This window comes from Lolium rigidum, chromosome 7 (assembly GCF_022539505.1).
Source record: "Lolium rigidum isolate FL_2022 chromosome 7, APGP_CSIRO_Lrig_0.1, whole genome shotgun sequence".
In the NCBI taxonomy this organism is placed as follows: Eukaryota; Viridiplantae; Streptophyta; class Magnoliopsida; order Poales; family Poaceae; genus Lolium; species Lolium rigidum.
The window spans coordinates 325,821,760-325,893,848 of NC_061514.1; the positions used below are offsets into that span (position 1 = coordinate 325,821,760).

Consider the following 72,089-nt stretch of genomic DNA (forward strand, 5'->3'; position numbering starts at 1 on the left):
TTTCTGGGATTCTCACCCTCTCCGATCTTTCTCAACGTCTCTATAATGTTAAGATATTTTACATCTTGGACCCTGCAGTGTTACCTATTTACAACACACTCCACCAGAAGAGTATATGACCGAACGCCCAGTGACAAGGTGTAGGAAACTAGGAATGCGATACTGCCCCACCCGCTTCGAGAATGCTTTCTCAACAAGCAATTTAAATGTCACAATGAGAATGAGTAATTCCATTCCATGGCGTAATTGTGAATATCAAACTTCTCCAGAGAGAGACCGAAGAGCATTGTACCCTAATTCGACCCACCCTTCTCGAGTTCATGCTACCACTAAATAAGAATAACAAATTACTACTGAACAGCAGTAGCTAATCAAGGGGCAGTAAGCTAAGGATTGTTGAGTTCATGCTACCACTAAGTAAGAATAACAAATTACTAATCAACAGCAGCAGCAGCTAATCAAGAGTCCGTAAGCTAAGGATTGTTGAGTTCATGCTAGCACTAAATAAGAATAACAAATTACTAATCAACAGCTAAGCAAGAAAGGAACGTACTCTTCCTTAGCTGCTGCTGTTGATCAGGTACTACTTTAATTTATTTCTTCCCTCGCCACTTGAGTACCTGTATTTTTCAGATTAGTCGCATGGCTATAGCAGAAAAGAAAATTGCATAGCTAAAGATGACTAGGTTCTCGTCCTAAGAGGAAGAAGAAAGAACCTACACACTACTCGATTTCTGCAAGATTCTACACAGCTACTGAACTCTAAATCTACAAGAAAAAGAACATTAACACCAGTAAAATTACTTGATGATTTGTAAGCTTTAGTTAGTACATAGAGGACTAAAAGTAGTCATCACGGTGATGATTTTGCAGCAGCAGTGACTGTGCCTTTTCGTTTTCTAAGTGGAAATGGAAATGGGCGGAGGCCTGTTGATCTAAAAAAAAAATTGCAGCAGCAATTCTACCTCAAAATATATAAAAATGAAGTATCTCCACCTGGGACCTAATCTACACCGTTTATTACACTCCTAAGTCCGAACTAACCAAGAAAGATGCAGCGTATATCACTCCGCGGTGACCTACCAGGCTACCACTCGCAGGAGTCCAGAGAGAGAGAGCAGCATGTGTGGAAGCTCACCGCGGGCGCGGAGCGCGGAGGACGAGGAGGCAGAGAGGGGGGGGGGGGGGGGAGCCGTGAGTGCACTGATCTTACTTTAGCTAATGTCATCATAGATATAGATAATTAATACCATTGTGATTTTTTCTGTGTGGATGGAACATTTGTTTACGGCCAGACAAGAAAAGAAAGTAAATGTATTATACCATATATTAAAGCTGAACCCTTTTGCTTGAAGGACAACGTTTTAGCTAATATTGATGGAGATTTTCCTCCAATCGAAGGCTGAGACGTCCCATTTTTACACTGTATATGGGCGAAAGACCGCACGTCTTTGATCACCTCTCAGCTGTTTTCGTTGTCGTTATTGTTTTTTGGCACAGATAAACAGTGTCTGCTACAGTAAGAATGAACAGTGTTTCCTAAATATCTACTAGCTGTTTTTTGCCCATTGTTCCGATGAACCGTGTGTGCTAAAGTATTTTGGTGGTAACTGTCCTATAAGTATATTTTTACTACGGTGTTTTGGTTGTATTTCGGTAAAAAATGTTGTACCATTGGTCAACCTCGTCTTTTGCAGTACTGTAGAAAAAAATGCTAAATCTTACACTGCCTCTTTTATCCGGCATTAACCTTATCTTTTGAAGTATTTTGAAAAAAAGCTAGATCGTATGTCCCTCTTTTATTCAGCAAAAAAAATTCTGGCTACTCCGGCAAAAATACTACTGCCTACTCGAGTAAAAAAGTTGCTAGATTTGTCAACCCTTTTATTCAGAAAATATACTACCGCCTTCTTCTGGACCGATCGACTCTTACTTTAAAAAACTTTCTTAAGGTTCATCATCTCTTTTATCTTGCAAAATTATTAATTTCTACTTAAAATCCTCTTTTACCGGGTAAAATATTACAATTGACACAAAAAGATACTACATTACCCGTCGTCTCTTTTATTTAGGAAACTTCTTTTGAAAACAAATTGCTAAATTATTCATTGTCTCTTTTAACCAGCAAAAATACTGCTGCCTATAAATTAATATCCATCATTTGTCACCTCTTTTATTTGGGTCAGAGACTATGCCTTCTTCTACAATGGCTAAAACACACTCTATGTTTCTTCGCATCTTTTATTCGGGGAAATTTTTACTAGCTTCTTTTATTAATTGACTCATGATCACCTTACAGGGCTAAAAAGCCTAACATATCACGGGTCAACAACATAAAATAAATTACTTACTAAGAATCATTATTATCAGCGATGTCATCTTCCCATTGAGAAGTGGAAACAATAGACATCATCAGCTCATCACCACGATAAACAGAGAGCAACTTCCTTTTCTAAGAAAGGAAACTTGGCTCTTGGGCTAATAGGCAAAAAAAAAGGCTAACTCTATGATGTTTTAGTGTGATATAGCATGCTATTTACCATCATAACAAGCAAAATAGCTAAAATTTAGCGTGGCAATGGTTTCAGTGCTGCACATTCAGGTTGTGTTAAAAAAATAGGACGTACATGCTTCCAGAAGTTGTTCCAACTCCTTGGAATGTAAAATTCCCAAATCATGTAATTGCAGATCCATCACTAAAATACATGACAAGTGTAGAAGCGTATTGAAAGATCAATGCATGCATGTACTGAATATACAAGACAGGTTCTCTGACCAAAGTATCACTGCATACATGCATGAGAGCAAGTTTAATAGTATAGTCAGTTGCTGGCTATAAGCCATATGCCATGTCATTTGTAGCTAATATAGAGCCAACATGTATAATAGTGAGCTATAATCATGTACTACTTTATCAATGGATGGCCCATATTTCACTCTCACAAAGTGCTCTAGGAGACGCGTCTTAGAAGCTGGCTCTTGCATGAGAGCCCACTCCTCTTCTCTCTCCTCATCTCTCTCCTCCAACTAAGCATGAATATATTATTTTAACCCTTATAACCAGCTGACTAGGACTTATTATACTTGCTCTGATACATTCTCCAGAGACATGCATGATACAAGACAGGTTCTCTGACCAAAGTATCACTAATAATCAGCATCCGAGCAGGCATCCCTTAAATCCCGAACACTCCTCCGCACCACAGCAGGCCTGACGGTGGAGGCGCTCTTGTCTGAACTGCCGGCGCCTAAGCCCTGTGTGCCGGAGCTGCGGCCGCGCTGCACAATCTTGGGATCACCCTTGCTCTTGTCCCTCCCTATAGAACTCCCCTCCTTCCAGCCGTACCCAGCGAGGAGCGCGGCCCCGAAGCCCTCCACGGGCACCTCGTCGTACTCGTCGGTACCTTGGGTGTCGGGGAGACCGGCCATGTCCTGCTTGAACCGCCGCGTTGCAGCAGCGAGCTTCCTCGTCTTGGACTCCTCCGTGTCCCGGACGGTGAGGCCGTATCCCGGGCTGGAGGATGAGCGGCTGTTCTCGGAGGCGTCAGGAACGAAGGCAGGGACACCGCCGGTGGGGACGGTAGAGGGCCTGCGTGAGTTGGGAAGGGGCGCGATGACGGCGGTGGGTGGGGTGAGGGGTTGGGAAGGGTCGAACGTGGTGATGAATTGCGGGGCGGGGCTGGGTTGAGGGGAGGCGGCGGAGAAGGCGGAGGGGCCAGCGGTGTGGCTGGGTGGCGTGAGTTTGGATGGGATGGAGAAGCAGAGCTTCGTCCTCTTCTCTTCCATGGCGGGCAGGCAGCGGCGACGGCGATCCGTGGGGCGCGATCGATCGGGGTTCAGGTATAGGAACTTGGGTTGGGCTGGGGTGGCCTGTTGTCAATTAAGTAGGAGTGATCGAGGACCGGACCGTGAGCCATGTCGGTCCATCTCCAAATCTCGTTCTATGCGAAATTGATCCGTCTTCTAATCGGACTCGATTGATCGTCGACGCCAAACCAAACATGTCGCCGCCGACGCCGTATGTTGCCCAGCACGTCCCTCCTCTCGATCGCTTTTGTTTCTAGATGATGGTATTCCATCCTAGCTAGTTGGATTGGACTGCGGGCCGAGGGATTGATTTGATCCTTCTTTTTCTTTGTTGTGGATTGGATCCTTCTTGGGAACGGAGGGTTTCTACTGAAACAAGAATTAGAAATTCTTCAGCTATATATCAACATATACCTATAAAATTTGGTTTTGCTAATTCTCGATCGAATGAGAATTAAGTTAGAGCTCATTCGATTCGAGGACTGTTAGACTCGTGCTGTGATTTGTGTACGTGTGGCCTCTGAATACATTTAAGTTACACTATGGATGCAATTGAGTTTATTCTCGTTGCTCGCAAGTTGCAACTGAGCTTTTCTCTTTAAATTCGACTGATGTCATTAATTCTTATTTAAATTAGAGTTAGGGGGACCCTCATAAAATTAGCCTATCTTGAATTAGGGCAGCCTAAAAAGTTAGAGCAAGCCGATTCCGAGAACCAAGGAAAATCATATATAACACTCTATTTCTAAATGCCATGAAATTGGGCTGTACGCATTTCAGTCACGTCGCAAGTTGGCATTGAATGATTTATGATCTTCAAAAGTATTTGTAAAAAGAAGAAAATTATTTTTTAGTTGTGTTTATCCCACCAGTCTTGGTAATATTAATTGATTATTCCTATATATCCTAAGGTAAATTGTTATTATGCTCATCAAGCTGTGTGCTCCATTTCAGTTGTGGGAACGAGTCTATCTCATCATCGGCCAACCCTGGCCATCTTGACATCGCGACCGATTGCCTCGCCTCGCCAGCCATTCTAATGTTTGACCGATGGGATTGGGGAATAATGTTTTACATCAGACTTGATCTTGATGGATATTACCATGTTGATGGGGTTCGTAGCATAGAAAACAAAAAATTTCCTACCGCAAGACGAATAAATCCAAGATCTAATCTATGGAACACCCAAGATCTATTCTACAAGATCGAAGCAACGAGATTGATATGAGACTAACCCTCGAAGATTTCCAAAGCCTACGAGATTAGATCTCGTTGTTGGTGTAGACGATCGTCCCCGGTGCGGCAATCCGGCAGCACTTCCGTACTCGGTCGCGCGTACGGTGTCGATGAAGCCCATCCTCTCCCCGTTCCAGCGGGCAGCGGAGGTGTGGTAGATCCCCTCGGAATCCTAGCAGCACGACGGCGTGGTGGTGGAGGTGGAGGAGAAATTCCTGCGGGGCTTCGCCAAGCCTCGCGAGAAGAAGGAGGAGGGAGAGAGGGGCGGCTAGGGCTTGGGGAAATGATGTGCTGCGCCCCAGCCCTCGCCTCCCTCTTATATAGGTGTGGGGGGGCTTCCTTGGCCCCTCCTCCAAGCCTTTGGGTCGGCCAAAACAAGGGGGGAACTTCCCTCCCAAGTTAAGTCCCTATTTTCATGGGATTTGATCTTATCCACTTGGTACAGCCACATGGGCCTTGGGGGGCTGGTGTGCATGGCCCATGTGGGCCTATGCGACCCCTACGGTCCATGTTGGTCGTCCGGGATAGGTGGGCCCCACTATGGTACCCTCCGGAACCTTCTAGAACCTCCGGTACAATACCGAAAAATCCCGAACTTTTCCGGTAACCCTGAAAATGACTTCCCATATATGAATCTTATTCTCCGGACCATTCCGGACCTCCTCGTGATGCCCCGGATCCCATCCGAGACTCCGAACAAACTTCGGTCTCCATCTCACATTCCGAATCTACTTATGCGACATCAAACCTTAAGCGCGTCACCCTACGGTTCGCGAACTATGCAGACATGGTCGAGACTCCTCTCCGAGCCAATAACCAATAGCGGGATCTGGAGATCCATAATGGCTCCCACATATTCAACGATGACTTAGTGATCGATTGAACCATTTACATACGATGCCGATTCCCTTTGTCACGCGATATTTTACTTGTCCGAGGTTCGATCATCGGTATCTCCATACCTTGTTCAACCTCGTTACCGACAAGTACTCTTTACTCGTACCGTGGTATGTCATCTCTTATGATCCAATCATATGCTTGCAAGCTAATCGAGACGACATTCCACCGAGAGGACCCGGAGTATATCTATCCGTCATCAGGATGGACAAATCCCACTATTGATCCATATGCCTCAACTCATACTTTCCGAATACTTAATCCCATCTTTATAACCACCCATTTACGCAATGGCGTTTGATGTAATCAAAGTACCCTTCCGGTGTAAGTGATTTACATGATCTCATGGTCGAAGGACTAGGTAACTATGTATCGAAAGCTTATAGCAAGTTGAACTTAATGACTTGATCACATGCTACGCTTATTTGGGTGTATGTCCATTATATCATTCACCCAATGACATAACCTTGTTATTAACAACATCCAATGTTCATGATCACGAAACCATGATCATCTGTTAATCAACAAGCTAGTTATACAAGAGGCTTACTAGGGACTCCTTGTTTTTTACATAACACACATGTATCAATGTTTCGGTTAATACAATTATAGCATGGGATGTAAACATTTATCATAAACACCAAGATATAACAATAACTAATTTATTATTGCCTCTTGGGCGTATCTCCAACAGTCTCCCACTTGCACTAGAGTCAATAATCTAGTTTACATTTATAAAGATATAACACCTTGGCCTTCTGGTGCTTATCATGTTTTGCTCACGGGAGAGGTTTTAGTCAACAGATCTGACATGCTCGTAAACATATGTATTTTGCAATTCATTTGCGTCTCAACGCATCACTCATTTTCCAAATGAGTCGGCATCTATGCTTAGTCCTGCGGTGGAACCTTAATTCCGTGGTCTGAAATATGTCACTAATATTGCCACACACAATATAGCTTCAAAGTTCGACATTATCGGAACTACACCAAGTTCTCAAAGAACTCCTCGACTTAAACATCCTCAGTCATTGTCAAAACAATGTCATACTCTTCCTTTGTTTGTAGAATCCATCACAACATTTAGAACTCATCTAAATCTAGCATAGACATATTCTAGCTCATTGTGCTACCCTTTTAAATAACACTTAGCCTAATTGAGATTGAAATTTTACTTTTATATGTGACCAAACTAATATCGGTGCAACACTTTACAACGATTTGTTTGTCATTACCCATATAAAATATATATATATCCTTGGTTCTTCTAAAGCACTCAGGGATATTCTTACTGTTGTCCAATGATCAAATCATTCTGGTATATGCTCGTAACACTTTAGAGCACAGGACATCTGAGTTTGTACATATTATTCGTGATCTAAAATCACTCATGTGTTTTTACTCATCGAGTGTCAAATACACTCAAGTCTTGTTAAACCTTCACATGGAAAAGAACACCTTCTTAATATTTTTATATTGAACTACTTCAATATTCATTCTATGTACTTCGACTTAAACTTATTATGTGTTTCAATCTATCTTCATAGATCTTGACACTAAATATGTTTCAGTCCATATCCTTTCATTGAAATTAATTCTCAATGAAACCTTTTAATCAAGTATATAATTACATCATTTATAACCAACTATATGTCATCTACATAAAGTATTATAAATATGTCTCAGCGCTCCCACTTAATTTCTTGCAAATGCAAGCATCTTCATCGTTTCTGATGAAATCAAAAACTCTTTGACTATTTCATCCGGTGAAGATTCCAACTTCGTGATACTCACTTCATCCAATTGAAGTTTGTATACCTATCTAGTATTCCACGGACCAACAAAACTCTTGGTTGTATCTAGTATACATCCTTCATACACACTTCTGGTAAGGAATGTATTTCTGCCATCCTACTATCATATATCATAAAAGAAATATGTAGCGATTACTAGAATAATCCACATAGACTATAAGCATTGCCACAGAAGATCTAATCTTATCGTAGTCAACTCTTTGAACTTTGTCGTAAACAACTTTTCGATAAGTCAAGTTTCTTTAAGGATATTCCATCCAAGTCCATCTATTTAATAGATCCATTTACTTTCAAAAAGTATTCATCTATCTTGGATTTCATGGCGCATAGCCATTTTAACGGAGTCAGGGCCCATCATAACTTCTTTGTTTGCGAGTTGGTTTATCATTGTTCAAAATCAATCCTTTGTCCACAAATCATTTATTTGATCACAAAGTAAACCATACCTACAAGGTTCAATAAGTACTTCGATCTCCATGACTATAACTCTTTGTAGACATGGGAGCTATGATCTTCGTGGCCGCTTCCGGAACCATTTCCGATGCTGCGCTACTCTGATCATCATGCTCAGGTTCATAAACCTTATCAAGTTCCATTGTCCTCCCACTCAAATACTTCGCTAGAAAACAATTTCTTGGAAATAAGCAAGTAACATTACGAACACTTTTGTCTTTTACTTCATAGTGGGAAGAATTCCCAATCCATTCTCTTGGGATAACCAACAAAGACATCCATCCGGTTTTGGTTGTAAACTTATTTACTTATACCAAAATTTTAAGAAAGGACTATTAGGGTTTATACCCTTGCCATAACTTGTATGGTGTCATTTCAACGGATCATGATGATGCTCTATTCGATGTAAAAGCGGAAGTCTCTAAAGCATAATCCACAAAAATATAATGGCATCAATATTTTATCTCATCTTTGATCCAACAAGGTTTGGATACGTATCTCGGATACTTCATCATCACTATGATGCTCCAAGAAACGTGATTTGTAGAACAACTTCATAACTCTTTTAGATGTTTGCTAAAACTCGTAATACAAATATTTTCACTATGATCCAATCATAGATATTTGACTTTTCTATTACGATGATTTCCACTTCATGCTGAAATTTATTTGAATCCATTCAAATGTTTCAAACTTCTTCCTTATCGAATATATCCACATATATATACTCAAGTCATTGTTGGAAGTTTTCATGAAGTAGAAGAATCTCCCGCACACAACTATTCCCAGTGAACCACATATATCATCATGTATGTTTCCACTAAGTTAGTTGCCCGTTCAACTCTTGGCCTATGAACGGTATTTAGTCATTCTCTTTAGAAAAGATTTGCAAGCGCCAACCGATTCAAAAATCAAATGACTCCAAAAATCCATTTGCATGGAGTTCCTTCATGCGTTCCTTTCTAACATGACCTAAATGGCGGTTCCACTAATAAGTGGAATTCAAATCATTTGCCTTATGGCATTTTAGCGTCAGTGTTATGTATGTGTGTTTCACCATTAAGATTTATAATAACTTATCCATCGTACATGGAGCAATGTCATAATTTGAACAACTCATTGTTTTCATTTGACCAGAGCAAAATAACAATTTATTAAGTTCTTTATTATAAATTCTAAGGGCTAGGTAGAATGCCAACGACAAACATAATAACACTTTATTATGTTCCAGACGTGCATTATTACCATATTCCTTATCAGTCACTTAGGCCATCGTATTCTTGTATTGCGTTGTATTGTATGACATTTCATACCAACCAATCTGGTACAAATACCCAAGAATTTTATTATGTGACCAAACAAGGAATACATCCATAACATGTATATCATCTATATACACCTAAGCTAGACTTTCTAGTCTTTTTTCTTTCTTTCTGCCAAAATATCTTTTGTGGTTTCTCTTTTAGCTTTCCCCATTCTCAGGAAAACACTTCACCTTCAATAACTTCTAGGTCCATTGGTCAAATACCAATAACCTTGAGGTTCTTACCTTGAAGTTGATCATCATATGACAAGTGTTCCAGACTTCACTATTAGCAACTTTGTAATATGATGAACAATTTCACTCATCATTTTATCCATCATATCATGACGACTTTCCGAGACCATGTCTGTACATGCTAGGCTCGTAAAGTTTAACCTCAGTATTCGCATGTGCAAATCTGGCTTGCACCCGTTGTATGCACACGTAGAATCTATAACACCCGATCATCACGTGATGCTTCGAAACGACGAGTCTTAGCAACGGTGCATACTAAGGACGATCACTTCATGGATATGCGAATATCGTTAGTGCCCAACTAGTTAGAGGATCGGGACGCCTAGCGTCTTCAACCTTCGTACATTCCCATAAAACTTATGAGTTTATGTAGTCTCACTAGATTATATTCTATCATCTTGCAATAGGGTCTTAGATATCACACATATCTCATACCTTGCTTGTTTCTGAAAACAAAATTTCCAGCTCCTTACTTTTCAAACGGATTTGAACTTCAAGTTTCACGGAGACAAGATGATTTGGTACTAATTGAAACCATTGCTCTTTGAATCACTTAACATTATTTCTATCTCAATTACAAGACTAGCGCATGGTAGAAAACGGATGCCAATTCTACAAACTTTTAATTTAAAATACTATTCGGACTATGTTCATGATAATTAGTTCATGTTTTAATCTAATTACTAATGAACTCCCACTTAATACAACATCCCTCATGGTTGTTAAGTGGTACACGATCCAAATCCACTACACCAAAACCGATCATCACGTGAGATGATGTAGCTTCAATGGTGAACATCAACATGTTGATCATATCATCCATATGACTCATGTTCAACCTTTCGGTTTCCGTGTCCCAAGGCCATATCTCGTACATGCTAGGCTCGCCAAGCAAACCCAAGTATTCCGCGTGTGCAAACATGGCTTACACCCGTTGTATGTGAACGTAGAATCTATCACATCCGATCATCACGAGATGCTTCAAAACGACGAACTGTAGCAACGGTGCATACGAGGGTAGAACACTTGATTATCTTGATATTAATGTGAGGGATCATCTTATAATGCTACCGTCGCGATCTAAGCAAGATAAGATGCATAAAGGATTAACATCACATGCAATTCTCAATATGTGATATGATATGGCCTTTCTTCTTGTGCTTTTGATCTCCATCTCCAAAGCACACGAACATGATCTCCATCATCACCAGCATTGCACCAAGGTCCATGGCGCCGCTTCATGGTTGTCCATCACTTATAGCTACTATAACAACTACTTGAAAATAGCTATTACATGATGAATAGACACGCATGTCTTAACAAATTTAAAGACAACCATTAGGCTCCTGCCGGTTGCCATAATACAATAATGAACATCTCATACATCAAATATAATCATCATCACATCATGGCCATATCACATCACCAAACCCTGCAAAAACAAGTTAGACGCCTCTAATTGGTTTGCATATTTTACGTGGTTTAGGGTTTTCGAGTAAGATCCAATCTACCTACGAACATGAACCACAACGGTGATACTAGTGTTGTCAATAGAAAGAGTAAATTGGATCTTCACTATGGTGGGAGAGACGGACACCCGCAAAGCCACTTATGCAATACAAGTTGCATGTCAAGCGTGGAGCAAGTCTCATGAGACGCGGTCATGTAAAGTTAGCCCGGGCCGCTTCATCCCACCATCCCGCAAGATGCAAAATACACAAACTAAAGCAACAAAAGCATCAACGCCCACAAAACCATTGTGTTCTACTCGTGCAACAGATCTATGCATAGACACGGCTCTGATACCACTGATGGGGTTCGTAGCATAGAAAACAAAAAATTTCCTACCGCAAGACGAATAAATCCAAGATCTAATCTATGGAACACCCAAGATCTATTCTACAAGATCGAAGCAACGAGATTGATATGAGACTAACCCTCGAAGATTTCCAAAGCCTACGAGATTAGATCTCGTTGTTGGTGTAGACGATCGTCCCCGGTGCTGCAATCCGGCAGCACTTCCGTACTCGGTCGCGCGTACGGTGTCGATGAAGCCCATCCTCTCCCCGTTCCAGCGGGCAGCGGAGGTGTGGTAGATCCCCTCGGAATCCTAGCAGCACGACGGCGTGGTGGTGGAGGTGGAGGAGAAATTCCTGCAGGGCTTCGCCAAGCCTGCGCAGGAAGAAGGAGGAGGGAGAGAGGGGCGGCTAGGGCTTGGGGAAATGATGTGCTGCGCCCCAGCCCTCGCCTCCCTCTTATATAGGTGTGGGGGGGCTTCCTTGGCCCCTCCTCCAAGCCTTTGGGTCGGCCAAAACAAGGGGGGAACTTCCCTCCCAAGTTAAGTCCCTATTTTCATGGGATTTGATCTTATCCACTTGGTACAGCCACATGGGCCTTGGGGGGCTGGTGTGCATGGCCCATGTGGGCCTATGCGACCCCTACGGTCCATGTTGGTCGTCCGGGATAGGTGGGCCCCACTATGGTACCCTCCGGAACCTTCTAGAACCTCCGGTACAATACCGAAAAATCCCGAACTTTTCCGGTAACCCTGAAAATGACTTCCCATATATGAATCTTATTCTCCGGACCATTCCGGACCTCCTCGTGATGCCCCGGATCCCATCCGAGACTCCGAACAAACTTCGGTCTCCATCTCACATTCCGAATCTACTTATGCGACATCAAACCTTAAGCGCGTCACCCTACGGTTCGCGAACTATGCAGACATGGTCGAGACTCCTCTCCGAGCCAATAACCAATAGCGGGATCTGGAGATCCATAATGGCTCCCACATATTCAACGATGACTTAGTGATCGATTGAACCATTTACATACGATGCCGATTCCCTTTGTCACGCGATATTTTACTTGTCCGAGGTTCGATCATCGGTATCTCCATACCTTGTTCAACCTCGTTACCGACAAGTACTCTTTACTCGTACCGTGGTATGTCATCTCTTATGATCCAATCATATGCTTGCAAGCTAATCGGACGACATTCCACCGAGAGGGCCCGGAGTATATCTATCCGTCATCAGGATGGACAAATCCCACTATTGATCCATATGCCTCAACTCATACTTTCCGAATACTTAATCCCATCTTTATAACCACCCATTTACGCAATGGCGTTTGATGTAATCAAAGTACCCTTCCGGTGTAAGTGATTTACATGATCTCATGGTCGAAGGACTAGGTAACTATGTATCGAAAGCTTATAGCAAGTTGAACTTAATGACTTGATCACATGCTACGCTTATTTGGGTGTATGTCCATTATATCATTCACCCAATGACATAACCTTGTTATTAACAACATCCAATGTTCATGATCACGAAACCATGATCATCCGTTAATCAACAAGCTAGTTATACAAGAGGCTTACTAGGGACTCCTTGTTGTTTACATAACACACATGTATCAATGTTTCGGTTAATACAATTATAGCATGGGATGTAAACATTTATCATAAACACCAAGATATAACAATAACTAATTTATTATTGCCTCTTGGGCGTATCTCCAACACATGTGTATCCTCATGTGGGCGGGCCTTTTCAAACCTTAGACGAGGTTCACTCTGCTATCAATTGCGACCTTCAACACAGCCAAGATCCAAAATTGTACACATTCTTTTGACTCTTTTCTATATTTTTTTGCATTCTATTTTTGTGCACACTTGCAATATGTTATGTTTAAACAGTAATCGCATTCTTCTATGATGTAGGGCACTTAAGATAATTAATACAATTCTTTGAAACATGAACCAATGAAATGAGCCTAAAAAAAATCCAAACTATAGAACTAAGACCAATCCTGCATTGATATATTTGGATTCATGTTCTATTACCACTTTAGAGTTTAAGAAGCATTGATAAATTAGCTTTTATCCTATCATAGCCACATAACTCTATTTCTTCATATTCTAAATGATGGTGGAAGTGTTTAACCATGTATTGAGAAGTCATAGGCTTATAAACCATATGTTTACCATGAGCTCTGTTAGGGATAACTTGATAGCCTTTTGATGTATTTAACAACCTTCGAAACACAATAGCTCATTCACCCTATGTTGGACTAATAACAGTAATTAAAATAATAACGTACTTAGTATCACTTTGTTTTCCCAGAAATTCAATTCGGCTACCGGATGTGTATGATCCCTCTACCAAAAAATCATGTTTCGAAGTGTCGAATCTTTTTTGACAAAAATGACAAAGTAAGATCTACTAACCATGTCAAATGCTCGAATTGGAACTAGCTATACGCGTCAGCCTGATGATTCTCAAGTGGATTATGTTGTACGACAATGTCTTTACTGGCCTGATGGCACAAGGAAGAAGCGTTTTAACGTTGATGGAAGACGTGACCGGAGGCGCTTGTTGGTTCAAGCTTTGGTGGACAAATATAATGATTATATTGGGGTTGGCTCTCTAGTCCTCCTTCCTGCCTTCACTCTACGTCCTGATACCAAACTCACACATGTAACTGTTAAATAATTACTTTTCATAACTTTAGGATCTTGCATATGAACTACAAGATGTTGTGCACTACGAATCAGTTCGTGTGTGCGATGCTTATATGATTACCTATCATATCAACTTCACTGCAAAGATGAAAGGAACTGAAGATTTTGACTACGGCAGGGAGTTGTTCTTTGCTGAAGTTACCTGTGACTGTAAGACAGGAGAACACAAATTGGTGGTCAGTTGTTTCTGCAAGGTTAAACCTACTGATAACGGTATTATACACTCTTTACCATGTTTGTTTGCCCATGGGTCATCTGATCTATTATCCTCGTCTTTATGCATGTTTTCAAGAGATCTATGCACAATCGTGTTAAATATCCACATAATACATTCTTTACAGTAAATTATTCACCTAGTGTTATGTGTTTGTGCCTCACTAGTTATTTCGCAATCCAATGGCAATCCCGCCCCTCACATTTTTTACATATAAATAAAGGTAGATGCTATGGTTGTAAAGTGAAGCACCCCAACACAGATGCATACTTACGTGGTCAAGCTGACTCGTGTTCTCCGTTTGGTGCATCTAATATGGTCCGTGAAGACTGTGAGGAAGACGTAAGTATGATGATTTATTTCATGTATCTTGATTTCCAAGCTAATGTTTTGTTCGCCTTATGTTATTCACTATTAATTTCATTCCTTTTACAGCCGGTAGCCGAGGAGAAGAGGTTAAGAGTTCTCTACAAGTACATGGTAATTTCATTTTTTTGCAGGATAGCATCATTTGTAGTAATAACATGATGTTTGGTTACTTGATTGATGATTCCTTGTGTATTCTTTTTTCCTTAGGATGAACCAGGATATATGGAGGAAATGAGAGCAACCATGAATGGTACTTTTCAGGCTTCCGGCGTGGTAGTTACCAAACAAATCTAACAACCAAAGTTGAAGACTGACAAATATGTATATTTCTAGTGTTAAACTTCACATGTTGCAGACCAATGTATGCTAAGGTACCAAGCAAAGAACATCTGGTTGTGAGATGGACCTAATTTTAATACCTTTTTTGAATAAATTGTTCCTAACTAGCACCTGTGTTGTCTTCATAAGTATTATATACTGTAGTTTCTTGTCCTACAAAAGTCTGTTTACAATAGCGAGGGCATGATTGGAAGCAATCTGTCAAGTTTGAAACATAAGAGGGTCACGATGAGTAACGGCTAGATGAGAAATAAATATACACTTACTCCATCAGGGTGTGATTAGAAAATGATTCCACATGAATACCTGATACAAAACCTGATGCTCATGTTGGATCAAATACCATATGAGTTACCAGTCTCGTTTTTAAGAAAACCAACACAGTGCTCCTGAAGAATACATTTAGTTAATGTGGAGCCAACATTTTTTTAGAAAAGCATTCCATCGGTATCTACCTCACTACTGTTAGCACAACAAAAACACGATGGCATTCAAATCATGCAATGAGATAATCGTCCTAATCTAGAAAGGAAGATTCAGATAACATTGGCATTCAAATCACGCAATCAGATAACCATCAATACAGACACAAACAAGAGTGATGGAAAACTGTGTTGATTCAGTACACAAAGCCACATTCTCATTTTCTGAAATCTGCACTGTCACCTTGATCTTCAGGCCAGGACGGTCGATGACTTCAAGCATATTGTAAAGTACATCGATCCAGATCAGATTCAGAGGTCTCAAGAGCGAGTCCTTGCAAAGTATTTTCGAGTTGTGTAAAAGCTTGATCATGGTCTTCTGAATGTGCTTCATGCCTTGCCAAAACTTTGTCCTTAAACAAAATTTCACTGTATAATGATCATACGCTCCGAAGAGCAGCAGAAATAAACACATTTCATTGCATAATTTGTGTCTCTTTTTTTCTTTACTACAGAAGACTAGAAATTTAAATCTCTCTTAAGATTTGCAACAACTATAACTATCTACCAATGAGAGCGTATATTAGATAAAGTTTGCTTTCGATCCGTGTCTGCCCCATTTCCGATTTGAATCCGTAGTCCGGTATATCTGTACTCGAATCCTAAAGCGATCAATATCTGTTCCGATCTGAAATCGGGAAAAATATATGGTAAAAGATATGGTATGAGCAAAATCCGATCCGATCCGATCCGTTTACATCCCTACTGTGGAGACAAGCTCTCGCGGTACAACTTGGTTGAGGTTAAGAGTCTACAATCTTACCGTATGCAAAAGAAATTAAAAATTTATAAATTTTTTTGATAAAGGGAATATATTAATACCAAAAGATACCAATTACACCCAGCCTCTGCAACAACGCCCCAACCTAATGGCAATACAGATGCACACAGCCAAAAAAGAGTAAAGAAAACTAAGAAATAAAAGTCCCTCTACAACCTTCTAGACCTAGCAACAGCAATAAAAACCACCACCATGACAACACCTGAAGTACAGACTCTTCAAAAGCGACGCCTCCAAGAAGGAAACAGTGCACCAGCGTTGTCGTAGCCCGACCAAAGGTCTTAGGATTTCACCCTGAAGATAGTCCCCACTCTTAAAACAATGCCTCCAACAAGAACATTGCCAGGCACAACCAGTTAAGGCCAGACCTTGGATTTTCACCCTGAGAGGTAAGACTCTGAACTTCCCTGTGCTGCCGCCCCCACATGCATACCATTGCTGCAAGCTCGGAACGCCAAGCAGATCCCTCAGCATCACGTTGACTTGAACCTCCTTTAGCCAGTCTACCAATTCGGCCTTCAAGATATTCCTTCTTCTGACTTCACCATGGACCAAAAAGTCACATGATGTCAACACAGAATATAGCTTCGCAGCGCTCCCTCCGGAACCAAACAGTCGGAATAAAAACATGGGTGCGCGCGACCGAATACCACCCGATCAAGCAAACTGCAGGCAAAATATGCACTGTTCCATTCGCCAGCGGAGCTTTCCGGAACTCATCTCTCCAGCCAGATCAAAGCAAACTGACCTCCGGTAGATCTTCATCTTCGCTTGCGAGAAACCCGAGGACCGCCACCAAAAATAAAGCAAGACCAGCAGCACCCACGCAGCCATTCCTTCCTGCCGGATCACCAGGGAAGAAGACGGCGGCACGGATCATGCGTACCACCGCTGAACCGTCACCGGGGGCGGAGGCCGCCACCGCTCCACCGAATCCTCCATGGCTACCGACGGAGAGCATCAGGCCCCGGCCAAGTAGCCGTGCCGCCCGGCTTCCTCCACCGGCGCTTCATCACCTCCCATGGAACGCCACCATCGAAACCCTCTCCTCCCCCTCGTTGTTGGATGGAAGGGGCGCCGCCACCGCCGCCGTGGACGAGGCCGGGGCCGGGGCTATGGCCGGGCCGGGGCCGGAGCCGGGGCCAAGGCCAGGGCCGAGACCGGCAGCAGCGGCGGCTGAGGTGCGGCGGTCCGGGGGCGGCTGCTCGGAGCGGGGCGGCTGCTCGGAGCGGGGCGGCTGCTCGGAGCGGGGCGGCTGCTCGAGGCGGCGGCTAGGTTAGCTTAAAAAATAAATACATATATTTAACTACACAACTTTACACTGACCACATATGGTTGATTTGCTGGTTCCGCCACTAGCCTCAACACGTATGTACAGGACTTGACCTGGCTAACCTAGTAGCCGACTTAAATTATTAGAATCAAACCTGCACGGAAACAAACTACACCTGATAACGTTCGAGACTAATCCTGAACCGACCTGGAAACCAAGTCCTAGTCCTAGAATAACTAGTACTCTGGCGAGGACTCACGGGCATATGGAAACAACTACGAAGTAGAAAAAAATACACGGACAAATCGTGGCAACCTTGCCAAACAAGAATACGAATTTCTAATTGGACTAAAACTGAATAAGGTACTAAGATTATCGGATTTGCTAGAAATCAGACGCCTGATTTTTATTATGTATCAGTCACCTAATTAAGTGTTAGATTTAACGCCTTAATATTTGTGCCGACTAGAGCCATTTTGGCTGGCGCGTTCCTGGGCGTGGAGCGTAGGGTGATTCTTTTGTCCTGGGCTGCTGCAGTGTTCGCTTCGTCATGGGCTTTTTGCTTTGTTTCGTGCCGTGCATCTGGGCTTTTTGTATTTCTTTTTTTCTTATTGTTGTTTCTTTTTGTGTGCAACGATGGTGTCCTTTGAAAAAAGTGTTCATGAAAGATTTGGCTAAGATTTTACGAGTTACACACATGAATTACAACCGAGTAATTTGGAGTTGCGTATGACTTGCAACTGTGGTATTTTTAGCGACACATGGGTTGCAACTAAGAAAAATATCATTAGGCACTGGATTATACCGTGATCTGTACAAGCTTGGCGAGTTACACATCGGGTGCAACTGAGATTTCTCTAGTTGCACAGTGGTTGCAAATGGGATTTTTCAAGTTGCCCGTTCTGATTTAGTCAACATTCTAGGAAAAATGAGACAAATTAGTATTGCATTTATTAGTACTACTTAGATATGTGACCAACCAATCCAAGCTACATTGAAAATTACAACAACCAATAAAGAGAACAAAACCATTTCGTTTTCAGTGTTGTTGTTGACCAACAGCTAGAATGTAGAGTATTTCAGAACAAATTTTAGTGCTAGAATGTAGACTATTTCAGAACGGAGGGAGTATGTGTTACAACTGACATTTTCTAGTTACACATTTGTCACAACTGACAACTGGTGTGGGCGGGGCCCCCTATCTATTTGGGCGCCTGACCTCTTCAAGATTGCCTCCCGGAAAAACCGCGCGGTTGCCAAAGAGCTAAGCGACTACAATTGGATCCGCTCCGTCACCACCATTAGCACACCTACCCACAATATTTGGAGCTTTGGGACATCATCCACACCGTCACCCTCGTCCCTGAGCAAACGGACTCCATCTCCTGGACTCTCACTACCGACGGGACTTACACAGCCAGCTCTGCTTACAATGCTCAGTTCTTCGGTGGACATGCAAGATTCACCACCATGAAAATCTGGGAGGCCCACGCCGAGCCGAAATGCAAACTTTTTGGCTGGCTTGCTCTTCACGGAAAGCTGCTCACTGCGGATATGCTCGCCGTTAGGGGATGGCCCCATGACCCTCTTTTCCCTCTATGCCTCCGTGCTCCTGAGACAACCGAACATCTTTGCAAGGACTGCCCCTTCACCATGGCCATTTGGAATCAGATGAAGTCCTGGGACAATGATGACAGCACTGACGTTAGCCATGAATACCACTCGATCTCGGAGTGGTGGGACGCTATGATCATCGAAAAGACTAATAAGGAATAGAAACGCATCAGCGGCCGTTTCCTCTACGTTCTTTGGAATGCTTGGAAGGAACGAAACAGGCGCATCTTCACTGTGCGTTGCCTCACCTATCTGGAGGTGGCTGATATCACGAGGGAAGACTTTCTTCAGCGGGACGGTGCCATCAACAGCTTCAGGCCGGCTATCCCGGCCGAGTCGGACTAGTTTTCTCTTTTTGGTCGGTTTCTAGGGTGGTTTTCTAGGGCATATCCCACCGTAATCTAAATATGCCCTTCTATGTACAGTTTGGTTCGCTTTTCCCTCCTGCTTAATGAAAAGGCAGTGCTCTTACTAGTTGCTCCAAAAAAAAAAAAAAACAGTCGCTCTTGGGTTGCAACTGAGATTTTCTCAGTTGCATGTGGATTACAAGTTAGATTCTCACAGTTTCATGTGGGTTGCAATTGAATTTTTCTGGTTGCACATGGAGTATAAATTAGATTTTTCCAGTTACACATTTCTTAAACTTGAGATGTTTCCAGCTCCACGTGGGTTGTAATTGAGATTATTTATGTGCACGTGGGTTGCAATTGAGTTTTTTCAGTTACACGTGGGTTGCAACTAAATTTTCTTAGTTGCATGTTGGTTCAACCGGGAATTTTTTTGGTCGCATATGGGTTGCAACTAAATGTGTTGCAATTAAAACTTTTAATTTTTTTGAGGTAGCAATTAAAACTTTTACAGTTGCATGCGGGTTGCAAATGACCATTTTGCAGTTGTACTTGGGTTGCAATCGAGATTTTTCTACTTACACAATTGCTTAATTTTTCTTGTGGCTGCTTCCATGGCCTTTTAGTGCTTTATCTGTAGGCCTAGGCAATGCAATTCTATGTGCGCACCATTCAAACAGCAAAATACTCAAAAGGCCAAGGCAGCCCATCAAGAGCGAATAAGAACATCGCCACGAAAAATTGACTGCGAAGACTAAACGTGTACGTTATTTAACTTCTGACTTTAGGTGACAGAGATTTAAATAAGTCTCAGTCGCCTGAGTTTCAGCCGCGCCCTAAGATTATTGCTAACAACATATACGAAGAAAGAAGCCAATTTATACGGTGTTTCCTAGTGGTCTCCTAATGATGTTGTTTTGGCAGTTGCGGTTGGATTCTGATATTACATCGCCACTTCAGAGTGCATAGTCAATGCTCAACCAGTAGAGCTTTTCCCACAAAAATAAGCCAACAAATATGCGATCCGCGACCGCAATACAGTGGCATGATACGAGTACGGCACGGACTCTGTTCGTGGCCCCATGAACACCGTCTTGAATTGGAACCTATCGTTACTATGATCGTTTCGTATTTGGACTCTGCTGCAATCGACCGTATCCGAGACGTTTGTGTATTGGAGCTACCTAGATAGGAACATATAAATTCCAAGCCCTTGCCTCCCCTGTACTATCAAGTTCCAGAGGTTGTCAACGTGCGTAGCAGTAGAGCCACGACGATGGCTGCCGACTGGCTGAAGCTCGCCTTCGATCCCCTGGAACCCATCGCCGAGAGACCAGACGCGCCGCGCCTTCTGCTTCCAGCCCCTCAGAACGGGGCCGCTCCGCGTGTTGGATCCAAGTACGTCCTCGTCTTCCCCTTGTCGTGCGGATGGTCGATCGCCGTCGATGTCCGCGACGCCTCCTGCCACCTCAAGCACCTGCCCACGGGTGCCACGGCTGCGCTGCCCAACCTGAACACCGTCCGCAAGAGCTTCACGTCCGAGATCAAGAACCTGGGATACAAGCATGCCCCTGAATCCGATGAGAACAGTTCGTGCGAATATGATTCTTATTTTGATCAAGAACAAGAAACACCAAGGCTTGACGGTTGCACTGCTTGTGGCGATCCCGACCAAGAGTGCTCCACTGATGAAGAAGCCACTGCTACAGACGACGATGAGTGCTCCACAGATCAAGAAGCGCCTGCTACACACGACGATGACTGCTCCACAGATCAAAAAGCACCGCCTTGTCTGGAGGGTTACAGCGAGGGCGGAGATTCCGACGACGAGGCGTTCGGAGATGACTGGTATCGGCGGGACAAGCTCAAGATAAAGGTCAAATATCTCTGGTACTACTTTTTCCTGGACACCTACCTCCAGTTATCGGACCGCTTCAACTTCGCCATCCATGTTCCTCCCGGTACTCCAGAAACAAGCACCGAGGGCATGGTGATCATGATGTATCACATGCTACAAGGGCGTACGGGGATGGTTTTCTGCCGACCCGGGGACCCGGCCTGGACGAGGATAGCCAACCCTAACTCACAATGTTTAAGCTTCACCGATTTCGCCTACTTCGATGGCAAGATGGTCGCCTTGGACGATAAAGGCGTTACGCTGGTGTTCGATGCCACCACGCTCCATCTCCTCTACCAGGTCGATCTGCCCCTGGATACGCCCAATGTTACCTGCAAGATTTTCGACTATGCTCTAGACGAGTTCCATTGCCTCCGCCTCGTCGCATTGCCAAGCAAGGTTCTCTTGGTCAAAATACGGGTCAAGTCGGCCAAGCCGGAGGGCTTCGACATCTTTGAGTTATCTTCCGGGTCTAGGGAAGATGGCAGCAGACAGGCCTGGCGCAAGGTGAACGGGGATGACATCAGCGGCAGCCACGAGTTGTTCCTGGATTGCTACCACGGCACCTTTAGAGACGCTCGCGACGGCAAGGGAACACGGATTTATTTTCACGATGACTTCATGGCTCCCGTCGGTAGTGGTGCGGCGTACTCCTACAACATGGAGGATGATAAGCTGGAGTGTGTTTACATGCCACCGGAGGACAACGGTTGCACATATTCAACTAGGCCTAGTTGGTATGTTCCAACTTTTGCTTGTTTTTCTCGGCACTCTATATGAGCACGTAAAGTTTCGCGATAAAGCGATATTTTTGTGGCCAGTGTAAAAGAAAAAAAACTATCCCCTGACATACTTTATTTTGGCACCGGATTTTGTCCTTTCCTACAAAGGCCACGCAAAAAGTTGGTGTTTCTTGAAACGGCGAAGATGGACATGTGGTACTCTTTTGGGATAGTTTTGACTTTTCAAATGTATTTAAATATATTTTAAAATAATGGAATCATACGCATCCCAGAGCCAAAACGCCCCTCTCACAAACAAGTTACATTTGTTCTCACATGTACTGAAATGAGCCGAGAGAGCAGCAGGGTAGCAGTAAAATAACTAGAGCTTGGAGCCGTTCCCTCCAATATCGACCACGAATCGGTAGCGGACGTCGTTGCACGCTAGCCGTGTCAGGGCCTCGTTGATCCTGTCAGTGGAGACAAGCTCAATGTCGCAGGTGATGTTGTGTTTCCCGCAGAGGTCCATCATCTCCTGCGTCTCCTTCATGCCTCCCGTCATGCTCCCACTCACCGTCCTCTTCCCGAAGATAAGCGGGAATGACGGAAGCTCGACCGGCTTGTCGGGGGCCGCGACTAGCACCAGCTTGCCGTTCACCTTGAGCAACTCCAGGATTGGCCCCAGCGAGTGCTGCGCCGAAACCGTGTCGATGACGTAGTCGAGGCTCCTCGCCATGGCCTGAATTGACAGCAAGAATAAATTACTAGTTCAGTGCTTAGTTCAATTTGAGTTGACTCCGTTTACTTGTGATTGCTCCGAAATCCTATCGATTTTTTATGTACTTCTATACCTGCATCTGCTTGTCATCGGTGCTGAGGACGAAGTCGTCGGCCTTGAGGTTCTCCCTGGCCTCGCGCTCTTTCGCCGGCGACGTGCTGATGACGGTGACGCGGAGCCCGAAGGCCTTGCCGAACTTGACGGCGACGTGGCCGAGCCCACCCAGCCCGACAACTCCGAGCCTCCTCCCAGCCTCGCCGAGAAGCATCCCGTGCTGCTTCATCGGGCTGTACACGGTGATCCCGGCGCACAGCAGCGGCGCGGCGGCGTCGAGCGGCAGGCTGTCGGGGATTTTGACGAGGAACCTCTTGTGCGCGACGAGCATGTCGGAGTAGCCGCCGTAGGTGACGCTGCCGTCCCATAAGATGCCGTTGTAGGTGAGCGTGACCTTGTCGCAGTAGTTCTCCTCGGAGCGGCGGCAGTGGTCGCAGTCGAGGCAGGACGCGGCGATGCAGCCCACACCGACGCGGTCGCCAGGCCTGAAGCCGGAGACGTTGGTGCCGACCTTGGTGACGACGCCGGTGATCTCGTGGCCGGGCACGACCGGGTACATGGTGATGCCCCAGTCGTTGTTGATGAAGTGGAGGTCGGTGTGGCACATCCCGCAGTACTGCACCTTGATCGCAACGTCGTCGACGCCGGTCTCCCTGCGCATGAAGGAGAAGGGCACTACCTTGCCGGACGCGTCCATGGCCGCCCACCCGCTCACCGCCTGTGTGTGGTTTGGGGTCACCTCCATCACAAAAAATTCAAAATACTCTATTACTTTTGAAGCTTGGAGAGTGTGTCTTTGTATGAGCTCGATTCTTGCTGTCTTTGGTGATGGTTGTGAGTTGTGATTACAGCATCTCCTAGCCACATCTATTTGTAGAGAGCTTGACGCGGTTGTTCACTGGTCTGGTCGTGTTGAAGGTTACGGTTAAGTAGTTTACGGGAGTGGTTGTACTTGACCTCCTAATGGACTAGGACATTCACATGTGTGCGTCAAATAAACTAAACGCCCGGTCAAGTTGGAAGTGTTCACTTATGTTCAAAAAAAAAGTTGGAAGTGTTCACTTTCAAGCTTGGCGATTTTATTTGTTAACATCTATTTATACTTTTTTTGTTTTAAAATAAGTGTCTAAACTTTTTCTAGATACGGATGTATCTACAAATAAAGTAAAAATATATATTTTAGGACAGATGCAGCATCTGTTTTTATTTGTTACTTAAACCACTGTAAGATGTTATAGAAAAAATTACTACTTCGTATCATTTTTTAGGGGAAGAAAAATTATTAACTTCTTTTACGAACGCTTGAGCGTGTAATTATTCCTAGGTTGAAAAGATTGTTAGGCTACTTCCTCCGTTCCGGTAGATACGGCTTGCGCCTATCTCTATATAGAAAATGTAATCATCATAATATAAGTTATATATTATAAAATACATATCATTATAAAGTTTTGATGCTCTATTTTTTAATGATATAATTTTTTGTTATACAATTAATATTATTGTTTTCAAATTGATAATCTAGAGATACACGGAAGCCCTATGAACTAAGATGGAGGGAGTAGCAATAATAAGACGCTCGAGCGTTAAATTAACACGCTCAAGGGATAAAAAATGGGCCTGTATTTTTCATGGAATATTACAACATGACGAGTTCAAACTTGGTCAATAAAAAATGCGGTGTTGACATGTGATTCTACCAGGTAATTTAGTTCCAGTGGAATTTACACGAAGGACTTCGTGAGCTACATGATTCAGTCGCACGCAAGAGAAACATCACAGTGGTTTCCTTGAAAAGTAGATGTAATTGTTCCACAAGTCTTCTTTTCACAAAGTTGTTCCACAACTACGAGTCGAGATGACCCCATCGATCCATGTCATTGAGAAAACAGTGTGAAATTCAGGCGAAGAAGCGTGACTAGACCAGACTCCAGACAACTACTACAAGTACAGCTCGTCTTGTCCTTCGTTTCGTTAGGTCACTATAAGTGAGAAATAAAGCTAGGAAGACCCACTTGACCCTGGCAAGGACGGCAAAATTGTGTGTGCAGAGTGCAGACCACTCTACGGCGTTGGCTCCAAGTAGTTTCAGTCGCAAATGCTCCTTCAGATATAGTACGGTGGTATGCTTGAAGTTTGTCCTCTTTATAGCATCTCTAGCCGCATTCCTAAAACGTCTTTCAAAGGTTTTTGAGATACACCGGACATATTTTCGTTCCACTCGCGCGTTCCAAAGCCTTCTTCTGCCCGGCACGGCCACAGTGGCTGGCGCCCCGAGCCCGCATCCGCTTCACAGGGGACGCTCCCGGCCCAGCGAGAAGCGAGGCGGGGAGTGACGGGCCCGACGCGTCATTGACACCAACGACGGAAGTTATTGGCGTGTAGCGACGGTGCCATTTTCGCAGAGGTGCAGCGACACGTCTCGTCGCGCCTAACTCTCCGTGCCGGCGTTAATGAGTGACACCGCTTTGTCGCCTCCCTCTGGCCTATAAAGAGGGGCGCTCTCGCATCGTCCCTCACAAACAAACCCTAACGCCTTTCTCCCCAACCCTGGCCGCCACCATCTTAAGAGTCCAGTGCCATTCCATGGCTGGTAGAGGCCGAGGTCGTGGCCGCGGTCGTGCTAGAGTAGCAAGACCTGCACGGTCACCGTCTTCCGAGGGGGAGTAGGAGTTCGAGTTCATCGTCGTCCTCAATGGCGACCCACTCGGTATCCAGAGGCTACCAGACAAGTTCGCCAAGTTCATCGCTGATAATGAGTCAGCTGCGCTGCAGCTGCGGGAGGCTGGCTGCGGCTTCTGCCAGTGGCCGGTGGACGTTCTCTTCGACGGGTGACATAGGCATCCCAAATGGGCCTGCCAAAGATAGTACCCGGGGTTTATCGAAGGCCCACTACCCGAAGAATAAGAAGGTTCGAGAGCCCAAGATATGTTAAGGAAAGTAGAATTGTAATAGGAAGTGTTGTTTGTAAATCTGGCGGGATGAGTTAGAAACCGTCCCGGACTCTGTAACTTGTACAAAACGAAACCCTCGGCTCCACCTCTTATATAAAGGGGGAGTCGAGGGACGAGGAGATCATCGAATCATTGTCCGCAAACCCTAGTTTTCATATTCGTCGAGTACTTTTCGGCTGAAACCTTCGAGATCTACTTGCCCTCTACTTCTAACTAAACCCTAGCCTACAATCCATAGGCATTGACAAGTTAATCCCTTGTCAATTGGCGCCGTCCGTGGGAATTAGAGGCGTAAGGATCTGATCTCGATGGCACGTTCAAGATCTTCGACATCTTCAACTCGGAAGCAACACTATGGATCGAGGTAAACAGATCGCTGCTGGTCTTGTTGATTTTGTTCCTCACCCACCCTCCCGTTTGGATGCATATGCGTATCTGGCGGAGCCCTTGGAGATGACGTTCGGAAGGTTCCACTTTCGCGTCGAGAAGGAAGGATCGTATCGTGTCGAAATTCCAATTTCGTCGGGATCGTCGGCGGTCGATTCTGATTTTTCAAGCTATGCATCGTCAACTGAGTCAGAAGAAGAAACTTCGGCAACACGTTACGTAAGCATCAGAACAAGAGAGAAACTCGCCAAGATCTTCGGTGACACATCGTTTGAGTCATCTCGCGGACTCATATATAAGCGATGGCTCAAGCGATGTCGACAGTTACGACTTCATCGACAAATCCATCACAGTGGGCAAGGTCTTCATCAATCTCAACAATGATGTCACCAAACCCAACATAGATCTGAGTACCAAATATCATCAGATTATGCTATCGAAAATCAAGAGGAAACATCGGAGGCTTTCGACGAGTTGGGAAATCCTTTTGTCGATCCCTCAGATCTAAGGAGAGGTATGGGCACTAAATATGTCGGGCCCACACCACGCGTCGAGTTCAACTTCCACAGCAGCTTGGGATAGAGCGGCAAAAGCCCTAGATGGTTCGGAGCCAATGACGACGACAGCCACAGCTCAAGAACCGCAAGCTTATCAATATAGGCTCGCACGAACTGCCCGAGAAATAGAAAAACAGACAGACTGAGTTGAACAGAGAAAGGAGGCAGCTTCGCATCCAGCGAGGAGAAGGGCAGATCTAAGTGGACAATCTAGAGTTTCGGGTGATAGCCACAGGGAGGCTCGGAACGAGAGGAAGATCAAGGTTACAACACATACCCGAAGCAGAAAGAGAGCACTTGGTTCAAAACCTCGACATGTCTTTTATGTCGATAGATACAAGAGGAAATATTATCCCTAAAACACCAGAAGCTGGGTATATGGCGACACAAGCTTACATCCTTGCATCCAGGCCACCCCCAGGAGATCCAAGGGAAACATTATACAACATGGCGTTAGCAGGGGTTGGGGCTATGGGGACAGCGTTCGTAGCAACGCCTCCCGAAGGAGCGGCAAGGCAAAATAGTCCACGACCTGCGGCAGCAACGGCGGCAGCTCCCGAAGGACCAAGTGGAGCAAGAGATACAGGAGCACAAGCAAGGGTCGATAGAGCGAGGCAAAGCAGAAGGGATCATCGGCAGTCCCCGGAGCTTAATGACGAGGATATGTGCGGTCTACCGTGCTTCACGAGAAGAGTCCCAAATTCGGATGTAACTTTTTCCCACGATGATTTTGATATATTACACGTTTTTTTTCGACGTCGTATGCAAAAGTTAATGCGGTTTTACCATTTTTCAAAACTTTTTTGCAAAAAAAATGAAAACTCAAATTTGTTAATTTTCCCTAATAGTAGGATGCATAATATACAAGAATCTGAAAAGATTTTATTTTTTGAATTTTCTATCATTTTCTTTTATATTTTACAGTGTTAAAAAAGGCGATCCACGGGGGGGGGTGGAGGTGCATGGGGAGGTAAAAACCCTTTAGTCCCCCTTCGTATTACTGAACCGGACTAAAGGGTAGACTCTTAGTCCCGGTTGGTAATATGAACCGGGACTAAAGACTTTTGGCCCATAGACCACCCTTTAGTCCCGGTTCGTAATACGAAGGGGACTAAAGGGTCCAAATGAACCGGGACTAAAGGGTTTTCATGATGAACCGGGACCAATGCCCCCCATTGGTCCCGGTTTGGTTCAAAACGGGGACTAAAGGGTGGGACGAAAGGCCTCTTTTCCACTAGTGCGCCGCGTTGCAGCAGCGAGCTTCCTCGCCTTGGACTCCTCCGTGTCGCGGACGGTGAGGCCGTATCCCGGGCGGGAGGATGAGCGGTTGTTGTCGAAGGCGCCGGGCACGAAGGCAGGGACACAGCCGGTGGGGACGGTGGAGGGCCTGCGCGAGTTGGCAAGGGGCGCGATGACGGCGGCGGGTGGGGTGAGGGGTTGGGAGGGGTCGAACGTGGTGATGAATTGCGGGGCGGGGCTGGGTTGTGGGGAGGCGGCGGAGAAGGCGGAGGGGCCAGCGGTGTGGCTGGGTGGCGTGAGTTTGGATGGGATGGAGAAGGAGAGCTTCGTCCTCTTCTCTTCCATGGCGGGCAGGCAGCGGCGACGGCGATCCGTGGGGCGCGATCGATCGGGGTTCAGGTATAGGAACTTGGGTTGGGCTGGGGTGGCCTGTTGTCAATTAGTAGGAGTGATCGAGGACCGGACCCTGAGCCATGTCGGTCCATCTCCATATCTCGTTCTATGCGAAATTGATCCGTCTTCTAATCGGACTGGCTCTCTCCTTTACTCCAGTCGAGGAAGACACCTCGTGTCCATGACTCCATGTCCATGTCCAAGATGAACTCCCGATCGATCGACGGGTTCGTCTAGGAGTTGGAGTATATACAGCAGTTAGGCACGAATCGCCACACATTGCAATACTCAGCTCGATCGGGCGGATCGGAGTTCAAACATCCTCGATTGATCGTCGACGCCAAACCAAACATGTCGCCGCCGACGCCGTATGTTGCCCAGCACGTCCCTCCTCTCGATCGCTTTTGTTTCTAGATGATGGTATTCCATCCTAGCTAGTTGGATTGGACTGCGGGCCGAGGGATTGATTTGATCCTTCTTTTTCTTTGTTGTGGATTGGATCCTTCTTGGGAACGGAGGGTTTCTACTGAAACAAGAATTAGAAATTCTTCAGCTATATATCAACATATACCTATAAAATTTGGTTTTGCTAATTCTCGATCGAATGAGAATTAAGTTACTAGAGCTCATTCGATTCAAGGACTGTTAGACTCGTGCTGTGATTTGTGTACGTGTGGCCTCTGAATACATTTAAGTTACACTATGGATGCAATTGAGTTTATTCTCGTTGCTCGCAAGTTGCAACTGAGCTTTTCTCTTTAAATTCGACTGATGTCATTAATTCTTATTTAAATTAGAGTTAGGCGGACCCTCATAAAATTAGCCTATCTTGAATTAGGGCAGGCTAAAAAGTTAGAGTAAGCCGATTCCGAGAACCAAGGAAAATCATATATAACACTCTATTTCTAAATGCCATGAAATTGGGCTGTACGCATTTCAGTCACGTCGCAAGTTGGCATTGAATGATTTATGATCTTCAAAAGTATTTGTAAAAAGAAGAAAATTATTTTTTAGTTGTGTTTATCCCACCAGTCTTGGTAATATTAATTGATTATTCCTATATATCCTAAGGTAAATTGTTATTATGCTCATCAAGCTGTGTGCTCCATTTCAGTTGTGGGAACGAGTCTATCTCATCATCGGCCAACCCTGACCGTCTTGACATCATGAACGATTGCCTCGCCTCGCCAGCCATTCTGATGTTTGACCGATGGGATTGGGGAATCATGTTTTACATCAGAGTTGATCTTGATGGATATTACCATGTGTATCCACATGTGGGCGGGCCATTTCAAACCTTAGACGAGGTTCGCTCTGCTATCAATTGCGACCTTCAACACCGCCAATATCCAAAATTGTACACATTCTTTTGACTCTTTTCTATATATTTTTTCGCATTCTATTTTTGTGCACACTTGCAATATGTTATGTTTAAACAGGTATCTGTAATCGCACTCTTCTATGATGTAGGGCACTTAAGATAATTAATACAATTCTTTGAAACATGAACCAATGAAATGAGTCCAAAAAATCAAACTATAGAACTAAGACCAATCCTGCATTGATATATTTGGATTCATGTTGTACTACCACCTCAGGGTTTAGGAAGCATTTATAAATTAGCTTTTATCCTATCATAGCTACATAACTCTATTTCTTCATATTCTAAATGATGGTGGAAGTGTTTAACCATGTATTGAGAAGTCATAGGCTTATAAACCATATGTTTACCATGAGCTCTGTTAGGGATAACTTGATAGCCTTTTGATGTATTTAACAACCTTGGAAACACAATAGCTCACTCACCCTATGTTGGACTAATAACAGTAATTAAAATAATAACGTACTTAGTATCACTTTGTTTTCCCGGAAATTCAATTCGGCTTCCGGGTGCGTATGATCCCTCTACCAAAAAATCATGTTTCGAAGTGTCAATTTTTTTTGACAAAACTGACAAAGTAAGATCTACTAACCATGTCAAATGCTCGAATTGGAACTAGCTATACGCGTCAGGCTGATGATTCTCAAGTGGATTATGTTGTACGACAATGTCTTTACTGACCTGATGGCACAAGGAAGAAGCGTTTTAACGTTGACGAAAGACGTGACCGGAGGCGCTTGTTGGTTCAAGCTTTGGTGGACAAATATAATGATTATATTGCGGTTGGCTCTCTAGTCCTGATACCAAACTCACACATGTAACTGTTAAATAATTACTTTTCATAACTTTAGGATCTTGCATATGAACTACAAGATGTTGTGCACTACGAATCAGTTCGTGTGTGTGATGCTTATATGATTACCTATCATATCAACTTCACTGCAAAGATGAAAGGAACTGAAGATTTTGACTACGGCAGGGAGTTGTTCTTTGCTGAAGTTACCTGTGACTGTAAGACAGGAGAACACAAATTGGTGGTCAGTTGTTTCTGCAAGGTTAAACCTACTGATAACGGTATTATACACTCTTTACCATGTTTGTTTGCCCATGGGTCATCTGATCTATTATCCTCGTCTTTATGCATGTTTTCAAGAGATCTATGCACAATCGTGTTAAATATCCGCATAATACATTCTTTACAGTAAATTATTCACCTAGTGTTATGTGTTTGTGCCTCACTAGTTATTTCGCAATCCAATGGCAATCCCGCCCCTCACATTTTTTACATATAAATAAAGGTAGATGCTATGGTTGTAAAGTGAAGCACCCCAACACAGATGCATACTTACGTGGTCAAGCTGACTCGTGTTCTCCGTTTGGTGCATCTAATATGGTCCGTGAAGACTGTGAGGAAGACGTAAGTATGATGATTTATTTCATGTATCTTGATTTCCAAGCTAATGTTTTGTTCGCCTTATGTTATTCACTATTAATTTCATTCCTTTTACAGCCGGTAGCCGAGGAGAAGAGGTTAAGAGTTCTCTACAAGTACATGGTAATTTCATTTTTTTGCAGGATAGCATCATTTGTAGTAATAACATGATGTTTGGTTACTTGATTGATGATTCCTTGTGTATTCTTTTTTCCTTAGGATGAACCAGGATATATGGAGGAAATGAGAGCAACCATGAATTGTACTTTTCAGGCTTCCGGCGTGGTAGTTACCAAACAAATCTAACAACCAAAGTTGAAGACTGACAAATATGTATATTTCTAGTGTTAAACTTCACATGTTGCAGACCAATGTATGCTAAGGTACCAAGCAAAGAACATCTGGTTGTGAGATGGACCTAATTTTAATACCTTTTTTGAATAAATTGTTCCTAACTAGCACCTGTGTTGTCTTCATAAGTATTATATACTGTAGTTTCTTGTCCTACAAAAGTCTGTTTACAATAGCGAGGGCATGATTGGAAGCAATCTGTCAAGTTTGAAACATAAGAGGGTCACGATGAGTAACGGCTAGATGAGAAATAAATATACACTTACTCCATCAGGGTGTGATTAGAAAATGATTCCACATGAATACCTGATACAAAACCTGATGCTCATGTTGGATCAAATACCATATGAGTTACCAGTCTCGTTTTTAAGAAAACCAACACAGTGCTCCTGAAGAATACATTTAGTTAATGTGGAGCCAACATTTTTTTAGAAAAGCATTCCATCGGTATCTACCTCACTACTGTTAGCACAACAAAAACACGATGGCATTCAAATCATGCAATGCGATAATCGTCCTAATCTAGAAAGGAAGATTCAGATAACATTGGCATTCAAATCACGCAATCAGATAACCATCAATACAGACACAAACAAGAGTGATGGAAAACTGTGTTGATTCAGTACACAAAGCCACATTCTCATTTTCTGAAATCTGCACTGTCACCTTGATCTTCAGGCCAGGACGGTCGATGACTTCAAGCATATTGTAAAGTACATCGATCCAGATCAGATTCAGAGGTCTCAAGAGCGAGTCCTTGCAAAGTATTTTCGAGTTGTGTAAAAGCTTGATCATGGTCTTCTGAATGTGCTACATGCCTTGCCAAAACTTTGTCCTTAAACAAAATTTCACTGTATAATGATCATACGCTCCGAAGAGCAGCAGAAATAAACACATTTCATTGCATAATTTGTGTCTCTTTTTTTCTTTACTACAGAAGACTAGAAATTTAAATATCTCTTAAGATTTGCAAGAACTATAACTATCTACCAATGAGAGCGTATATTAGATAAAGTTTGCTTTTGATCCGTGTCTGCCCCATTTCCGATTTAAATCCGTAGTTCGGCATATCTGTACTCGAATCCTAAAGCGATCAATATCTGTTCGATCCGAAATCGGGAAAATATATGGTAAAAGATATGGTATGAGCAAAATCCGATCCGATCCGATCCGTTTACATCCCTACTGTGGAGACAAGCTCTCGCGGTACAACTTGGTTGAGCTTAAGAGTCTACAATCTTACCGTATGCAAAAGAAATTAAAAAATTTATAATTTTTTTTGATAAAGGCAATATATTAATACCAAAAGATACCAATTACACCCAGCCTCTGCAACAACGCCCCACCCTAATGGCAATACAGATGCACACAGCCAAAAAAGAGTAAAGAAAACTAAGAAATAAAAGTCCCGCTACAACCTTCTAGACCTAGCAACAGCAATAAAAACCACCACCATGACAACACCTGAAGTACAGACTCTTCAAAAGCGACGCCTCCAAGAAGGAAACAGTGCACCAGCGCTGTCGTAGCCCGAACAAAGGTCTTAGGATTTCACCCTGAAGATAGTCCCCACTCTCAAAACAATGCCTCCAACAAGAACATTGCCAGGCATAACCAGTTAAGGCCAGACCTTGGATTTTCACCCTGAGAGGTAAGACTCTGAACTTCCCTGTGCTGCCGTCCCCACATGCATACCACTGCTGCAAGCTCGGAACGCCAAGCAGATCCCTCAGCATCACGTTGACTTGAACCTCCTTTAGCCAGTCCACCAATCCGGCCTTCATGATATTCCTTCTTCTGACTTCACCATGGACCAAAAAGTCACATGATGTCAACACAGAATATAGCTTCGCAGCGCTCCCTCCGGAACCAAACAGTCGGAATAAAAACATGGGTGCGCGCGACCGAATACCACCCGATCAAGCAAACTGCAGGCAAAATATGCACTGTTCCATTCGCCAGCGGAGCTTTCCGGAACTCATCTCTTCAGCCAGATCAAAGCAAACTGACCTCCGGTAGATCTTCATCTTCGCTTACGAGAAACCCGAGGACCGCCACCAAAAATAAAGCAAGACCAGCAGCCCCCACGCAGCCATTCCTTCCTGCCGAATCACCAGGGAAGAAGACGGCGGCACGGATCATGCGTACCACCGCTGAACCGTCACCGGGGGCGGAGGCCGCCACCGCTCCACCGAATCCTCCATGGCTACCGACGGAGAGCGTCAGGCCCCGGCCAAGTAGCCGTGCCGCCCGGCTTCCTCCACCGGCGCTTCATCACCTCCCATGGAACGCCACCATCGAAACCCTCTCCTCCCCCTCATTGTTGGACGGAAGGGGTGCCGCCACCGCCGCCGTGGCCGAGGCCGGGGCCGGGGCTATGGCCGGGCCGGGGCCGGAGCCGGGGCCAAGGCCAGGGCCGAGGCCGGCAGCAGCGGCGGCTGAGGTGCGGCGGTCCGGGGGCGGCTGCTCGAGGCGGCGGCTAGGTTAGCTTAAAAAATAAATACATATATTTAACTACACAACTTTACACTGACCACATATGGTTGATTTGCTGGTTCCGCCACTAGCCTCAACACGTATGTACAGGACTTGACCTGGCTAACCTAGTAGCCGACTTAAATTATTAGAATCAAACCTGCACGGAAACAAACTACACCTGATAACGTTCGAGACAAATCTTGAACCGACCTGGAAACCAAGTCCTAGTCCTAGAATAACTAAGTACTCTGGCGAGGACTCACGGGCATATGGAAACAACTACGGAGTAGAAAAAAATACACGGACAAATCGTGGCAACCTTGCCAAACAAGAATACGAATTTCTAATTGGACTAAAACTGAATAAGGTACTAAGATTATCGGATTTGCTAGAAATCAGACGCCTGATTTTTATTATGTATCAGTCACCTAATTAAGTGTTAGATTTAACGCCTTAATATTTGTGCCGACTAGAGCCATTTTGGCTGGCGCGTTCCTGGGCGTGGAGCGTAGGGTGATTCTTTTGTCCTGGGCTGCTGCAGTGTTCGCTTCGTCATGGGCTTTTTGCTTTGTTTCGTGCCGTGCATCTGGGCTTTTTGTATTTCTTTTTTTCTTATTGTTGTTTCTTTTTGTGTGCAACGATGGTGTCCTTTGAAAAAAGTGTTCATGAAAGATTTGGCTAAGATTTTACGAGTTACACACATGAATTACAACCGAGTAATTTGGAGTTACGTATGACTTGCAACTGTGGTATTTTTAGCGACACATGGATTGCAACTAAGAAAAATATCATTAGGCACTGGATTATACCGTGATCTGTACAAGCTTGGCGAGTTACACATCGGGTGCAACTGAGATTTCTCTAGTTGCACAGTGGTTGCAAATGGGATTTTTCAAGTTGCATACTCCCTCCGTTCTGATTTAGTCAACATTCTAGAAAAAAATGAGACAAACTAGTATTGCATTTATTAGTACTACTTAGATATGTGATCAACCAATCCAAGCTACATTGAAAATTACAACAACCAATAAAGAGAACAAAACCATTTCGTTTTCAGTATTGTTGTTGACCAACAGCTAGAATGTAGAGTATTTCAGAACAAATTTTAGTGCTAGAATGTAGACTATTTCAGAACGGAGGGAGTATGTGTTACAACTGACATTTTCTAGTTACACATTTGTCACAACTGACAACTGGTGTGGGCGGGGCCCCCTATCTATTTGGGCGCCTGACCTCTTCAAGATTGCCTCTCGGAAAAACCGCACGGTTGCCAAAGAGCTAAGCGACTACAATTGGATCCGCTCCGTCACCGCCATTAGCACACCTACCCAGCTGGCACAATATTTGGAGCTTTGGGACATCATCCACACCGTCACCCTCGTCCCTGAGCAAACTCCTGGACTCTCACTACCGACGGGACTTACACAGCCAGTTCTGCTTACAATGCTCAGTTCTTCGGTGGACATGCCAGATTCACCACCATGAAAATCTGGGAGGCCCACGCCGAGCCGAAATGCAAACTTTTTGGCTGGCTTGCTCTTCACGGAAAGCTGCTCACTGCGGATATGCTCGCCGTTAGGGGATGGCCCCATGACCCTCTTTGCCCTCTATGCCTCCGTGCTCCTGAGACAACCGAACATCTTTGCAAGGACTGCCCCTTCACCATGGCCATTTGGAATCAGATGAAGTCCTGGGACAATGATGACAGCACTGGCGTTAGCCATGAATACCACTCGATCTCGGAGTGGTGGGACGCTATGATCATCGAAAAGACTAATAAGGAATAGAAACGCATCAGCGGCCGTTTCCTCTACGTTCTTTGGAATGCTTGGAAGGAACGAAACAGGCGCATCTTCACTGTGCGTTGCCTCACCTATCTGGAGGTGGCTGATATCACGAGGGAAGACTTTCTTCAGCGGGACCGTGCCATCAACAGCTTCAGGCCGGCTATCCCGACCGAGCCGGACTAGTTTTCTCTTTTTGGTCGGTTTCTAGGGTGGTTTTCTAGGGCATATCCCACCGTAATCTAAATATGCCCTTCTATGTACAGTTTGGTTCGCTTTTCCCTCTTGCTTAATGAAAAATCAGTGCTCCTACCAGTTGCTCCAAAAAAACAAAAAAAAACAGTCGCTCTTGGGTTGCAACTGAGATTTTCTCAGTTGCATGTGGATTACAAGTTAGATTCTCACATTTTCATGTGGGTTGCAATTGAATTTTTCTGGTTGCACATGGAGTATAAATTAGATTTTTCCAGTTACACATTTCTTAAACTTGAGATGTTTCCAGCTCCACGTGGGTTGTAATTGAGATTATTTATGTGCACGTGGGTTGCAATTGAGTTTTTTTCAGTTACACGTGGGTTGCAACTAAATTTTCTTAGTTGCATGTTGGTTGCAACCGGGAATTTTTTTGGTCGCATATGGGTTGCAACTAAATGTGTTGCAATTAAAACTTTTAATTTTTTTTGAGGTAGCAATTAAAACTTTTACAGTTGCATGCGGGTTGCAAATGACCATTTTGCAGTTGTACTTGGGTTGCAATCGAGATTTTTCTACTTACAGAATTGCTTAATTTTTCTTGTGGCTGCTTCCATGGCCTTTTAGTGCTTTATCTGTAGGCCTAGGCAATGCAATTCTATGTGCGCACCATTCAAACAGCAAAATACTCAAAAGGCCAAGGCAGCCCATCAAGAGCGAATAAGAACATCGCCACGAAAAATTGACTGCGAAGACTAAACGTGTACGTTATTTAACTTCTGACTTTAGGTGACTGAGATTTAAATAAGTCTCAGTCGCCTGAGTTTCAGCCGCGCCCTAAGATTATTGCTAACAACATATACGAAGAAAGAAGCCAATTTATACGGTGTTTCCTAGTGGTCTCCTAATGATGTTGTTTTAGCAGCTGCGGTTGGATTCTGATATTACATCACCACTTCAGAGTGCATAGTCAATGCTCAACCAGTAGAGCTTTTCCCACAAAAATAAGCCAACAAATATGCGATCCGCGACCGCAATACAGTGGCATGATACGAGTACGGCACGGACTCTCTTCGTGGCCCCATGAACATCGTCTTGAATTGGAACCTATCGTTACTATGATCGTTTCGTATTTGGACTCTGCGCTGCAATCGACCGTATCCGAGACGTTTGTCTATTGGAGCTACCTAGATAGAAACATATAAATTCCAAGCCCTTGCCTCCCCTGTACTGTCAAGTTCCAGAGGTTGTCAACGTGTGTAGCAGTAGAGCCACGACGATGGCCGCCGACTGGCTGAAGCTCGCCTTCGATCCCCTGGAACCCATCGCCCAGAGACCAGAGGCGCCGCGCCTCCTGCTTCCTGCCCCTCACAACGGGACCGGTTCCAAGTACGCGCTCGTCTTCCCCTTGACGCGTGGATGGTCGATCGTCGTCGATGTCCGCGACGCCTCCTGCCACCTCAAGCATCTCCCCACGGGCACCACGGCTGCGCTGCCCAACCTGAACACCGTCCGCAAGACCTTCACGTCCGAGATCAAGAATCTGGGTTACCAGCATGCCCCTGAATCCGATCACGAAGAAGCCGTGCCTTTTCCCGACGTCAACGGAGATGATTCTTTTTATTCGTGTGGGGATGACGAGTCTGTCGATCAAGAACAAGAAACACCTAGGCTTGATGACGGTTGCAGTGCATGTGGCGACCCCGACGATGAGTGCTCCACAGATCAAGAAGCGCCGCCTTGTCTGGAGGATTACAGCGAGTGCGAAGATTCCGACGACGAGGCGTTCGGAGATGACTGGTATCGGCGGGACAAGCTCAAGATCAAGGTCAAGTACCTCTGGTACTATATTTTCATGGAAACCTACCGCCAGCTATCGGACCGCTTCAACTTCGCCATCCATGTTCCTCCCGGTACTCCGGAAACAAGCACCGAGGGCATGGTGATCATGATGTACCACATGCTACAGGGCCGTACGGGGATGGTTTTCTGCCGACCTGGGGACGCGGCCTGGACGAGGATAGCTAATCCTAATTCACAATGTTTAAGCTTCACCGATTTCGCCTACTTCGATGGCAAGATGGTCGCCTTAGACGATAAAGGCGTTACGCTGGTGTTCGATGCCACCACGCTCCAGCTCCTCTACCAGGTCGATCTGCCCTCGGATACGCCCAACGTTACCTGCAAGATTTTCGACTATGCTCTAGACGAGTTCCATTGCCTCCGCCTCGTCGCACTGCCAAGCAAGGTTCTTTTGGTCAAAATATGCGTCAAGTCGACCAAGCCGGAGGGGTTCGACATCTTTGAGTTATCTTCCGAGGCTGGGGAAGATGACGGCGGACAGGTCTGGCGCAAGGTCAACGGGGATGACAGCGGTGGCAGCCACGAGTTATTCCTGGATTGCTACCACGGTACCTTCAGAGACGCTCGCGACGGTAAGGGAACACGGATTTATTTCCACGATGACTTCATGGCTCCCGTGGGTAGTGGTGCGGCGTACTGCTACAACATGCAGGATGATAAGCTGGAGTGTGTTTACATGCCACCTGAGGACAACGGTTGCACATATTCAACTAGGCCTAGTTGGTATGTTCCAACTAATTAGTCCTGCAAGGAGAATAAATCCATTGAAGTGAGAATTTTTTAGTTTTTAGCAAGGACCGAAATGCAAAGGCGTTTGTATGCAAATAAATTCTTTAAACTCTTAAAGTTAGAAAATAATTATCTCTCTTAAATTGGATATATCCGATTGATAGTATTTTCATTGTTGAATTAGTCCCACCAAGATTTTTTAAAATACGATTCTTATCTCAAATTGTATATCCATCGATGCCTAGTTGGTATGTTCCAACTAATTAGTTCTGCAAGGAAAATAAATTCATTGAAGGGATAGTTTAGTTTGTAGCAAGGACCGAAATGAAAAGGGCGCTTGTATGCAAATAAATTCTTTCAACTCTTAAAGTTAGGAAAAAATATCTATCTCAAATTGTATATCCCTCTATTGACGTCTTTTCATTATTGAAATAGTCTCATGAAGATTTTCTAAAATACAATTCTTATTGCGAAGATGCAGCGCTACACATAAGTTAGGTTCACGGTCTTCTCATAGGCCGTGCAGTCATCCTTTTCGCATCAAGATTTGAACTTCTATCACCCCAAACCGAAATGAATTTGCACAACGCACAACCTGAATCTAAACATCCAAGCCCGGTACCCTAACGATCTTGCAGAATCGATGCGTTCTTCTTATTAACATGATTTGACAACTCTTTCTGTTGATAATTTGACAATATGCTCCCTAGCTTTACCCAAAAAACAAATTTCAAAATGTCAAAAAAATATAAAATAAAAACTTTTGCTCGTGTTTCTCGGCACTCTATATGAGCACGTAAAGTTTCACGATAAAGCGATATTTTTTTGGCTTGTGCAAAAAGACAAGAAAAACTATCTCCTGACATACTTTATTTTGGCTCCGGTTTTTGTCCTTTCCTACAAAGGCCATGCAAAAAATTGGTTTTTCTTGAAACGACCTTGTGGACATGTACCATGTGGAGATGTACACATGGGGCACTCTTTTTGGAATATTTTTGACGTTTCAAATGTATTTAAATATATTTTTAAATAAAGAAATCATACCGAAAACCAAAACGCCCCTCTCACAGACAAGTTACATTTGTTCTCACATGTACTGAAATGAACCGAGAGAGTAGCAATGCAGTAGTAAAATAATTAGAGCTTGGAGGCGTTCCCTGCAATATCGACTACAAAACGGTAGCGGACGTCGTTGCGCTCGAGTCGTGCCAGGGCCTCGTTGATCATGTCACTGGAGACAAGCTCGATGTCACAGGTGATGTTGTGTTTCCCACAAAGGTCCATCATCTCCTGCGTCTCCTTCATGCCTCCTGTCATGCTCCCACTCACCGTCCTCTTCCCGAATATAAGCGGGAATGACGGGAGCTCGACGGGCTTATCGGGGGCAGCCACCAGCACCAGCTTGCCGTTCACCTTGAGCAGCTCCAGGATGGGCCCCAGCGAGTGTTGCGCCGAGACCGTGTCGATGACGTAGTCGAGGCTCCTCGCCATAGCCTGAATTGAAAGCAAGAATAAATTACTTCAGTTAGTGATGCTTAGTTCAGTCCTGAGCTGACTCCGTTGACTTGTACTAATTGTTTGGTAATTCTACTGAAGATGGATGTATTTTCATACCTGCATCTGCTTGTCGTCGGTGCTGAGGACGAAGTCATCGGCCTTGAGGCTCTCCCTGGCCTCGCGCTCTTTCCCCGGCGAGGTGCTGATGACGGTGACGCGGAGCCCGAATGCCTTGCCGAACTTGACGGCAACGTGGCCGAGCCCGCCCAGCCCGACCACGCCTAGGCTCCTCCCAGCCTCGCCCAGCAGCATCCCGTGCTGCTTCATCGGGCTGTACACGGTGATCCCCGCGCAGAGGAGCGGCGCCGCGGCGTCCAGTGGCAGGCTGTCGGGGATCTTTACGAGGAACCTCTTGTGCGCGACGATCATGTTGGAGTAGCCGCCGTAGGTGACGCTGCCATCCCAGAAGATGCCGTTGTAGGTGAGGGTGACCTTGTCGCAGTAGTTCTCCTCGGACCGGCGGCAGTGGTCGCAGTCGAGGCACGACGCGGCGATGCAGCCCACGCCGACGCGGTCGCCGGGCCTGAACCGGGACACGTTGGTGCCGACCTTCGTGACGACGCCGGTGATCTCGTGGCCCGGGACGACGGGGTACATGGTGATGCCCCACGCGTTCTTGATGAAGTGGAGGTCGGTGTGGCACATGCCGCAGTACTGCACCTTGATGGTTACGTCGTCCACCCCGGTCTCACGCCGCTTGAAGGAGAAGGGCACGACCTCGCCGGACGCGTCCATGGCCGCCCACCCGCTCACAGCCTGCGTGTGGTTCGGGGTCACCTCCATCACAGCTATTTTGAGAATGTGGAGAGTGTGTCTTTGTATGAGATTCTTACTGTCTTGTGCTGGTTGTGAGTCGTGATTAGAGCATCTCCTTGCCGCAGCTTTTATAGAGGGCTTGACGTGGTTGGTTCTTGGTCAGGTCGTGTTGGAGGTTATGGTTAAGTAGTTTACGGGAGTGGTTGCTTGACCTGCTACTGTTAGCTAGGACTACGTTCACATGTCAGCACCAAATAAACTAAACACCAAGTCAAGTTGGAAGGGTTCACTGTCAAGCTCGACAGTTCTATTAATTAATAAAAAATTGTATAGGTTGGAAGTTTCGATCAAGTTGGAAGTTTTGTATAAACCATTTTAAGATGCTAGAAAAAACTATTAGCAAGCTAGCAATGACACGCTCAAGGGATAGGGAATGGGCCTATGCTTTCAATGGAATATTACAATGTGATTGTTCCAAGGAATTTAGCTCGACTAGCACTTGCATGGGTGACATCGCGAACTAGATGATTCAGTCGTATGCAAGAGAAACAACACCGTGATTTCCTTGAAAACTAGACGTAATTGTTCCACAACTCTTCTTTTCACAAAGTTGTTTCACAACCACGAGTCCATATCACCACGAGACCACATCGATCGCTGTCTTTGAGAAGTCCAGTTGATCACATCGATCGCGGTCGCTGAGAATACAGTGTGAAATTAAGGTGAAGAAGCGTGACCAGACTCCAGATAACTACAACTCGTCTGGTCCTTTCATTTCTTTAGATCACAATAAGTGGAAAATGAAGCTACGTAGACCCACTTGACCCTGGCAAGTGGCAATGACGGCAAAATTGCGTGTGCAGAGTGCAGACCACTCCAGGGGCGTTGGCTCTGTTAAACAAAGGATTGGTGGAAACTGGCTCAACGCATCTGGTGCGTGGCCTATCACTTTATATATGGGTACCAAGAGGTACAATACAGATACAGATACAGTTATACAAATATACAGTCTAACACCCTCCCTCAATCTTAACTGTGGCCTGAGGTACTCAGTAAGTTAAGATTGCGTCTACAGCCTGTGAACAAAGGAAGAGACAAAGGTTTGGTGAAGATATCAGCAAGTTGATCCTTAGAAGAGATGAACTTGATCTGCAGAAACTTCTTCGCAACTCGCTCTCTCACAAAGTGATAATCAACTTCGATGTGCTTTGTTCGGGCATGAAATACCGGGTTCGATGAAAGATATGTGGCGCCGATGTTGTCACACCAAAGGATAGGAGGACGTCTGTGAGAGATCTTCAATTCTCGAAGAAGAGCCTGGACCCAAATAAGCTCAGCAGTAGCATCAGCAACTGCCTTGTACTCAGCTTCAGTGCTACTCCGAGAAACTGTGGCCTGTTTACGAGCACTCCAGGCGATCAGATTTGGACCAAAGAACACAGCATATCCCCCCGTGGATCGCCTGTCATCAGGATTGCCAGCCCAATCCGCATCACTGAAGGCAGAAAGGACACCAGAAGGTGCCGGCCGAAGGTGAAGGCCATAAGTAGCAGTGGAGCGAATGTACCGCAGAATGCGCTTGACAGCAGTCAGGTGAGGCTCGCGAGGAGCATGGAGATACTGGCAGACACGGTTGACTGCATAAGAGATATCAGGCCGCGTGATGGTAAGATACTGAAGAGCACCAACAAGGCTTCTGTAGTCAGTAGCACCATCAGCAGAGAGGGCGGTCCCATCAGTAGCAGAAATAGTCTCAGTGGCAGACATGGGAGTAGTAGCAGCCTTGCACTCCAACATGCCAGCACGACGCAAAAGGTCCTGAGAGTACTTCTGCTGAGACAGAGCAAGACCATCCTGAGGATAGGTGACCTCCAAGCCAAGAAAATAGTGAAGTTTGCCCAGATCCTTGACAGCAAAATCAGAACTGAGAGCCAGAACCAATCGATCAGTCGCCGCAACAGAGGAGCTGACAAGGATGATATCATCAACATAGACCAGAATATACATAGTAACTTCAGGTCTCTGGAGAATAAACAGGGACGTATCAGCAGTGGAGGGCACAAACCCATGAGCACGAAGGGCAGATCCCAGGCGAGCATACCAAGCACGTGGAGCCTGTTTGAGCCCATAGAGCGCTTTCACCAAGCGACAGAGATGCTGAGGACGGTCAGGATCAACAAACCCAGGGGGCTGGCGCATATAGACCTCCTCCTCAAGGACACCATGCAGAAACGCATTCTGAACATCCAGCTGACGAAGAGACCAACCACGGGTGACAGCAAGAGACAGCAGCAGCCGAATAGTGGTCGGCTTAACAACCGGGCTAAAAGTATCCTCATAGTCTAGACCGTACCGTTGCTTAAAGCCCTTAGCAACGAGCCGAGCCTTATACCGCTCGATAGAGCCATCGGCATGCCGTTTAACCTTGAAAACCCATTTGGAGTCAATAACATTGAGACCGGAGCGAGGAGGGACCAGCTGCCAAGTGCCATTGTTACGAAGAGCCTGGATCTCAAGGTCCATGGCAGCACGCCAGTGAGGAATACCCAGAGCTGCTTGATAATGGCGCGGTTCCGCAGTGGGATCAGACTGCGCGTGAGCTACGCAGGCAGCAATCCATGCAACAGTGCCATCCGTGCGTTCCTTGGGCCGATGAATACCGCTGCGACTGCGCGTATGCGGACGAAGAACCACCGGAGCTGGGGGTGGAGCAGCAGGTGCCTCGTCGAGAGGGGCAGAGGACGGGCTCCTTGGTACCGGCGAGGCAGACGGTGGCGTGTCCGTTCCAGAGGAGGTGGGCACAGGCGAGGCCGACCCAGGTGAGGCCGGCGAGGGCGGTGGTGACCGCGCAGGCGACGCGAGCGGTGGCGACCGCGCAGGCGACGCGGGCGGTGAAGACCTCACAGGCGACGCAGAGGGCGAGGGCGGCCCGCGGCCAGCCGAGTCGAGCGACGGAGGAGCTGGGCCGGGCGAGGCCACGGCAGGATCCTCGGGGCGCATGCCCGCTGCATGTCCCATGCAGCGATCGACGTTGCCGTCGGCAGGGGAAGCTCCTGGTGCCGCTGGGTCAGGAAGGAGCTCAAGGCGGGCACCACGTCCAGTACCTGCACCGTGATTAGGCAATAGCACAGGCGAATATGCAACATCCTCAAGTTGATCAGGCGAAATTATGGAGGTATGAGTGGATGATGACAGTGAGGGAGAGGATGGCATAGTCGAAAAGGGAAACAGGTTTTCATCGAACACAACATCACGAGAAATATAGACTCTATTTGTGGGAACATGAAGGCACTTGTAGCCTTTGTGAAGAGCACTATACCCAAGAAAGACACATTTTTTGGAGCGAAACTCAAGTTTGCGACTGTTGTAGGGGCGAAGGTGTGGCCAACAGGCACAGCCAAAAACTTTCAGGAAGGTGTAATCAGGGAATTCATTAAACAACAGTTCAAGTGGTGTCTTCATATTGAGTACTCGAGTAGGCAGTCTATTTATCAAGAAGCAAGCAGTGGTAAACGCATCACTCCAGAACCGAAAAGGCACAGAAGCATGAGCAAGGAGTGTAAGACCAGTTTCGACTATGTGACGGTGCTTGCGCTCAACAGCACCATTCTGCTGATGTGTGTGTGGGCATGAAACACGATGAGATATCCCAAGCTTAGTAAAGAAAGAATTAAGGTTGCGATATTCACCCCCCCAATCCGACTGAACATGGATTATTTTATGCTGTAGGAGTCTCTCAACATGCAATTGAAACTGAATGAACACATTAAACACATCAGCTTTTGATTTCAGCAGGTAAAGCCACGTAAAGCGACTGTAGGCATCAATGAAACTGACATAATATTTATGACCACTGATTGAGGTTTGGGCAGGGCCCCATACATCAGAGAAAACAAGCTCTAATCGTGAAGTAACAACTCGAGATGAAGACACAAAGGGTAACTGATGACTCTTTCCCTGTTGACAAGCATCACAAACTGCTAAGGTTTTATTACTAGACGACGTAGGGAGCTCATGTCGATGCAAAACATGGCTAACAATGGGAGACGCAGGGTGACCAAGCCGGGCATGCCAGTGAGACGCCGACGTGCGAACAGCGCTGAAGACCTCCGGAGGGGACGGCGCCTCCAACGCATACAGCCCCTGATGGATGCGACCGCTAAGCAGAACCTCCCGTGTGGCCCGATCCTTAACGAACAGATGAAACGGGTGAAATTCACAAAACACATCATTATCATAGGTAAACTTACGAACAGATAATAAGGGTTTAGTGACATGCGGGACACGAAGGACATTGCGAAGATGAAGCCTACGAGAGGAACTAGACAGAAGGGAAGCCTGACCAACATGAGTAATGGGCATACCTGAACCATCAGCGGTGCGGACCTGGTCACGGCCACGGTATGGCTCCTGCGCATGAAGCCGACCGGCCTCATTGGTCATATGATCCGTAGCCCCTGTGTCGAAGTACCAGGTGGGGTCGATCGGATAGGACGGGGTATACCCGCCTCCACCGTGAGGGGCAGCACCAGAGTAGCCCGTGGAGCTCTGCTCGGCGATGGCGGCCTGCTTTTCATTGCCGCGCCCGTCGTTGCCGATGCCGAGAAAGTCGCGTTTGAAGCGGCGGTGGCAGCGAGAGGCATAGTGGCCATGTATGCCACAGAGCTGGCAGTCGACATTAGGGCGGCCACGGCGATCGTTGCGAGGCGGTGGCGAAGGAGAGGGCTGACGACCGCCACCGCCCATGGGCGGCGCAGCAGGCGGACCAGCAGGAGGTCGAGGGGGACGGTAACCACCAGGAGCAGCCCCACGGTAAGCAGCGTGGGCGTTAGGATCATTCACATGCAGCTCGGCATGACGAGCGTTGACGCGCTGCTCAGTAGAGAGAAGGCGCGAGTAGAGATCCCGTGGAGACAGAGACGTCTCACGACCCCGCACCGCCTCGACCAGATTGTCATAGTCCTGGTCAAGACCCTGGAGAACGAAGTCCGTGAACTCCGTATCCCGAAGCGGCTGCCCAATGGCAGACAGAGTGTCAGCCAAGGTCTTGATCTTGTTGAAGTAGGCATGCGCGGACGAGTCAAGTTTCTTGCACTCGTGAAGCTGTTGACGGAGCGCCGACGCACGCGCGGAGGAGTTCGCCGAGAAGCTGTCCGCCAACGTACCCCAGACGTCGAAGGACGTGGCAGCAAACACCACCAGACCGGCGACACCCTCTGTCAAGGAGGACTGGAGTGCCGATAAGATGGCCTGGTCCTGTGCGACCCAGACACGATGCGCCGGGTTCTCAGCTGAGACCTGGGCGCCGGTTGCAGTGACCGCGGAGACGAAGCGAGGCGGGCACGGGTGACTCCCATCTACAAAGCCTTCAAGATGACGACTGCGAAGGAGCGGCAGAATTTGTGCCCGCCAATACAGGTAGTTGTCCTGCGTGAGGCGCACCGTGATCAGATGCGTAAGCTGGTAGGGGCCATTGCCCGGGCCATCAGCAGCCGAGGGACCAGCAGGGACGGCGGCGTGAGTCGTGGCGGTGACGACGGGCGAAGCCAGGGCGTCAGGCGCAGCAATGGGGTTGCCGAGAGAGGCCGAGGATGCCGAGGTGGCCGATGGGATCAGCGGCGGCACCGCATTGAGTGGCAGAACCGGCGCCGGCGCGTAGGGCGGCGGCGTAGGGAAGAACCCCGAGGCAAACTGCGACGAACCGAGATAGAGAGGGCGCGACGAGGAGGACGCAGCCATCTGACTCGTGTTGTTGCTGGCGGCGAGGATGGCCGCAAGTTGGGGCGGGATGAAGGGCGGTGGCGCGGTAGGAACCGCGGAGGCAGGCAGGGCAGCGGAAGATGACGAGGAATCACCAGGAGCGGTCATGGTGACGATGATCGTGGCGGCGGCGCGGCAACCAGGAGTGGCAGCGGCGGCGGCGGCCAAGGGCAGAGGCGGCGGCTAGGGTTTCGTAACCTAGTCTGATACCATGTTAAACAAAGGATTGGTGGAAACTGGCTCAACGCATCTGGTGCGTGGCCTATCACTTTATATATGGGTACCAAGAGGTACAATACAGATACAGATACAGTTATACAAATATACAGTCTAACAGGCTCCAAGTAGTTTCAGTCGCAAATGGTCCTTCAGTTTAGCCTGGACTGGAACCGTTTGCGGGCGCCTGCATTCCGTGTTTAGAATTATAGCCTGACATCTCTTCCTTTCTTTTTAGGCAATGCCATCTCTTCCTGTAGTCATATATCTTCTTCGAGCCAAGGGGCTGCCATGGTGGCTGTACCTGATGTCCCGAAGACTGTTGCTAATATGAATGTGTATTTGTTCTCCACTATTGGCTTAACACAAATTATATCGTACTAATTCCTTTGTTCCCTTTTATAAGACGTTTTACAAGGCTTAATTAGCTTGCCAAAACTGACTTAATTAGCTTGCCAAAATTTCTTATAAAAGGGAATGGAGGGGGTACTTGCATAAAAAAAATGGCATGTTTTTCACAAAGATCCTTGATTTCAATATGCCTATATGCTTTAATAAAAAAAATCATGTGTTCATTTGTTTCTATTTGGAAGACTGTGCAAACAAAAACTAGTGGTGTGTAACTGGTGACGGTATAACTTTAGCTTATGTTTTGCTAATTAAATAACATATATTGTGGTAGACGGTTGTTATGTTTCTCGACCAATAGGCAAGAACGTTCATATAAAAAACTAGTGGTGTGTAACTGGTGACGGTATAACTTTAGCTTATGTTTTGCTAATTAAATAACATATATTGTAGTAGACGGTTGTTATGTTTCTCGACAAATAGGCAAGAACGTTCATATCATGTTCATTTATGGAAAATAGTGAAATTCGGAAATGATTTATTTGGACTGAGTTTTTGCAAAATATCACACTTAAATGTTCAAAGTGCTAACAAACTTAGTTGGAAGGAAGATTACAACCTCTACCCTTGGGTACTATTAGTTATCTGCTAACTAACATTGTGTATTTTGTATCATGTTTCAACTTGCAAAGAAGTACCCACAAAGTGTTCACCAAGAAAACCATATTTGGAAGGTAAATTGATACTCACACAATTCCAATGATATAAATATTTACATGATTTTGACCATAATATTACCTTCAGTTACATGTACATTTAGGTTTACATCTTTATTACTTCCTTTTGCCATATTGGTTCTAGCGGTAGGAACATGTGTTGCATTCATTTGGCTTATGGTATGTCACCATGATGAAAATGCAGAAGCTATTGATGCAATGCTGCCTTTCAATCTTAGAAGATGGATGTGGAGTAGGGAGGGTGGCATCTACAAAGAGCTTTTTGTGTATTTTCTCTCTATGATACATCTTATCATGAGGTATATCTGTATTGTTGTTGAACACAGTTGATAACGTTTATGAAGTATGCTTGCAAGATGTGAGAATAACTTCACATGTTAATGTGCAAGCCATGCGTGAGAAACTTCAGATGCTATTGTGTTATGTAAACTCCACCTTCAAATACTTCCACTCTTGGATGTGAGAAGAAGAAGCAAATACCGGGGTATCAGGATGTTATTATTGTGCTAGTTTCAGAAAAGAAAATAGCAGGGACCGAGGTTACAAGATGTTCGCCGAAGCTTAACAACAAAGTGAATTCAAGCAATGGCCAATGATGATTTGCATTTCATTGCATTCCAAAACAAAAAGAACTGTGGGGCTGACAACCGAAGCTCAAACCTTCAACCTTTTTGGTATACTCTAATATCTCATACTCTGTTGAATATATGTATCACTTACTAGTGCTAGTTCTCAAGATCCATGAGATTTGTTTGTGTGCAATCCGTGAGATTGATGGCACGCTAACTGTCAAGACTTAATATTTATACTACTAGGATAGCTGTAGGATAGACACGTGACTTTGCTGAACGTAACTAGCATCGTCATGCATAAGAACGATCATGCAGCTACAAGCCTACAACTGTCATGTATCTTCCATGCTCAACCGATTGGCTAATGGGTGCATCCCATGCGTGGAAAGAATCTACTAAAATAAAAGAAGCGGTACATGGATGTTGTGATGTGGCTGATTTTTTTTATGATAAAGGGAATATTGTGGACTGAAAATATATGCTCCTAGTATATTAAAACATGGCATGTACTTGACGGTTTCTCTCCTCAAACCCACATGTTGGAGAAAAATTTCTTGAGGTTAAAATACCTTATCTGTGTTGTAATACGACACCAATTAGTTATGTATCGACGAAATACATGGAAATAAGAGGGGAAGTGAAAGAAAAAAGAAAAAGGAAATTAAGAAGTCAAGTTGAAAGTGTTCACTGTCAAGCTTGATACTATTAACATATACACTTCTTATTTTTTCGTTTGTTTGGCAAACTATTTTAAGATTCTAAAAAAGACCATTAACAAGGTACCGATAACAGTCTCAATTGATGGAAAGTGGACCTGCACTTTCGGTGAAAGTATGACCCGAGTCCGTGTTTGGCAGGAAAAAACGCGGGTGTGGCTTGTGATTTGTTCCAGGTAAATTGGTTTGGGTGGCACTTGCAACAGAAACTTCCCGAAACAACACTATGATTTCCTCCAAATACTAGACGTAGTTCTTCCACAACGTTTTTTTCTAAACAAAAGTTGTTCCGCAAATAAAGTCCAGTTGATCACATCAATGACGGTCGCTGAGAAAACAGTATGAAATTCAGGTGACGAAGCATGAGCTATGAAGACCGACTTGCCAAGGACCAGAAAACTGTGCGTGCAAACCACTTCGCAGGCGTTGGCTCGGTCGCAAGTGGTTCTTTCTAGATTGATAAGGATGGTATTGTTGTGGTGTGCATGCATTCCGTGTCAAGAATTATAGCCAGGCATCGTCTACTATTGGGGCAACAGGGACGTGCTCAATTCAATCCTTGCCTAGTTCGGATGGGAAAATCCAAGATCATATACAAAACATTCTAGTAGAAAAATATCCAGTCGAAGAATTGAATGGAATGTCAAAGAACAACTAGAAACAACAAACAGAGGCAAACAGGCAAGATGCAGTTTGAAACACAAAAATGTATGGCTATTTGGAAGACTAGGAAACATCACAGAATGTGCTTGCAGTCCACCATTTCAAAATGGCCGTAATAGTAGAATTAATGAAAAACCCCACGCTAGAGAATACATCTATATAGGAAAAGCAAAGGAAATATTTCAAGAGATTTAAGTGCATGTGAAATTTCAAATACAGTGCAAAAGAATCTTTACTTCAAAAAATATATAGAATGCAGTCCTACAAATCGTTACAACCTGGTTGACATCTTAGCTTTATGCATGTACGAAAATCAAATAACCCAAAATAAGATGTTGTAACATATGTTGTTGAAGTGTGTTATCCAAAACATTTTAGCTTTATGCATGCACTCCCTTCAATCCAAATTAATTGACTCAACTTTGTCTAGATACGGATATATCTAGATGTATTTGTATATAGACAAAGTTGAATCAACTAATACGAACCGGACAGAGGGAGTACGAAAATCTAGTTAATAGAATGAAACTGGACACATCTCTGTGGAATCAAGATGATTAACATGGTTTCCTTATCAGATTTCCATATACCTTGATCCAGTTTTATTTTAGACCAACTAATTTACCATATATATCCAACTAAGACATGGTGATGAGATCATTTGGCTACATATCTGATACGCAGCCACGTGTAGATAGGGGAAAATAAAATAAAAAATCCAGGACCAGCACACATCCACCGAATAATTTCCATGCTGGAGCCTGCTTTCTTGAAGTTCAATCACATGACTGTCACGGAACTGTATAACCCCACGCTTATTCACAGTAATTGTTTTCGGTCATTGCCCTGAAAAGGAACAAACATGAGATTACAAGCCCACCTGAAGTATAAAAGGGGAATACGTTAATAAACTCACCATTATGTTTACCATCTCTGAATTGTGCATTCTTTGATGACTTGAAGGTTTCCAAGAATTCTGTACCCTTCTGCAGTTCAAGTTTCCGCCTTGCCTTGTCCCACTTGTGTTCCGACGCTAAAATATCAATGATCCGGGGTAATGCTCTCCCTGCAGCATCTGTATCAAGAAAGGCAAGCCGGCATCTCCTTGCAACAAAGTCGACAGCAGACTCGCAGTACTCGTGACGAGCACAATATGCCACTTCAGCTTCTAAGAATGGGTATCCATGAGCAAGTCGCTTTCCCAAGCCTTCCTCCTGGAAAATGAAGCGATTAACAGGTAATATGGAATTGGTATGGAAACCACATATTTAGAGCAGAACTAGCTGAATCAGCATAGACACATTGTGTAGTTGAACACTGAAATGATGCACATTAATACTGAATAGTTGACACCTACTGAGGCTACGCTATCCAGACTGTCAAAAGTCGGTAAAGGCATACACTGGCAGCTCATATGAAATACAGAAATACAACCCAGTGTCATAATTTAAAATCAAATAATAAATTTCATGAAAATCAAGATAAGTGGATTAGTATTTAGTAATGTAAGAGATGCACTGATAAACAAAGAAATCAAATAGTGTTAACAATTATACGTTGCTGGTAAAATTTCAGTTAAAAAACTGAAGTGGTCTAGAAATTTAGAGTCAAAGCAGAAATTTAGTTCGCATCATGTATATTCAGAGAACCTGAATATGCAAACTGAAGTATCATCAACTGTGATGTATTCATTAAATTACAGGAAATTTTAGGGGTATAATTCAACAAACACATACACGAGCCAACAACACGTTGTCATCCTTGTGAAATACAGTCCATTAATTGTGTGAATTGCATGGCTGCTCATGGAAATACTAGCTCTGGTCGGATTTAATTGACGTGGGGCTCTATGTACGTATACTAGCGCTGCCTAGCCTCCGCGTCAATTTAATCAGTCCGGAGGGAGTATGACCAGGGCCGGCTCTAGGCCAGGGCAAAAGGGGCGACTGCCCGGGGCCCGCCCTGAATAGGGGCCCACTATATATGTACGTACAGTATATATATTGAAGAGTAGAGGAAAAAAATAGCCCAGAAAAAGGCCAGACGTTCAACACCAACACAGAAGCAACGCACGCATCGTCGGTTCGTTTCTTTTCGATCGCCGAGTCGCCGCACGGAACGGAAGACGAGAAGAACGCCTCGCTCATTCACCTCGCTCATTCGCCTCTAGCGTCTGCTAGCCTTCTGGTCTTCTGGAGTCCTAGAGCCTGGAGACTGGAGTCTCTAATTCCCTATTTCCCTTTCCTAATCAATCAAGGCAAACAAACACTCACGGCTCATGGAGGATCTGATCTAAGTATCTGACGGAGAGTTGGAGAGGAGATACACTTCAACAGGTTACAGGTAACTGTTAACTCTTGAGTCTTGATCAAGATTCACGAATCATGAATCCAGTATACGAATTGTTGTGTTTATTTTTTTTTTATTTGCAGGCTGCTAGCCTGCTACCAAGTTCCATTAATTTCTCGTCAGTTTGCTCTGTTTGTTTGTTTGTGGAGATAGACAGACAGTTAGCTTCGGTCATTCAGTATTAGCTTTGGCAATTGGCATTCTGGTTTTGTAATCATGCTGTCTAAAAAGTATGTGTCTGGTTGTCAGAAAAGAAACAACAAGAAAAGATTAGACAAGTTGATTGAATCTCAGAAGGGAGCAATGCATAAATTTTTATTGACGAATGACAGTAATCAAATTTCTGAGCAATTATACATCACCAATGGTGAAGAACAGCCTGATCAGACTGAGAATGTAGTTGAGGAAAATGTTGCTGATGTTGATGCCAATCAGAACACCGACAGTGAGAATCATGGAAACACAAATGAGGAACCTTCTTCTTTTGATATTTATGACCCTAGAACATGGAATGCTCTTGATAATAAATCAAGAGATATTCTCATTGAGAAGGGGCCTACAAGGGAATACAATCTTGTGTTTGAAGTAGATAATGTTGGCAGACATTTCTCATATTCTTACTACTCAAGAAAGCTAAGTAATGGCGAGGTCAGTGATCGAAGGTGGTTAGTGTACTCTAAACATGTGAACAAAGTTTATTGTTTTTGCTGCAAATTGTTCAGGTCCAAAAACAGCAAAAGTCTACTAGCATCCGAGGGATTGATGGACTGGAAACATCTTAGTGAGAAGCTCAGTTTACATGAGAATAGTGCTGAGCATATCAGTAACATGAATACTTGGAATGAGGTAAGAGTGAGGCTAAGTAAGAAGGAAACAATTGATAAGGAATTGCAACAAGAGATTGAAAGGGAGAAGATACGGTGGAGACACGTTCTAATTAGAATTATTGCTGCCGTGAAATTTTGTGCTAAGCATAATTTGTCTTTTAGAGGAAAAAATGAGAAACTATATCAAGATAACAATGGGAACTTTCTGGGGGTAATTGAAATGATGGGAGAGTTTGATCCTGTAATGCAAGAGCATATTCGGCGCATTCAGAGTAATGAAATTCATCACCATTATCTTGGGCACAATATTCAGAATGAGTTAATTTCCCGTCTTGCTCGCATTGTTAAAGATTCTATCTTGAGGATAATTAGAGATGCAAAGTATTTCTCTGTCATTTTAGACTGTACCCCTGATGTGAGCCATCAAGAACAAATGACTCTAATTGTGAGGTGCGTAAACATGTCAAGTACCACTACAAAAATAGAGGAGTTTTTTCTGGAGTTCCTGAAGGTGGATGATACATCGGGACTTGGACTTTATAATGTGTTGATAGATTCACTCGAATCTGTTGGTCCGAATGTTAGTGATGTTCGAGGACAAGGCTATGATAATGGTTCAAACATGAAGGGGAAAAACCAAGGGGTACAGAGCAGATTACTTCGTACTAATCCAAGAGCATTGTACATGCCATGTGCTTGTCACAGCCTAAATCTTACTCTTAGTGATATGGCAAAATCTTGTGGTAAAGCTATTACTTTCTTTGGTATTGTGCAAAGAATTTACATATTGTTTTCAACCTCTACTAAAAGATGGCAGCTATTACTTGATCATGTTCCAACAATGACAGTTAAGTCTTTGTGCAACACTCGATGGGAGAGTCGAATAAAGAGTGTGCATGCTATCAGATATCAAGCACCAGAGTTAAGAAAAGCATTATTGGAACTGAAGAGAACTTCTAATAATCTTTGGCTAGTGCACTTGAGAAATTCGAATTTTTGCTTGGAATGGTCATTTGGCATGATGTTTTGTTCACTGCAAACATGGTGAGTAAGAAGCTCCAGTCTAAGTTTGTGTGCATTGATGTTACTCTTAAGCAGATTGATGGTGCCATATCATTTTTTGAGAAGTACAGGAATAATGATTTCGCAAAAAGTTTGGATATTGCAAGATCTATTGCAACTGAAATGGGAGTAGAGCCTTTATTTCCTGTGAAACGGCGTATTACGAGAAAAAGACAATTTGATGAAATTAGTGACAATGAAGAAAATGATCAGAATCAAGAAGCGCAAGCAATGGAGGAGGAATCATTTAGAGTCAAATACTTTCTAGTGATGATTGATGTTGCAATTGCTTCACTAACTAATAGATTTGAGGAATTGAAGTCATTTGGGAGTATATTTGGCTTCTTGTTCAACTCGAAAGAATTGAAATCCTTGGGTGATAATGATCTAAGAAGGCATTGCACAAATTTTGTCAAAACTTTCACTCATGATAAGGCAGCGGATGTTAATTTGGATGACTTTGTTTCTGAACTAAAAGTGTTGCAAATGACATTGCCAAACACATCAATGTCAGCAGATCAGATTTTTGATTTTGTAAGAGCTGCAGATTGTTATCTAAATGTCTCAATTGCCTATCGTATCCTCTTGACTGTACCAGTGACTGTTGCATCAGCTGAAAGGAGTTTCTCAAAACTGAAGCTACTGAAAAATTATTTGAGATCCACTATGTCACAAGAAAGATTCAATGGTTTGGCCATGTGTTGCATCGAGAGAAATATGTTGGATAGTATTGATCTCGACACTGTCATTGATGACTTTGCATCAAAAAATTCACGGAAATCTCGTTTCTCATGATTACTCGAGGCTTGCAGGTTTGTTCGCATGATATTCCTCTTTTTTATGCATTGTAGCCAGGGCTGATTGTAGCTTCTATGGTACTTGGTTTAGAACAAAGGGAAGAAAACTTATCCGCTATATGATGCTACTGGAAAATTATCGATGTTTATAAGTTCAATCATTTTTATCCACTTATGTATGAAGTTATTTTTTTCCGTTGGGCCTCATTTATAGAGTTCGCCCTGGGGCCTATGAAATCGTTGAGCCGGCCCTGAGTATGACATGTGGCGTCCAATACACGTGTATAAAATGGTGTGCTAGCCATGAGGTTGTGGGTTCGTGGGTCTTTAAATCTCTATGAAGATAATAAACCAAAAAGTGAGACGAAATTTCTCCTTCATGTCTTCTTACTCTACTCAAGCATTAATAACTCACTAAACTGACCCTCATGTCAGCACACATCGATCCAGATTGAAACCATTTACGAAACTTAAACCAATCCATAAGTTGAGACCTCACTATGCCTCTAATGAACATTCCATTTCCACATGTTGTTCACAATTTTAGTGTGGTAATGGTGCACAGATATCACATACATCTGCGAGATCAAATGATCTATACAGCAACTAAACCTGAGAATAATTCCAGTTTAACCGGGTTGGATGGTTTAGTTTTTAATGTTGGGTTTGATTAGTTCGGGTGGGAACGGGTCTAGTTTGTCGGTAGTTGCGTTCAGTTTTGGTTCATGAGGAAAACAGTTGGGTTTGGCTGGTTATGGGTCCAAACAGTTTTGGGTAAAGTTGATTAAAACTTTGGTTAAGACCCGGTTTTTTCGGACGGGTCAGCGCATCGGCATGAAAGGATCGTCTGGATTAGAGCCTATGGCCAGCCAGTCCATGCTTCCCTGCGTGTCGAGTGCATGCGTAACTAGCTTCCATGTAAAACGAGCTAGCTAGCTGGGAACTGATCTCTACACATAGGTTGAAACTACAGTTTGTGGCATCAGTTAAGTTCGGTTTAGGTGGGGATTGCCTGTGGTTCAGTTTGGGTTGGGTTTCAATACACAGTTTAGTGGTTTAGTTTGGTTTGGTTTGCCCAAAAAAATATGTGGTTTTAGTTTAGAGTTCAGTTACCCAACCATTCCCCGCTTTAACAACAACATGCTAAATGGATGGCATTACTGTGCGTGATTTGTGCTTATGTTGCTGGATATCTGTCTAGTGTATATTAATAGTATATGACTGGTTAACAAGAAAATATTAGATATGCTAAATAATCACACAAAAAGTAAAACATCAGCCATTGTCCTGATGGGTCTTTTATTACTAACTATGGATCTTTATGATTGTGCCTAATCACAATATAACCATTGATCTGATGACAAGCAGTGTTTCAGTCTAGCTGTGTCAAATTGTGTGTCAAGTGTCCTTCTAGGTTCTGGCTGGTAGAGCAGAGGAATGAAAATCCTCTTGAGTTTAGCACATTGGACTCAAAATCCTTCGTGCGTGTCCCATTTCGCTTTACCAAAACCCAGAGGAACTCTGAATCTTAAAACGGCGAGTTCTACAAGTTTTTTGAATATAAAAGCTCGAGTTGCTCCACAGGAGGCAGGTTCAAGGATTTCAAGTCACGCGACTAGATGAATGGTATTTAACCCACCCATGTCCTATTGCCTCCTATGTTAAAAACAAGTGTCTTTTTGCCTCTACAACAGAACAGAACATACCAATTTACTGAATCCTATTTCGACTTGTGCATCCCTCATGAGGTTACTTCTACCTCGGTCCAAAAATAAGTGTCTTATTTGTGTTTAATACGGATGTATCTAGACACACTTTAGTTATAGATACGGATGTATCTAGAAAAAGTTGAAGACACTTATTTTGAACGGAGGGAGTACAACATAAGTCTACAAAAGACTGCAAGGTTGGCAGATCATTATGTTTAGTGATAGATCATCACTCTGTATTTACTATATATTAAAAGCTATAACATGAACGTGTGGCCGGTCAGCTCAAAGTCCTTTTCTTTTGAGAAACACGAGACCCAAGTAACCCCATTAGGTGCTTATCTTTGAGGCGTAATTAGAAGAGGCTAAACAGAACTTTCTATTTCTTTTTGCGGAAACGTAACTTGCATATGTAAGTTGCCATAGTCGAGGGATAACAAACCTGGGCAATTGCAGCCACTCGTTCAGCAAAAGTTCCATATGCATGTGACAGATGTTTTGATACAGCACTGTCCATTGCACCCGGAATAACTTTGCCACCATATGTCTTTTTCATTCGCTTGTAATTCTGAGCAAGCACAGTAAAAGAAGCAGGATCCCATCCATATCCACCAACTATATGCAAATGATCAGTAACACAGCCATTTGCTGGCTTCAGATTCCCTGACCTTATTGCTGCATTAACAGCATCTTCAGCCATGCTGAATAAACAAGATCATCAGGATACACCAGTGGAACTTATGTATTAGCTGCACATGCTTGCTAATGCACCCATATAGCCTACCATTCCATCAAAGAAATAGCAGATAACGTATCCATAGTGTGATGTTCCGACTAACAATAAATGGCACTAATGCAATCATTGACGGTTGAATTACAATTTATCACGTGAATGATTAAATTAATGTACAACATATATGATCATCTGAATTATGCAAAAAAATTGCATGGGAAATACAACCATCAAGATATGAATGATAGTAAACCAAGGAAAAAACTTGAACCAAACCAGCTTAATTCTATCATGCATATACAGAACATAATTAGCAACTGTGGGAGTGGGACCCTTTACCTTCTATAGGTTGTCCATTTTCCACCCGTGATTGTTATAAGCCCTGGGTGGTCTTCAAATACAACATGATCTCTAGAAATACTTTCTGTATTCTTTGCTGATGGATCCATGGCCAATGGGCGAATACCACTCCAGGCAGAAAGAACATCTGAACGTCTCACCTAATGAACAATGAAAATATATCTGTACAGTTAGAAAAAAATTCCACACAATGAAAACAATATGGAAATGTAACAAAAATATACAAAAGGAATTAAGGTAGGCACATGACTTTGAGTATTACAATACAAAGGGGCATAACTAGGAATCAATGAGCGAAGAGGCGCAGAAAAAAGTTAACCCAGTTACAAACCCTTCGGATTCTACCGAGTTTAGCAATGCATGGTTTTTAGTACTCAGTTGGACATGCGTTACCATATAAGCAGCGACCCATTTAATCATGTTCTATCATTACTAGTATGTACTCGAGCGCTTAGTTTTCTCACCATGACCCAATGCTTAAATTATATGAAAACGCTACCTTGCTGAGAGAATTGATGTAGAACTTCAAATGTGCCGTGAAACCATAGGCATAAGCAATTTTTAATAGCTTGTGAATTGACAGGTTAATTTTTCCTCAAGAAACATCATAACATTCAGAAGTCGGAGCAGCATTCTAAGTTTCCTAGATGGGGAGCAGACTCTAGATTGATTCCCATGTACAAGGTGTTGTATGAGCATGTCATCCACATACTCAAGCATATGACCCAGCAAACGTACAGAGATGTTTAAGGTGATGGAAAACAACTTTCAAAAAGGTTATATATACACAAGCACACGAACCTGAACATTAAGATAATCACATATTGCGTCCAATATGAACTGTATTTCATCCTCATGTGGCTCAGGAAGCATTGTTATGTCTGTACTAGAATCAGTTGTCCCAGCAACCGTCCTTCCCAACCACGGCAGCATAAATACAACTCTACCATCTTTGGTTTTGGGGACAATTAAGCCCATCCCTTCAGGGGAATAGTAATCAGGAAGTACAATGTGCACTCCACTGCTCGGACATATCATGGGTACTACATTATTGTTAGCCATCTTCCTTACTGAGTCACAGAATGCTCCTGATGCGTTAACAACCACCTTTGCAAATGTGTCAAATTCCTTACCTGATACCCAAAATCAGAAGTTAAGTAACTACATAAGATTACTGCATAGTGCATAGCAATCTAAATAGGTAAAACAATTCCAGATGATAATGTCACATCATGGTTAACGGAAAAATACAAAGACACAACCTACTTCGCACAGTAACGTTTTGCCCTTATCCATGCTAACATAATACTAGTTGCTATCTTGTATACCATAAGTTAAATTTTTTTACTGTATACCATAAGTTAACTGCCTAGATGTTTCTAGTATAGCATAAGATAGTTATAGGCTTCTAGCGGTGCAGCTTCAACCATTTGAGAATTCAGACCGAACTGCTATGATCATTGTATAATTAAATTTCCTCACATTCCCGTGGTCTACATGTTTAAGATAACTAGATGCATCTGAATCTAGAAATTCCACTACTTGTAAATTATGTTTACTGAAAGGATGCGCAGCATCATAAAACAAGATAACTTGTGACATACTTCATAGTGATTTTATCTTTCACATAGTGGAAAGAGGAAAGACATACTTTATTCTACCTGATAGCGTGTCACGGATGCGTGCACCAATGACCCTCTCACCAGATTCATCCTTAATGAGGGAGACCACTTCAGCATAATTGAGAACAGCTGCACCAACAACTGCAGATGTGCACGCTAACCCCACATTCAAACGAGAATCATTCATTTGACCATCATAGTAAACTACCGTTCCTCGTAGGCTACGATCACCATCATTCCTTGCAAGGGTCGGGAAAAGTTCAACTGACTCTTCTACAGAATAATACCGTGATAAATGCAGTAGCCTTTTCCCAGCAACAATGTCGTAGAACTTCAAACCAAACCAGTAGTATACAACCTCAAACCAGTTAAAGCAGGGAGTCATGCACGGCAAAGCATGACACAAATGGGGAGCGTTCTCAATAACTTGCTTGCGTTCCTTAAGAGCGTGAAAAACAAGTTTCAGCTGCCCATAGTCAAGATTGAACACTGCCTTCTCCAAGTAACGCACGCCTGTACAAATGGATCAATGCAAAAAAGCGATGAACAATGGAAATTTGCGCTACCAATCACTAAAGCATGCTATGGCCTTCGGGCCCAATCAACATACTTGAGATTAAACAATGAAATGCGTGTTTCTCAAAATGGCTGCTTAAAAAGCATGTTTGTTGTTCTCTTTCCTTAGAAATAACCACACTGAATGAAGCATGTAAGATATTAACAACTGATCTAAGACACAAGCTCTGATAACCTTTTAGAAAGGGTCATTAACTTGACCACTGCACTCAGTATTCCTTGTCACTGTCTCTCACATGCTCTGACTTTCGAATACCAGCATCAATCAGGTTTTACTTTGTGAATACATGTCACTTCGATTTCTAGGGATTTATTCCACGAAACATGCTATCAATTTCTGATTGGTGCTGGTATCAGATAGATGTGGATGCAACTGGAGCCAAACTATACTCATAGCTGGAAAATCAACTCTGTTCCATGTGCTTCGGTCCGGAGGAACTACGGTGTTAACAAGAGATTTATCATTTAATTGTTCGAGTATACAGATGCGGACAAGTCAGAAAGTGTTCATTGCCAGAATGTAAACAGGTACTCCTAAATACCAGGCATCAAGCATCCCTGACCCAGACTCTCGTTTTCATTGACTTGTCTACTTAACTTAAGATGATGGTAGTGGGTGACCACTAGCCTGGACCACCCAATCTAATCGGCCAAGCGCTCCTCCGGAAGATTCGGCAGTAATTAAGTGAGACGTAAGCGATCGGAATATTGCAAAAAAAAATAAAGTCCTCAAGGATCAACGCGCAAAACGAGAATCTCTGAAGGGCCTAGGGTTGGGAATAGCAGCTGTAGCGCGCGCACGCACCGCCGTGGATGAGCTTGGTGGATCGGGAGGAGGTGCCGGAGGAGAAGTCCTCGCGCTCGACGAGGCCGACGCGGAGGCCGCGGGTGGCGGCGTCGAGCGCGACGCCGCAGCCGGTGGCGCCGCCGCCGACGACCAGCATGTCGAGGGGCTCCGCGGCCGTGGACCCGGCCAGCGCCGCCCGCTGCGCGGAGCGAGGGGGAGGGCTCGCGTCGGGGCGGGACGCGAGCTGCCGCGCGGCCTCGAGGGCCGCCGGGGAGGAGTCGGAGGCGGACGCCGGCGACGGCCAGGCCGCGGCGGCGGCCGCCGCCGCTGCTAGCGCGGAGGAGGCGGCGAGGGCGGTGCCGGCGCCGCGGAGACGCCACGCGGCCATGGCGGGCGGGCGGCGTCCGGTCAAGTGGGATCACAGCTGGGTCGAGGAGTTGGGGCGTCACGGGGCACCGAGAGAAAATGGCGTCAGGTTTATTTATTCGGCGGAAGCGTGGCCCAAAACCCGGCCTGGCCCGAGTTTTGCCCAGGTGTATACTGTAATTGTGTACACGTACTATCTGAAAATCACCTTATAAAGTACTTCGTACTACTAGCTGGAAATTGTAACTCCAATTCAGTGACAATTGCCACATGACTTTACCTTACTGACATGTCAGATATAGAGGCCGGGTCCACATGTAGTGACCTGTTTGAGCGCCCGGTTATGGTTTTTGTAACAAGGGGAGGGTCTCGAAGGACCTCAACTGCTGCATTTATATTATCGTCGGTGGAGTAACATTTACAAAAAGGACCTCTACAACTTTATTGAAGGACATGGTGGCCTTCCCTTGCACTCCTAGCTCCGACCAGAGGAGCCACCATGATCTGGAACTCCACTTCTATCTACGGTCATAAAGCCCAAGACCGGCATCCCGCCGAAACACCTACAACTACTCTGTACAACCCACCTCGACCACCCAAATCCACATCTGACAGCATCGTCGTCGGGGGAGAAGGGGGGAAGAGGCAGGGAGACCCTCCCGACTCTCAACGGAAATGTAGCAGCTCGAGAGAGAGAGAGAGAGGGGGGAAATGAGCCATGCCCGGTTAGGTGTTGGGCGGTTTGGTGAATCTCTGAATTTTAGGTGGCATGAAGGTGTGTAGTTAGGGCCCATGGCCTCAATAAGGCCATGCCCTTTATCAAGCATTTAGGTGATACGATAGTTGTTGCTAGTGAAGTGGTTTCGGATTGATCATCATCATATTTTCTCTGTAGGGCTCTCTTAAATAACAAATAAAGAAGATTATGTGTAGTATTTTGATGCAGGCTGAGGTCTTAACCTCCATTTCGAGAAAAACATGCATGTGGCCTAGAATCATGTGACGTTAACTGGTCGAATCCAAAATTATATCATCACAATGTTTCGTTGAATAAAAATATAGAGGTTATTCCAAAGTCATAGCCGGCAAATCTGGGATGCATTTCGGTCTTCACGGCTAACTTGATCAGCTTGTTTCATCATTAGTTACTAGCTAAATAACAATATGTTGCTATGAATAATCTGCTTTCTTCCATATTTAAACAAGTTTGTAATGGTTGAAGCTTCACTTTGTTCTAGTTGGTTGACTTGTTAATTTTTTGTTAGAACTTTTTTAACACTATCGCCAAGGCAAGCAACAATTGTTCGGTTGTCAGCTAAATCCTGAGTGTGATAACCTTTTCTCCTATGTGGTGAGGTTACCGGACACAAGTGAGTAGCACATGTGTACATTCAAATTGAGACATACTTGGTTACCTAATAAGCAGAGCACCATAGTTAAGATCTACACAATGAATAATAAATTTAGACAACAACCTACACAGAACTAGTTCAAGCACGACAACACTACCATAGCTGAATCTCCAGGTGGCATCTCCATGGTCCGGGTACCTGATCATCACTTCACAACAATAGTAGTCGAAGATGATCACTTGGTAGATGCTTGGAGATTCCTTGTGGAAGGTGGGGAAGTAGCCAACCTTTTGTTCAAGTGACATGAGACAGAGGGCTGGGGAAGTAGGGGCCGGGAACTGAAGCTTGAGTACTTATAATGATTCAGTTGCAAAATTTTCAACGGGAACGCCCACCTCACATCCAATTGCCGACGTGGCGTCGGTTAACGCGAGTTAGATCAGTTTAGGACCTCGCGTGAGCGACTAACGATACAATTAGGAAAGATACTTTCAATTTTAAGAATAGAACTTAAGTGAAAGTTCTAGAATAAAATTAAGACTGACTCAATTAATTTAAAGATCGTGGCAACACACGATGACAAAATACGAGTAGTATTTCATTTTCTTTTTCTGGTGTTTTTTGTAACTGGCCAAACACGTTGCGTCGCACCTAACGCACGCACGGGTACAGCAAACCCGACCGATGATTCCAGAAGCAGGACACACCATACACGTCCGGTCCATACGGTTCTGTCAATCAAAGCTTATCATCGTCCTATAAATAATCCTCCCCGTACCGCTCGCCATGGCCGCCGCTTCACTCCGCTCCGCCCTCCTCTCCCCGGCCGCCGCCCTCCGCCGCCTCTCCTCCGCCCCGCGCGCGCCCCGTTTCGCCCAGCCCAAGGTCTCGAACTCGGAGGGAGCGCCCTGGAGGCTCGATTTGTTATTAAATCTGAAGCACATTCGCGTCCTCGCACGGTTCCGCTCACAGATTCTCGTTGGGTTCTGCAGAGATTCGACCGGGTCCGCCGGTTCTTCCCGGCCGCCGCCGCCGCCATGTCGACGTCGTCGGGGACGAAGGAGGCGCCGGCCAACAACCCGGGCCTCCAGACCGAGATTGACCCCGCCACCAAGGGCTACTTCATGCAGCAGACAGTAAGTTAGCCGCCGCTCCTTCTGTTCCGCAACTCGTTCAGCTGCTGATTGAGCTAGTATGCGTGTTATTATGCGGTTCCAGTATCCGCTTCCGTGTGTTTGATCTGCGCTGTGGAGCAGAAGAGAGTATGCGGGTGGATTTCGGCAAAGCAATCTGTCGAACAGTTGGTGATCCACCCAGTGCTTGGCGTGGCAGGCTATAAACTTCGGGGAACAACGCTTAGTGAGGATCAAGTGATGCGTTTTGTTACTAGTTTCTTGTGTTAATTCGTGCAGCATTGTTGGTTTTGCAACTGCAAACTTAGCACGCCTCTCTGTTCGGCCCACTGTGCTGCTTTGCTTATGTTCAGTTCAACACTTGCCGTATGGAGCTGTTCTGTGTAATGCTGGAAATTATGTGCCTGGGTGCTGTAGCATAGGAAATTCATGTACGACTATGCTGGGCTTGCAACATAGGTAATCGATGTATGGAGTTGTACTGTGGAGTGATGGGAATTATGTGTTTGGATGTAGCATAGGTAATTGATGTAGGAATTCCACTGGCTTGCATTGGAATGGGAGTGCTTCGAATGCTCTGTAATAGAATGAGGAATTTTTAGTTCTCCTGCGCTCACCCATAAAGCTTCATTTGTTCTGCGATTGGCTGGAACATTTCTGGACCAGCTTAGTACTAGGAGCATTTCCGGTTGCCCTGATCGGTTGTTGTAAATAATATAGTTGTGATGAACATGCCTTGCTTTCTTGTTTGATGGATTGGTAGTGCTCGTGCCCGTTTAGGTGAAATAATATAATGATTTTTTCTATTGTTCTGCTTACAGATGTTCCGTGTGAAGGACCCAAAAGTGAGCCTCGACTTCTACTCGCGTGTAATGGGCATGTCGTGAGTTTTCTTTCTTTTATCTCTCTACAGATAATTTATTTATGCATGTGGAGAAGAACATCAACGGGCCATCCATTTTGTCAGTGAATAACTGTAATAAATTCTGGGTGCCTGTATGAAACGCACTGAAGATATCAGTTCTTGAGTACACAAACTGCAGACTACGAGTAGAGACTAAGGGGTTCATAGATATATGAATAAATAGGAACTGCACTGTGTATCAAATATAGTTACATTACGAGTGTGCATCAAAACTATACCACTCTGTCATGTCATATTTACCGTTCCTTTCTCTTTTTGTAAACAAAAACTACAAGGTTGTTGAAAAGGTTGGATTTTCCCGATATGAAGTTCAGCTTGTATTTTCTTGGTTATGAGGTAAGAGGTTCTTGATTGTGGGAACGATAAATCACTTGAACTTGAAGATTGTACATGAATCAGCTAATGTATCTCGTTCTTTACCTTGCCACTGCTGATAGGATTTGTCCGCAGCCCCTGCTGATCCTGTCAAGCGGACTGAATGGACATTTGGGCAAAAAGCTACCATCGAGCTCACTCAGTATGTTTAGTTATTCTTGAATATTCTCCATATATATCCGAGTGAAAATATCCTTGATTGTTTTTCAATAGAATACTGATGCCCTCTAATACATTAATAAACTCACGTTATTACTGTAGCAACTGGGGCACAGAAACTGATCCTGAATTCAAAGGCTACCATAATGGGAACTCAGATCCTCGTGGTTTCGGTATGTGCAAGGAAAGTTCATATGTAACTTTATTACCTGTGCTTTTGCTTAAACTAACCATGAATCTCTTAGCTGCTGTAACACTTGTATTTTTGTTTTTTGTTTATTCAGGCCATATAGGGGTAACAGTGGATGATGTCTATAAGGCATGTGAGCGCTTCGAACGTCTTGGGGTAGAGTTTGTGAAAAAACCAGATGACGGTAAATTTATTTGCCTAATATTTTACATCATCAGTATTATATGGTGTACTGGTGTTGCATATGGCCTTTAAACATAAGTTTTAATTCTATAGAAATGATGTTAAATGTTAAGGGATAAGCATTATTTTAGTTAAGAGGCTCGTATCCATATGACTGGCATGTTAATAATGGTATTATTTTAGTTACCCCGGCAATGTGTGAACTTCATGTTTTTTTTGGTTGGCGATTTGACATTTGTATGCTGGTACCCACCCATATGCATTGATGTTATCTAGAGTTATCCTGAACTATTGATTGATTTCGTCAATTGAGTTGATCTGGTGATATGTGTAATTCATTTTATTTTTTGATGGTGATGTGATATTTTTTTATGCCCAGCCTTATGAATTGTTGCCAACTAAAGTTGTCCCCAAACTATTATTGATTGATTTAGTCTTTTTGTGGAGCTGCTGAGCTATTCTTCTCACCTTCCTATTTTCGTAGACAGCCAATTCAACATTACATGTTCCCACAATCTGTCTTGTATAATCTGAAATTTGCCATCTGTATTTTTTGTTAAGTTTTTAGCTTGCGGCCTGAGTTGGTGCAGTTGTTCTTTCCACTTTTCTTAACACATTGCGCTTGCGGGGCGGCAGATGACTTTCATAATTTGCCTGTCGTATGGTTGGTTGAGTCTTGCAATGTGGCATAGGCTATAGTGCAAAGCAACTGGGCAGATCTTATTTAAATCTAATATTTACTTCGCCTATTTTAACCATTTTATCGCCTCTTGTGAAACTACTGCTAGGAATGGAGGAATAGGTGCTGCTACTCACTAGATGCACTTCACAAGTTGATATATCTAAATATATGCATTGAAATTTTGTAAACCTAGTTTAGTTTTACTCTTGAAATATTCAAACTTCTCATGAATAAAGGTAGAGCTGATGTAAAAATCCTTTGTTGATGACTGCCATAATTTCTTTTGCTCTTATAGTCTTGAAGAACAATATGGTCAGAGATGCTGATCTGATTTATGCTTACTAGTGGAGTGTTGCTTTATCTGATTTTTTTTTTCTCTCTACTCTTTCTGTTTCATGCTTATGAAAGTGATCTAATAATCAATATTTGCCTGCAGGGAAAATGAAAGGTATTGCATTCATCAAAGATCCTGATGGCTACTGGATTGAAATATTTGACCTGAACCGAATTGGGGAGGTCACGGCTACAGCATCATGAAGTGTTAGAACACCGAAACTGGAAAAAAAAGGCTTGCACCTTCAGAGATGATAGTATGAACTCAGTTATACAACTATGTTTAGTTTCTTGTACCGCCAACCGCCGCTGCATCATAAAGACAACATGTGACCGATGTTTGAAATAAAGTGTTCTTTCATGAATTCAGGATACTACATCAGTGTTTCGCGAGATATTCTCATTCCTTACAATACCCATGCACTGGTAACATCAGCTTTGTTTTAATATGTGAAGAGGTTTGAGGTTGGGCCCAGATTTCGTCCATGTTCTACTGTGTCGGTTGGTCACTTGTCCCGATTGCACAAAGACTAGAGAGGTCCGTCCACGAAATAACTAGGTCTGTCTCTTCCATTTAGAGGAAAGGAAGCTTGATGTTAAGCAATTATTTGCACTTATTCTCAATTGGCTTAAATCTTTGGGCTTCATGTAGACGATCCTCAATAAACTTTGGCAAGGTTACAAGATGTGAAACTTAACTACTGTAAAACATAGTAGAGCCAGCTAAGAAAAAGACAATTTGGTGGACTATATCTGGTATTTAGCAAATCATGTCATACTGATTATACTTGCTAGTATCTTGTACTATTAGTTTCATTTGTTTTTCCAGCTGGCATCAAGTTAATTATACTACTCACGAGGAATAAACCCATCCGGCAATATCATTGTTTATACAGCACGAATCAGAGGAGCAGCCTCGTGGAGTCGTGGTATCCGCACCTTGTTTTTAGTTTCTCCGGAAGCCTATGCAGGTGAGTTAATTTCTACAGCATGTACATACTCCCTCGGAAGGGAAGCTTGATGTTAAGCAGTTGTTTGCACTTATTCTCAATTGGCTTAAATCTTTGGGCTTCGTGTAGATGCCCTATAAACTTTGGCAACGCTACAAGATATTCGCTGAAACTTAACTACTACTGTACAACATAGTGGAGTCTCAGTCTAGGGGCGATGCACCTGATCAATGATCCAGCCAAGCAGTGGCTCATGATGATTTATATCATCAGATTCAGAAACAAATTCGCAGTAGGAGAAGGAGACATTTATGCTGTAGGAGACAACCGAACCTCAAAATTTCTATCTATTTGGTACACTCCAATATCTCGAACTCTACTAAATACATGGAAGAATATATATGTGCCCACATATGATTTTCCCTCATACGAGAGATTATATAACACCAAATGTCAAGCGCATAGTATTTATGTATACTACCAGGATAGCTATCATAGCTATTTAGGACAGTCATATGACTTGGGTGAAACTAACTTTGTCATGCATAAGACCATACAGCTAGAATAGTCACATAACTTCTATGTTTAACAAATTGGCTCATAAGTGCATTCTATGCATGAGAGAAATTCGAAAACAAAAGAAGAGGCATGCTAATATTGTGTTTTACAAAAAATTAACAGACTCGTAACATATACTCCCTTCGTTCATATTACTTGTCATTGATTTAGATGTATCTAGACACATCCAAATGAGCGACATGTAGACATGTAATATGGAGCGGAGGAAGCATAGAGTGCATACTCTTTACTTAGACCCTTTTTCAGTGTGCATTCCATATGTGTTTACTGCTTTATTTACTTATTGCACGAAAATATGGCAAGTTTACTGAAAAGGTTGGATTTTCCTGTCATGAAATTCAACCTGTACTTTTTTTGGATTAATGTTTGTGCTAGTGTTGGTTGCGTTGTTGGATCTCCGTTGTTGTGTAGTCCATGTATAGGCGCAATCGTTGGTACGGGGATTGGTTCTAAAATGTGTAGTTCTTCTCCTTGCACCAACAATTCGCTTATACATGGCAACATACAATGAAGAGCTGTTAACAAAACTTCAAAATGCGACGTTGTTCTTCTTCACATAGCTTGGAAGAATGTTACATGTTCTCGCTATGTTAGCATTTTGTCAGTATGTTAGAATCTTACCATTGTTTTGGCACTATAATACTTTTATTTGTGTTGTAGGACAAGGGAAAATTGCCAGACTTATCAGCGAACTCAGTGTTGTCGGCGGCGCAACTTCAGTATTTGCTTGTGCCAGATAGGTACTTCCCAATTCAAAAGAAGAACATCATGATATGGCCCGCTGACAAAGGATTACTTTGTCAATGCCTACAGATTGTAGACTAGGGTTTTGCTGGAAGTAGAGGGCAAGTAGATCTCGAAGGTTTAGGCGAAAAGTACTCGACGATTATCAAAACTAGGGTTATGTTGACAGTAGATTCGATCCTCTCCTTGTCCCTCGACTCCCCCTTATATAGGAGGCGGAGCCGAGGGTTTCGTTTTGTACAAGTTAAAGAGTCCGGGACGGTTTCTAATTCATCCCGCCAGATTACAAACAACACTTCCTATTACAATTCTAGCTTTCCTTAATACATCTTGGGCTCCCGAATCTTCTTATTCTTCGGATAGTGGGCCTTCAGTAAACCCCGGGTATTATCTTCGGCAGGCCCATTTGGGATGCCTATGTCAGTAGCCCCCGAGATTTTGCTTGAATCGCAGAGTCAGGGAAAATCTCCACTGTTTATTTTTATTCGAGAGCTTTATCTTTTCTATACTTCTTCACATAAAATTCTATATTGTACAGGGATAATGGTAGTTGGGGCTAGTTCATCTGACGGATCAGGTACTAGTTAACTGCTCTAGTGGCAATCCGCAAAAACCTACTTCAAGATCACGTCCCCGGACATGATCTCGGGATACTCGGTGTAAACTTCGACGGGTGCCGCTTAAGGTCTTACCATTCTGTCGAGTCCCGGTCAAATTTATCGAGTACCTAACGCGTCCGTTAGGATTTTTCTTCGTATCCGTTGATACGGATAAAAGTAGCAGAGCGCAGTCTTTGGCGATGCCACGCCCAGCAGAACGGATCTGGGGTCTTACCTTCGCAATTTTGCGGCATTCAGAAATTGATCGCAACTTTGGCGTTCTGAGAATATATTGTCGAGTGCTTTTCGCCGTTGGAATGACACATTTTATCGAGTCATATTTGATGACTTATTTTGTCTTCCCGATGGGAGTATATGTAGAGTTATCTGTGTAACTCGAAATATACTCACTTCTATTTCTTTATTTTGATAAAATTCATCGGGCACGCGAACAGCGTTCCCGATGGGAGTAGCCCCCGAGGCTACATCCAAGAACTTGTGCTTGGGTGTAGGCTCCACAGATTAGTATCCATTGCCGCTATATTTATAATCTTTCTCGACAGTTTTATATTTATCGGGTGCGCGACCAGCGCTCCCGATGGGAGTAGCCCCCGAGGCTATGAACAAATGCTCGCATTTGGTCATAGGCTCTCGCCATTTCTATATTGTCATACTCGAAATTTTCTATTTTTCCAAAGTAGCCCCCGAGCATTTGGGCAAAAACTTGTATTTGATCAAAGGCTCCCGAGATAACCTTGCGTTGTCGATAAACCGTTGAAAACTCATAGTCGAATTTTTCTTTTATCTTGACGACGTCATTGCCGATGATAGCCACGATCTCTATTTTGGAAACTGACCATTACCACTTGTTTCGCTGCCTTGTGGGTCCCAACTCCTGATCTGATGGACACGTCGTGCAAGTGGGGGACACATGTTCTCCCCTTTTTCTGGCACACGTTCTGTAACCTCGTCAATGTTGAAGTACCATTGTACCCTTCTATCCACGTGGCGATCATCTGCTGCATTCATTTTTCATCCAACGATTCCGTCGTTTCACCGCACCTATATATAAAGTCCTCTTCTTCATCCTCGAGCACTTCCGCTCGCGCCGTTCCCCTGCTTTCCTCTGCGAAATTTCCTCCTGCGCTCCTCAGCTCTCAAAGCTCCTCTCCTCGCGACTACACTTCTCCACCATTGTTGATGCCACCGCGTCGCTTGACGAGGCACATCACACCTGATTCGTCAATGGCTGCCGCGGATCTAGGAACCGCGGAGTGGGAGAGGTCCAAGATCACCAACCAGGACCTGAATCTCTTGAAGAAGCTGGGGATCAGCACGAAGCCCCAGGCATTACGCTTCCCCAGTGAGGAAAGCTACCCTACCCCTCCAATGGGGTATCGGGTAAGTTTTGTTGACCATCTCATCCGTGGCCTTTCCGCCCCTATTCATCCTTTTCTTCGGGGATTACTTTTTGTCTATGGTCTCCAACTTCACCACCTCACGCCCAACTCTATCCTTCACATTTCCATCTTTATCACCCTCTGCGAAGCCTTTCTTGGTGTCCAGCCTAACTGGGCATTATGGAAGCGCATTTTCTTTTGTCGCCGTAATGGCTCTGCCAATGTCGCCTATAATATAGGCGGCGTTGTTATTTCTGTTCGTTCCTCTGTCAACTACTTCGACGTCAAACTCCCTGACTCCGTTCAAGGGTGGCGCAAGAAGTGGTTGTACATTCGTGAAGAAAACCATGGATGCGCCGAAGACAACATTCCTCCTTTTGACGGTGCCGAGAAAATCCTTCGCCGCCGTTCTTGGGACGCAGAAGCTACCGAGGAAGAAAGGACTTCGACAGAGGCCCTGATGACTCGTATCCATGAATTGCAAAACACTCGTGGAAAAGAATTATCTGGCATCCAAATTACGGCGTATTTCCTTAAGACTAGGGTGCAGCCTCTTCAGGCTCGCAAGAACCCTTTCTGGAGTTATGCTGGCGATAAAGATGTAGACCGCTTGTCGACGAATTTGGAAGTCAAAGATTTGGATAGGCTTATCCGAAAGATTTCATCTCTCAAGAAGAAAGATTCTATCCCTTCCACTTATCGCGTACAACCATACAGCGCCGCCAATGCGCTTCCGAAGGTAAGAATTGTCGCCGTAATTTGTTGTTTGTCGTGATATTTGTGTTGTTTCTCCTTTCTGACATTCTCCCTTCTTTTATACAGGACCACCCAAATCTTGTCTCACTTCCCCCTCTTCCTGAAGGTGGGGAAGTCGAAGAAAGGGTTGTTATCTCCGACGATAACCAAGATGCTCCGTCTTTTGCAAATGAACCCGCAGAATCTCGAAAATCTGCGGGATCTGATGAAAAGGACGATGCCTCCGAAGCCACTGCGTCGGCTCAATCTCCTCCTCCTGCTGTTTCTCCAAAAAACAAAAGGAAAAGGAAAAACGCCGAAAGTTCCGGCACCTCCA

At 44.3% G+C, this 72,089-nt stretch overlaps 4 protein-coding genes across 4 annotated transcripts; 1 reads left to right on the plus strand and 3 right to left on the minus strand.

Annotated features, from left to right (window-relative positions):
• Window positions 1-22,710: 22,710 nt before the first annotated feature.
• LOC124678195 (probable cinnamyl alcohol dehydrogenase 6) lies at window positions 22,711-23,983 on the minus strand. The gene is made up of 2 exons (XM_047214108.1): window positions 23,183-23,983; window positions 22,711-23,070 (listed from the first exon to the last, which is right to left on the minus strand). The coding sequence occupies exons 1-2, from the start codon at window positions 23,906-23,908 to the stop codon at window positions 22,714-22,716; spliced, it is 1,083 nt and encodes a 360-aa protein (XP_047070064.1). The 5' UTR covers window positions 23,909-23,983; the 3' UTR covers window positions 22,711-22,713.
• Window positions 23,984-40,037: 16,054 nt separating this feature from the next.
• On the minus strand, window positions 40,038-41,240 carry LOC124678196 (probable cinnamyl alcohol dehydrogenase 6). Its single transcript, XM_047214109.1, has 2 exons — window positions 40,515-41,240; window positions 40,038-40,394 (listed from the first exon to the last, which is right to left on the minus strand). Exons 1-2 carry the CDS (start codon window positions 41,238-41,240, stop codon window positions 40,038-40,040), a joined length of 1,083 nt encoding a protein of 360 aa, XP_047070065.1.
• Window positions 41,241-50,746: 9,506 nt separating this feature from the next.
• On the minus strand, window positions 50,747-61,435 carry LOC124678194 (glycerol-3-phosphate dehydrogenase SDP6, mitochondrial-like). The gene is made up of 7 exons (XM_047214107.1): window positions 61,066-61,435; window positions 59,724-60,197; window positions 58,864-59,195; window positions 58,042-58,202; window positions 57,412-57,670; window positions 51,142-51,439; window positions 50,747-51,071 (listed from the first exon to the last, which is right to left on the minus strand). The coding sequence occupies exons 1-7, from the start codon at window positions 61,433-61,435 to the stop codon at window positions 51,064-51,066; spliced, it is 1,902 nt and encodes a 633-aa protein (XP_047070063.1). The 3' UTR covers window positions 50,747-51,063.
• Window positions 61,436-63,536: 2,101 nt separating this feature from the next.
• On the plus strand, window positions 63,537-67,114 carry LOC124678199 (lactoylglutathione lyase-like). Its single transcript, XM_047214112.1, has 8 exons — window positions 63,537-63,650; window positions 63,758-63,901; window positions 64,720-64,781; window positions 65,099-65,159; window positions 65,261-65,340; window positions 65,460-65,530; window positions 65,642-65,731; window positions 66,849-67,114. Exons 1-8 carry the CDS (start codon window positions 63,552-63,554, stop codon window positions 66,947-66,949), a joined length of 708 nt encoding a protein of 235 aa, XP_047070068.1. The 5' UTR covers window positions 63,537-63,551; the 3' UTR covers window positions 66,950-67,114.
• The last annotated feature ends 4,975 nt before the right edge of the window (window positions 67,115-72,089 follow it).

Excerpts from the sequence above, each read along its gene's own strand:
- LOC124678196 (XM_047214109.1), bottom strand. The coding sequence starts at position 41,240 with ATGGAGGTGACCCCGAACCACACGCAGGCTGTGAGCGGGTGGGCGGCC. Across the intron at positions 40,395-40,514 it reads CCGACGACAAGCAGATGCAG|GCTATGGCGAGGAGCCTCGA; the intron begins GTATGAAAATAC and ends CTTTCAATTCAG.
- LOC124678194 (XM_047214107.1), bottom strand. The coding sequence starts at position 61,435 with ATGGCCGCGTGGCGTCTCCGCGGCGCCGGCACCGCCCTCGCCGCCTCC. Across the intron at positions 58,203-58,863 it reads GTGATTATCTTAATGTTCAG|GTGAGACGTTCAGATGTTCT; the intron begins GTTCGTGTGCTT and ends ATTGTTCATTAG. Across the intron at positions 51,440-57,411 it reads GAGTGGCTGCAATTGCCCAG|GAGGAAGGCTTGGGAAAGCG; the intron begins GTTTGTTATCCC and ends TTCATTTTCCAG.
- LOC124678195 (XM_047214108.1), bottom strand. The coding sequence starts at position 23,908 with ATGGAGGTGACCCCAAACCACACACAGGCGGTGAGCGGGTGGGCGGCC. Across the intron at positions 23,071-23,182 it reads CCGATGACAAGCAGATGCAG|GCCATGGCGAGGAGCCTCGA; the intron begins GTATAGAAGTAC and ends CTGTCAATTCAG.
- LOC124678199 (XM_047214112.1), top strand. The coding sequence starts at position 63,552 with ATGGCCGCCGCTTCACTCCGCTCCGCCCTCCTCTCCCCGGCCGCCGCC. Across the intron at positions 65,341-65,459 it reads GCTACCATCGAGCTCACTCA|CAACTGGGGCACAGAAACTG; the intron begins GTATGTTTAGTT and ends TTATTACTGTAG. Across the intron at positions 65,531-65,641 it reads CTCAGATCCTCGTGGTTTCG|GCCATATAGGGGTAACAGTG; the intron begins GTATGTGCAAGG and ends TTGTTTATTCAG.